We start from the raw sequence: 61,157 nt of genomic DNA on the forward strand, positions 1-61,157 counted from the left end.
AGATATCTCAACGACGACGCTACCATCACCGACGTAGCGTTCACGTTGTGACGTCAAACGAAGTAGCCGAGCTATCCGTTACCTTCCACAGCGTGACCAAGAATCAATACCAGGTTAAGCCATCTCAAAGATGAATGGCCCGACTATTCGCAAACGCCATCTCATCGTTCACCATAACCATTCCCGGAGATCATCGTGTTTGGCGATTTAAATACAGAATGTCAATATGAAAGCGGTCAGTCGAGATTCAGCAGTACCGGTTACGTCGCCGCATGAGCGATATTATTACGAGCTAACAAATGCCCACATTAATAAACCTTTGCGCTTCGATGAGCGGGTCACATAACGCGGTTTAAAGCGTTGCCCAACTGTCATCGCATCCGGCCGGTTTCATTCGCTTCAGTAAACATTACCGCCCTTTTCAGCAAGCTTCCGGCAAATGAGCTGAAATGCGAAGATTTTTCCGATTTCTCTGTAATCGCTACAGGTATACAGGCAAATACTGGATTTACGCCTGCTCGATCATCGACGTTAAAGAACGTCACGATCTGACCTGGCCACTGCCCGGTCATTTATCAAACAACAGCCGCCCGCAATTCGTTCCATTTACCACCAGAAACATCAAAGACCTCCGGCGACAGAAAACCGGTCATTATTGTAGCCCGTTTTCATTCATATGGACCGAGCGTCATAACCAGTGTCATTATCGGTTTTACCAAAGGATCACTGTTATCAATCGTAACACGCATTCAAAATCATTTGATGTACAAATGCATTACGAAAGTCCGTTAAAGTCTCGATATTTGCTCAATGTTCCACTATCATCGACGTTCGGGTACGTTTGCCGTAAACCATATCAGTGCCGATAATGACGCATCTAACATGCAAATATCATGTATCATTTCGAAATGCTTATACGGTCATCTGTCCGCCAGCGATTTTCCGACAGCAACCAGAATGAAGTGTTGTTTTGCACATTAATATGCCAACATCATAACGTTATCGTAATAAACCATGGCCTAAAGCCGATCGAAACGACAGCCTTTTACTCAGTTCAATAATTTGTCAGTATCAATCGCTGCCCAACCACAACACGTAGGTAAATACTCATTACCAAATACCGTACGGGAAGTCAGTTATTCAACACTTTCTAAATGGTCGAGCATCCATTGCGCTTCAATTATCAGAGCACAGCTGATATTGACAGCAAATAAATACTGTTCGAGAAGTCGGTCAACAGATCATTATTGTGTCGAAATTCGCTCCCTCAATCATTTACGATTGTTCAATAACCGCACGATCGCAAAAGATTCGGAAGAATTCACATAACCAAAGGAAGATGAAGACGCCAGAGAAGCAGACTCAACATTTTGTGAGGTGATGACGACGTATGTCGGCAATGATTACCGCCGAAATCATTTGAGACGTCAACGGAAAAGAGACTTCGTCATATACATAAGATATTTAGCGCGCAGATTGGAACCAGTATCATATTTCAAAGATGTTCCGAATCAATATTTCAACGCTTCAGCAATGCATTAACAGTACCGTCGCCGTCAGTTAACAGTCGTCGTTAGACTCAATTCTCGTCCATGTCGGGTTCATGTCATCATCGCGCCCCGGTACTTTAAAAATGGCATTCGGTACTTCAAACAATTTTGATACCGTCACCTGTAACGATATCAGTCAAACCAAAATCGTATCATCATATTCACTCGAAATTCATTGATACCAGCAGTACCGTTGATCATTCCGGATTTCGACATTATTCACTGGTCACTTCGATATCATTGCAAACGTCATTACGCCCATATCGTCAGAAGCCAGAACGATTAAAAACACCAGTAATTTCGATCAGTCACCACCGATATATACCAGTATGCCCCGACGAATGGCATGCGGAAATATTCCTTGATTAACACGGTTTATCGTAACCGCAATATCACCGGATAACCGTCAGGGCGTAATGTTCATAGCGGATAACAGACCGAACTGAGTCTCTGAAGTTCATCTCGTCTTCGCTGCGCAAAGCACGTCGCACGGAAGTTCGATAACGATTGATGTTGTAAGTGTTTTGCCTCGATTTCTCGCTAATTTCTTTACGACTGACGGCGAATAGTTCGGTTACGCGGTTCCACAAGCGAAAATGACGACCAGCGTCGAATGCCGCTTCAATAATACACGTTGGTTGTTGTTCTCGATCAGCCGAACTGATCCACAAGATACCAGTCATGGTCATCTCTTCCAGATTCGTCGCAAAACATCCCCTCGAAAATCGGTAACCGTTGTCTTATGATGATACCCGCAGCCCGAAAATACCGTGATTATCCCGTGCCAAAAGCGATCTATTAGCTCAACGAGCGAAAGTTCATTCATGTCCAACCATACACCGCACGGTGATTTCGGTGTCTCGATAGCTATTACTACCGCTGACGAAGAGCGGAATATCGACGTTACGTCAAACGTTAGAACATCAACGTCACATAATCGAAAGACCAACACTGAAATGAACAATAACTGCGACAGGTATCAATTTATTCCAAAGATAACCGCGCGTCAACCGACCATTACGGTCATTTCAATCATCAACACCTGCCTGATAACGTCTTTGTACAGATCTTCATCCAATAAACTAAAATCTTCCACGCGTAAACAACCGATGTCGGTAATATTCATCACCACCGTTTGTCGAGCCACGACACGCAACATCTTCCTCACCGTCGTATGCCCGACAATTACAGCGCAACAGATGAATATTCAAAAGCAGCTGAACGAATAACATGAATATCGGTATCCAAGACAATATTCAATAAAAGCCGAAATGGAAAACGATGAATGCGTCACTTTACTCAAAGTTCTTTCGTTAACAGAGAACAGCGCCTTTGGTCGATAACTCGATTCGCCGAGAATTCCAGATGTTGATGCGTGAGTCCGATAGTTGACCAAAACCGAAAATTGCGATACATCAATCATTTCAGCAATAATGATAATGAATTATATCCACCATAAACAACCGTCGACGTTTAGTTCGAAGCACCGATACGTAGTGAAATGGATTTTAACCATACCACGCAAACATGTATTGTGAATTTTATGAGCAGTACCATTCAATAGACTCATGTAACGAAAACTCGATAAGAAGATTACCGAAACCGTCAAAGACTGGCATTGTCAAAGCCGAAAAGCCATTCACGATACGGTATCGACCATTCGACCATTCACCTGGATTATCTAAAGAAAGGCTTGAAATTCAACAATTCATTTCCATGACAAAAATGATACGTGAGTGAACATCGAGCCAACGAAAATCGTTAGTCAATACGTAAATTTACGCAGAATGCTTTGTTAAGATCGAAACATCATCAATAAATAAAGTCATCCCATAAAAGAAAGAGAAAATTTGACAACGCTTCGAAAAAACATGATGAGCTGAAATGCGTCAGACCATCTACATGATACAGAGACTCAAAACAAAGCCGTTGCGACGAATCGAAAGTAAAATATTCAGAGACCATTGAAACAGGCGATATTAATACGACCGACGTGTCGCTTTCGTCTCAGAAAATCAAACCTTTAAACAAAGCAATATATGTCCGAAAACAATCAAAGCGAAACTTCAACAAAAAGAAGATCTGGACCGAAATTCAAACAGTTTGACCATGTTCATTGACGAAAAACCGATGAAAACAGAATCCAAGAGAATCGAAGCCAAAACATAGATCATCCAAGTTGTCGTATCAACGCTGAAAAATTAGAAGCGATCAATAAGAAGCCAGTCGGTGCCTTCAAAAATCGAAAATGAAAGAAACAGTTCATCGTTTCACTGCCGAATTTTCAAAACATTGTCCAATACCACGGTTATCTATACATCATTAAAGTCAGCTTCACGAGAGAATAGTTCCGACTCACAAAGATTAGCCATAACCCGTTTCTCAAAAAATCCGAACATTCGTATTTCAGAATATATCCATTTTCATCAGCCGAATGCGCAAAATCGATCATCGAATCATAAACAGAATAAAACAGTCCCGCTCCCTCCGCGGCCGTATCAAACAAGCTTCATGTCGTGCCATATATTGGCGAGCGCAATTCGCCCGTCATGGCTTATCGACCATACGAATACATTTATCGATTTCGATGCCCATCAAAATCGACGATACGATGATAAACGTCTTCATTCAGTTCATAAAGTCGTTGCAATGGTTTCTCAAATTATTTCAATATTCGAGATGCATATCGCGAGTTATCCCATCTTCATATTACATTGCAGAGCGAAGAAATTTTGGCGAACAATGACAGCACAATAAAAACGAAAGCGAACAGCAACCGAAGATACAGAATTAATTCTCAACGCCGATGATACTGATTACAGCTCCATCATTGTAGTATGCCCGCCAGGTCAAATGTAAATTCAAAACGTTGATCAGAAAAACTTCAAAAGAAAATTGCCGGAATTTATGTTTCGAAAGAGCGACCGCTACATTATTAGAACAATATCATCAAACATCGCAGAAATGGTTAAATCATACGATAACCACATCCTCAATGGAAACAACGGCCAGCAAGATATTTAACTCAGAAGAAATAAACATTATTGAAAAGTTTGAAGCACGTTCCTCAATCATTTGTTCAACTCAAATGATCAAACATTACAGCCGAGCAGCTTCAAGCCATACTTGAGCAGCGGAACAAAACAGCATCGACAAAGAATAGAAGAGGAATATCTCAGAGACAAATTTTGAGTTCAATCACCGCGTCGAATACGATTAAAGACTGGCTCACAGACCAAAGTAGGCCAATAAACGAAGACACATTGGGAAGACGACAGCTTCTTTATTCAAACACAGAAACACAATAATCAATAACACAAAGAGTCAGTCACTTTGAAAGACACTTCGAAATGGGTAAGTCAACAGAGCAGAAAAGCAAAAACGGCCGCTTCATTCCAACCTCATTAAACGACAATATTAAATATTGAAACCAATCAATATAAACATTATTCAAAGAAAAGGATTACTTATAAACACATGTTTTGATCACACCTTGAACGGTGAACAATTTAAAAATGTTTGGGCGCACCACCGACAAACAGCGAAGGAAAAATCACCAAATACTACTGCAAACTATTTGTTCATACCATCTGCCCTTACGAACATGGTAGAAACCGTGCGTAGAGATATACATGACATACCATAAACAGCAGAAAGCCTTAACATATCGAAATATTGCAAAGAACTAATGAAAGCCCGACGATCAGGTGCGAATCTTAAATCGTAGCAAGGGATCGTGGTTTCAATACATACCGCATAGGTCTTCGCCAACAAACACGGGTTAACAAAAATGAAATAAAGATCTCCGTCATTTTGCAAATCTCGAAAGAAAGCATCACTGCAACATCTATTTTGCGACCGTAAAGTCACACAGTTCATTTCGGGAAGAAACTGGCAGAATGGATATTCGAAAAGTCAATCTTTCAAAGAAAACACTATTCAGATAGCACCATGCTTCCGAATTTCCGATAATAACGCATACTTTCATGTTTACTCTGAACATTTTCGTAATTTTATGAGTCAATGAAACAATATCACCGGGGAAGGTCAACCGAGAGCAGCCAGCATCACGGAGAGCGCTTTGTCAACATCACGCATCATCGCCATATCCAGACCGCACGGCAGTCGCCCGGTCGAACGAATAAGTTCAGAACGCCGTGCCGCCGGTCGCGTTCGTTTTCGTAAAATGCGCGAGCTGCCGGGCAGCCTGGCCGAAGGTTACACTCGTCCTCGCTGTCCATCAGATGAAGGACGTGGGTTTGTCCGCCTGGTGGCCAGGAGCACATTGCCGTGAAAGTCTCTGGAGTGAAGTCTTCATGCGATCGCGTTGGGGCTCGGCATCCTGGCCGGTCGGGGTCTCCCCGGTGACGATTGAAAGTACGTCACAGCAACAGCCGAGTTAAACAGCCAGCCTGGATCATCACCAGCGAACAAAACCATCATGGAACACTTCAAATAAATGTAGTTCACTGGGAACGCATGTCGGCGAAATGCCTTCGACGTCGACGCCCGGTACACCCGCATTCTTCCATCGAGTCAGCCCAATAATCGTATTCACTGAACCGACAATAGCCCGAACGTTATGCATTGATGTCGACGATGTTGTTGTCGAAACACAGGCCAGTCATAACGTTTCGGCATACCAACTCCAGCCCGACGGTACAGCAGAAGTTCAACTGGTATACAGCAGTATTGATGACGCAGGTGATGTACCCGGATTGGCGACTTCGTCGTCATTTCGTCGATGCTTCAGAGCCGTGAATGCGTTATGAACATTCAGTGTCGGCACCGCACGGAGATCGGTCAACTTCAGTTAAACAATGGCGATATAGATCGTCAATAATATCCAAATGTACAGTGAATGATGACCTTATTCATCATTGGGATCGAAGCCCGATCCCCAATCTTTACCGCATGACCGTGTATTCAGACCAGTATACGAAATCATGCCTAGTTCACGGGTATTTATTTTGTTGCGATGTTTCAGTGAAATCGCATAAAACCTCGTGTGTGAACACGTTTTAATCATTGCTTTCGAGTATGTGAAAACAAAGTTTATAAACACCGTCTGAACTACATTATAGAAGCTGATTCAAAGACAAGCGAATTAATTCGAAAATATGCACAACATAAAATGCCGAAGTTCACTATGCCATCTGCCCCAGTTAACCAGCGTTACACGTACCGATAATATGCCAGTACTCAGATCGGGAAACGTTAACGATTGTTCACGACGATGCATAAATCCAGCCAGTCGTCGATGCTGGCTTGGTATTTATGTAAGATCACTTCCGTCGTTTCATTAGTTTTTATACTTTCGTTTCGAAATACTGGAAAATTGGTGTCCGTTTCCACATCGCCGTCCCGGTTTCACAGTCGTCCGTCAGCATTGGTTCACGACCGCCGTCCGGTTTTCCGACGCACTTACGCTTTCCGGTTTCCGGATTCACGCGCAATCGCCGGTACGCAGTGTTTCAATACACCGCCAAACCTTCCGTTGTCCGGTTTCGGTTCGACGCATTTGTTTCATAAACAGGTACCGTTTCGTCCTGGTTAATACAGATTATGGCGTCCTTAAACCAAAGCCGTTCGGTTTCATAACACCGTAACGCGTTGAAACCAGGAAATTCATCGTAATTTGGTTTCAATTGCCGTTCGACTTCGGTTCACATGTAGCAGTTCGGTTTTCAATAATGCCGATCTGGTGTCCGGTCATTATAACTTCAGTGTCGTTTCGCGACACCACTTCAATATACAATCGTTCTTCAGTTCCGGTTTCCATCTTCGTCCGGTTTCCACAAATTTCTACAACTTCCGGTCGCCAGTCTCGTCCGGTTCATTACCGCCAAATTTCAACCTGTTTCATTCCTGCCACTTCGTCCTTGTTTCTCCATTATTAAAACCACGCACTTCTGATTGTTCGATATTGACTTCCGTCGGTCTCCTCGTCCCGGTTAACAAATAGCCTTTCCAGTACTGAAAACATGCACTGTTAAAGTTCCTCGTCCTTGAAAGCCTCTTCATTACGCACCGTTAAACTTCATCCGTTTCATCATTACCGCCAGCCTTCGTCCAGCCTTCGATGCACTCCTCGTGCCCTTCGTCTGTTTCAATATACTGCCGTTCTTCATAATCGCCAGCCTTCGTTCAAGTCAATATACTAAAGGTTAACAATAATACGTTACCGTTCGTTCAAAACACACACGCCAGCCCCTCGTCTCGGTTTCAGCGTACTGCCGTTCGTCTGGTTCATCGTTTCAAACCTTGCGCCTGGCATCGTTTTTCCTCAAATCCGCTTCATGAATGTTTTCCTTCCTGAAACATGTCTTCGTTCTCAATATAATAAAACTTTTCGTCCGGAAACATGCACTGCCAATCTTCGTTCAAAGCCACGCAGCAAGTCATTGATGTACGTTAAAATTTCAAACCAGCCGTTGACATCAACAGCGCCCTTTCAATAGCGCATTTCAGTCCGGTTTCATAATTCGCCAGCCTTCGTCTCATTGTTACGGCCTCGCATGTTCACTACGTTCCTTAGTTCATTGTGTCACTGATATATTTGTAGTTAATAATGATATTTTCAATGAAATAGTGTAAAGTTCATCTAAATCGCGAAGTATTCAAAGCGCATTCTACCGTAATGCTCTAGATTACAGTAAAGAAGCGTAATTTCGGGATGGAAGAACTCATTCTCATTTAAGTGTTCGAATGACTATCCTCAAAATAGATGATTTATACAAAAACCGAAAATACCGGATTTTTACCGGGTTTTTACACAGCCGCCATATTCTGCCATGTCAACAGAACAGTCGACAGGTAGCCCTTTATGTTCCTTTTGCCATTACGGCGAACGAGCGTCCTGAAGAATGAACCTTCAGTACCATGCTTCGTAAGAGGCGAGGATCAAGTCGACTACCGACATCACGGTCGCCGTTAAGACGATACGCGCCATCGACACCGGACCAAACCGATCACCGATAGATTATTTCGCGACGAAATACCAGGTTATCTTCGTAGAAAAGTTCAGTATTGCGCCGCATGCGGTCTGTTGGGAACGTCAGTCCGCTTCATGTTCTGTTAGGCAGGTAAAGTTCACCTTTCGCATTGGCCTTCTCTTCACGACAAGGAAGAAACCTTCGCGCAAAACGAAAGCTCGTTATGCCGTCAAATTGTTCATTAATATTTAATTGAGATTCGGTGAAGATAACGATTTTGCGTATCTGCGTCAGAGGACGTAGTGCTGTCGAACAGTTCCGGCTCATCCTGGATTAAAAATCGTTTGTCGTGAAAGCGTTTATTCCTGATTTGAAAGGTTATTGTACCGAAATGAAAAGTTCAATTTCAGCCAGTCAATATCTGGTCGTTTCTTTAGCTGTCGACGAGGCCCAGGTTTCCGGATTCTCACATGGGCAAAATACCTCGGTAGAAGCCTCCGTTCGGTCGCGATAGCCACAAGCTGAACATTGTTAAAGCTGCAGTACCAACCCAAACAAAACACACGTGCAGCCTATTAGCAAACATGCCTTCGACCATGAATTTTGCTTTTCATCATCGTAAAATACTTCTCGCGTTTTATTCATGCATAGTAGTTTGCACGAACTTCGAACGAAAAGAGTCGTTTACGTTTCACAACCGCTGAAATGTATTTGATTAAACAGAAAAAATCAATGTCGAAATTATCAGCATCGCCTTCAATTTGCCGAAAATTGATAATACGTCATATTTCATCTCGTGACGCGACTTCGTCACAATGCAAGATACCATTACACCGAGCCATTGTTTCACCATCGTAAATGTTCCGTTAATTGAAGCCTCGGTTTATCGTTATACACGCTGAAGGGTTCCATAGCCAGTGCCGATTGCAATCACGTAGCCACCTGAAAATAAAGCCGCGTCTTCTGGTCACTACGTTCATGAAATTCAGCAAAACATAATGTTCATGTATCCAATGGAAAGGAAGTGAGTGAATGCCGTTTCACTCGTTAATATAACACGGCGGTATCAGTTAAATGACAAAATTACGTAAGCTTTAACATCGCCAGTCGCTCCTATCCGTTCCTTTGGCATCAACCGAAACAATTACGGTGACTATCACAGAAATTGTTAATGCGGGCGTTCCGGGTCGTTCGATTGTTTCGGCATAGCCGTTTCACCGGTCAGAGCCTCGTTTTTAAAGTCTGGTCGGTACCATCGTTGTTTCGTCATCTTTGTTTTCGATTTATGCAACAAATCATACACAGATAACGTCCAAACAGTAAACAACCTGGCCGTTTGCGAAATAGTTTCAGCCCACGCGTTGTTAAACAATACGAAGACTTGCTGATTGTGTGCCAGCTTGCTGAGTTGGTAATATTTGCGCCAGGGTTTAGCAGAACACCGCTACACGTTAAGCTCGATTCTCGGTTTGCGTTAACGCTTTGTCATTCCAGCGTTAAGATTGCTTATGGGAACGGCGCACTGTTATGTCCATTTTCATTCTTCGTTCGTTTGCGTTAACTACCGACGTCTTTCATTCGAAGATGCGTTTTCGACGTGAAGTTCTGGTAGCCGCCGCATTGCCGGAATGTTGAACGCGACGTGTAGTCCTCAAAGTCAATCAGCCTTACTCGTTTCAGCGTGAAATCTTTCGTGCTTGTCTGCTGGAATTGGTTCACGTTTGTCAGGGTAGTGTTCGGTCAATAAGCCGACTTCGGTTTATTGCAACAAATGCAGACGATATTCATAATGTTGGTCACCGGAATGCCTGACCAGACCGAAAGACGCGGGGATAGAGCGGGCGTCAACAAATCAAAGAATATTAAGACTCAAACACAATACGCGAAAGATGATAAATATCGTATTCTTCATTGGGCCTTTTATCGCTTCGCTCAGCAGTGAACCATTTTCCAAATATAAAAATCATATAACGTTATTTCACTGTCTTCAATAACAATTAAAGACAGTTGCCATTCAAAATATCATCACCGAAGGTCGTGAAGTTGAAGATGAGGCTATCGGTATAGTACCGAAGAAATTAAACAGCCATTGTCACCTGATAACGAATGTTATAATATTAATGCGCATATTAGCCCGGTGTTTACTGAGTTACATCACCGAAGCAGCCGATAAAATTATTGAAAGTGTCCTGACATATTCTGAGTCGTTGTGACAACGCATCAACAGGCGGTAGACTTGTTTGGTCGACTGACGAAAATGGAATTGCCAGGCCGAAAGCATCGAATAACTTATGTACCTTCCGATGAATACTACTGTTTAACGATATATCAATCTCGCCAGATTATCAGAACATTTGCCGACACCCTCGTCGCTTTGCCAGAATCATTGTCTTCGGGTCTCGAATGATGACGTATCGTCACGAAATGGGTTGCCGGTTGCAGGTCTGCTGGAACCATACTAAAGCCAGAAAGCTGGCATCGTCGCAAGTTTGCGAACGGTTATATGGCAAAGCCTTCATGACGACGCGAGCACCGGTTTTTCCGCGCTCAAAGTCGAAATACCAGTGATCGGTCAATTGGTCATCACGATGACATGCCGACCGTTGATGAGCTCACCGTCTTTATCTCGCCAGTTTCTTACGACGCTACGGGCCGTTTCACATCACTAACCTCGCGACGAAGAGCGAAAGCTGAACGAACGGCGTCTGCTGATTGATACTGAGATATTAAAAGCCCCGGTCAATAATATTTACGATCACGCCGATATTTTTCTTAAATACAATATATATATATAAACACCAAGCCGACGGAAGATAGTTTGTTAGTGGGGATTGCTCAATAATACATTACCGAGGGACCCTCAAGAAAATCTAATACTGGTTTTACCTGGTTGAAAGCAATTACCAACTCCAAACTTGCACATCATTGCAAACCATAACACGACTACTTGTTCATTTTGTGTTTCGCTTTCTGGTCGCTGAAGAAGACGGGATATTAATACGTTGATGTCGAATTTGCATCATTTGGAACATTTTGCGCAGTTTTCGTTCTTAGAGCGATCAGAAGGCACAGAATGCAGAAAGGCGAGTCATCGCTACGACGAAGATCTCTCTCGTGAAATCCTTGTTATTCGAATGATCAGTTTAAATCAACGGACAGCGTATGCCACAAAGAAGTAATGAGTTACATCATTTCACATACACAGTTACCTCTTATCAACGGTCTAATAAAGTTGAATATAGTTGCAATATGATAATAACATCACGCAATCGATAGCCAGCAAGTAGATCGAATCCATTTAATTACTGTTGTAAACTTCAGAATAAAGATAGTATTAAAGACGCCCGGTAAAGACTGCCCATCATGGTGGTATATCTACACCACCTGATCCCGTTTGTCGCCTCTACGACAAGCATGGATTGCTGATGAGCGATTCTATGCGGATGTACGGACAAGCGGGGACACCAAGGGTCTGTCAGTGCCCGAGTATACCTACATGATCATTTGTGCTTCGGAGGAGGAACATGAAAGGTCTTACAACATATGCTGATACAATAATTACAGAGTTTACACAACGGTGGTTAAAATTAGGATTCGATCCTATAAGAGACTCACTTGCTTAGTATCGATTGCATTTGATTCATGTAACATGCGAGGTTTTGGAAGTGTTGTATTACATATATTTGCAACTTGTAATTCCAACTGCCTTTTATTAGATTGTTAGATAAGAGGTAACTGTGTATGTAAAAAGTAATAAAGTACTAACTCATTACTTCTTGTAACATACGCTGTGTTGGATTTAAACTGATCATGTGTCTGAGCGTCTGAATTATGCAAGTTTCACGAAGGAGTTTCACGAAGGAATCTTGTCAATAGCGATGACTCATAGCTCACGTTCTATTGCCTTCTGATCCTTCTAAGAACGCTTCTGAGAGCCAGCAAAGTGTTCCAAAATGTTTCTAAATTCGACATCAGCGTATTAACTATCCACGTCTTCTTAGCGGCCTAAAAATGCAAGCACAAAGAGGAATACAAAGCAAGTCATTGACATGAACTACCCCAATGGTGTTACAGGACAGGTTGAGGAAGTTCACCAATAAGATTAAAACCATGTAGTGGCAAGACAGATGTAAGTCCAACCTCTCTGCCAATACCTGATTAAATGAGCAAATAATCCACACTGCCATGATGAAATACGTTACAAGCCGATAAATGATGTTGCTATAAAATCCCATAATGTCGTTTAAATTCAGCAGCTAATGTGTTTTATATATATATATATATTGTATTTAAGAAAAATATCGACGTGGTCGTAAATATTATTATTGGAACTTGTGTGGGTATTGTCAGTCTTAGCATCAATCAGCGAGTTATGTTTGGTCCACATTCAAACCGTTTTCATGTTGTCGTCATAACCCGTGAAGTTATTCGGGCTGGAATTGATCTTAAGTAACCCACGCTTGTCGTAATAGGCGACTAACGGGACGGGTGCACAGGCTCGCCATCCTTGGTTGACACATGTCATCGCATCAAAATTCGAGTAGATCGATGGTGTTGATCACTGGATTATCTGGGTCCAAACTCGATTATTTACAGACCGCGGAATATTGCTGAGTGCGGCTCACTCACCACTCACTGTCGTCATGGGGCTGCCATATGGCTGTTCTCAAAACGCTACAGATATCTTGCCAGCGCCTCACGGAAAAGCCAATATGGGGTTCAAAATAATAGTTACCACAACCATTAATTATTATTATTTCATGACGATACGTCGTCATTTCAGGATTGAGATAATAGTTCTAGTAAAGCATTATTAGCGAGTGTCGTGTAGAATATTCTGATGAAATCTAATGAAATGAGTCTTTTCAGTTAATTATTCTTTGATTTTCATATCATTTAGAAGCTAAAGTAGCTCATTATTCCTTCCAGAACATAAGTTATTGTTTCCACATTTATTTTCTTTAAATTTTGTAGATTTATTTTTCATGTGTGTAAGTCAGTCCAATTAGACTAAACAAGTCCCTACCGGTACCTTTGCTCCATTTGACTGCGTGCGTCACGGGCGATAAGAATTCATCATCTCAAAGTTCTTTCAAAATATCTAATGGTACCCCTCTATCACATAACAAGCTCAGTGATGTCAACTCAGTAAAATACCACAGATATTATGCACATTAATGTATAACATTTCACATCGATGACAATGAAACTGTTTAATCTTTTCTTCAATTTTTCCTGTCTTGTGTTATCACTAACTTCACATTGCTTTCACACGTTGGTATTCTGCTATTCAGTGAAGCGCTGGTGAAAGACTTGCTTTTGATATTTTGAATGTAGCGCAGTGTCTTTGGTTGTTGGTGGGAACACACTGATCTCTTCGGTGAGTACCTCTGTATAACGTTATATATGAATTTTTATATTTGAATTAAAGGATGATGGATTTTACCTTTAAAACACGAACGAGAAGAATAAAAAGAGTTGAAATAAGGAATCCGATGGTAACATCGTCATAATAGCGCAAAGTTTAAGTGTTTGAAAGTCTTAATATTCTTTGGTTGTTGTTTGGACGCCCCACTCTGAAATATTCCGGCTATACGGCTGCAGTCTGTAAATACTCGAGTCTGGACCAGACATTCCAGTGACCAACATTATGAAATATCGATCTACGCAATTTTAATACAATGACATGTGTCAAACCAAGTCAGCGAGCCTGACCACCAGATTCCGTCGCCCCTTACAACAAGCATGGGGCTGCTGAAGACCAATTCTAACCAAGACCAAAACAGAAGACCATGAAGGTGATGAAGATGGGGTGAAGTGGGTATAAAGGCTGATTGACTGAGCTTTACGTCGCATTTAGCGATATTCCAGCAATATCACGGCGGAGAACACCAGAAATGGACTTCACACATTGTACGTGTGGGGAATCGAAGCCGCATCTTCAGATGAAAAGGGCGGAGTCGGAGTAGCTTAAGCGCATGGAGACAAACAGAACAAAGAGGACGAGAAATGATTCGACGAAGAGGATGAAAAAGACGAGGACGGGGAAGAGTACGGTCTTAGTCACCAGTGCACCGTTCCACTAAGCAATCTTAGCGCTTAGATGACCATGAATGCCAAACGTTAACACGGACAGTCGTACAACAACACCCAGGAATCTTCTTCGGAGCTTAACACGTTATTAAAACCAAGTTATGGATATACGTTCCCGACAACACCATCATTGCCAACTTCAGCAAAGCAACACAATCCGGATGGCTGATGGCTGTGGAATCTTCATGTGACAACAACGCATCCCAGACAAGAGCTATTTCTGTGACACAAACAGAAAATACAACAGAAGATTTAGGTTGTACAAAAATGCTTGTTTGGACATTGTATAGAGTTTCTATGATCTGTGCTATGATTTGTTACATAAATCGAAAAAATCTTTAAAAAAAAAATCAACGAGCAGTGATAACGTGAAGACAGACCAAGACTTTAAAACTGAGGCTCCCTGACACGATTAGGGGACGCAACTATGCAGAACCATCGAACAGCCCCCTGAACACGCACAAACATGGCATTGCTCAATTTCACCTTGATAGTCTCATGGTTGTTTCAGTTGTGCAAAGTTACATTGATCGGGCGGGGTAGCCTGATGGTTAAAGCGTTCGCTCGAAGACCCGGGTTCGATTCCCCACATGGGTACAATGTGTGAAGCTCATTCTTGCTGTCCCCCGCCGTGATATTGCTGGAATATTGCTAAAGGCGGCGTAAAACCAAACTCACTCACTCACTACATTGGATCGCCACATGAACATTGCTTATATATGTTTTACTGAATTTCATAAGACGTAATTCGCCGATTAGGACATAACTGTGGCTGTAGTCAAAGTGTGTCCAATCATTTTTCAAGGTAGCTACGTGATTGCAATCGAGCTACGCAGAAACATATGGAGTTATAGCGTGTATAGCACGGCATGTCAGCCTAACATGAGGAGAGCCCAAGTGAGGTAGGTGTCAGACGTTTACCACGATGGTGAAACCCACGGCCGAGCCCATGAATATGTCCCTAAAGACTCGAGTGTGTGGAAGACATCTTGATTGCATATTCTCCAGGGAGCTAAGCGTCTACTTGCTGAATGGAATATGACGTATTATCCATGGAGTTACTCCAGCAAAATTGAAAACTTGATGCTGATAAATTTCGACATTGATTTTTCTGTTTAATCAAATACATTTCCAAGCATATTAAACAGTTGTAAACAGTGCGAATGCTTTGCTCTCGAAATTGTAAGTTCACGTGCAAACCTTTGCTTTGTAACCATAAAGATAAAAACACGAAATGCACGTGTGAAAAGCAAATTGATGAGGTCATTCAGAACATGTTTGCCTAAACAAAACACACACATTGAATGTGACAGACTGACTGACTGAGTTGGGTTTAACGCCGCCTTTAGCAATATTCCAGCAATATCACGGCGGGGACACCAGGAATGGGCTTCACACAGTGTACCCATGTGGGGAATCGAACCCTGGGCCTTCGGCGTGACGAGCAAAACATTGAATGTGAGCTGAAAAACAAATTGAACTTTTCATTTCAATTTTTGTTTGGAAATGCCTTTCAAATCAAGAATGTCAACGTGTTATTGGGAGGCTTGATGCTGGCCAGTCTGTGGTCGCTGTTGCAAGAGCCTTTAATTGCTCACGACAAACAATTTTTAATCTTAGGATGAGAATCCTGAACTGTTACCGACCGCTTGAGGTCGGTAGCGCCACGTCACCTGGCCACAAGACACATAAAGTTCAATCGGTTGTCTTCAGCACCGAATCTCAATTCTCTGAGGGCCCGAGGTACCGCAAGCGAGCTGAACGTCACGCTCAAGTCAGTGAAGTGAACAGATTTGGTGGCGGAGCGTAATGGCATGGGCTTCTGTTTTGCGCACACGGAGGTTTCTCCCCTTGTTGTCTGTCGAGAGGGAGCTTACATTCTGCCCAGTACAGAGATTGACTTTGCAACCTGCCCTGCTTCCATTTATGCAGAGACATGGCCCTGGACTGACGTTCCAACAAGACCGCATACGGCAATACACAGACTTTTCTACGAAATGCCGGTATTCAAGTCCTGATGGCCGTCGCGTAGCCCCGAACTCAATCCTATCGAACAATCGAGTTTGGACCAGACAATCTGATCAACAGCATGAGCATCGATCTGCGCAATGGGGAACCGATGACATGTGTCAACCAAGTCAGCGAGCTTGACCACCCGATCCCGTTACTCGCCTCTTACGACAAGCATGGGTTACTGAAGGTTCATTCTAACCAGGACGCTCATGGGTCTGTGGCTGTAGGAGACGCTAAAAGGAGGCTACAACCCTGTCAAGATGTTCTGTGCCCAGCATACAACTAAAATTATTGTCTTAAACTTAATATTAAAAACCCAGTAAAAAATCCGAGTGTCATATTTTCAGTTTTGCTCAGTATACATCCTTCATCTAATTTTGGGGATGGAGTCGATTGAAAATTCAAGGTACTTTAAATGAAATGAAGTTCATATTTCCATCAAAATTACACTCTTTGCCCTCATATCTAAGAAACATTACAATTTAAAGAGTCACAAGGCAAGGTACTGGAGAAGCTGATCTTGTTGATTTAGGATAGATCTTTACTGTATTTCATTTAAAATATCATTATGCCTAAAATGGGCACCTGTCAGTGACAACAACTGAATCTCAGGAATTGCTGACGTGGGGTTAAGACGCTTACAGAAGTGCATGTGGAAAACAGGACAGGGGAACAGCAGTGCATGTGGAAACCAGGACAGGGGAACAGCAGTGCATGTGGAAACCAGGACAGGGGAACAACAGTGTATGTGGCAAACAGGACAGGGGAACAGCAGTGCATGTGGCAAACAGGACAGGGGAACAGCAGTGCAATGTGGCAAACAGGACAGGGGAACAGCAGTGCATGTGTGGAAACCAGGACAGAAGGACAGCAGTGTATGTGGGAAACCAGGACAGGGGAACAGCAGTGCATGTGGAAACAAGGACAGGGGGAACAGCAGTGCATGTGGAAACCAGGAGAGGGAAGAGCAGTGTATGTGGCAAACAGGACAGGGGAAGAGCAGTGTATGTGGCAAACAGGACAGGGGAACAGCAGTGTATGTGGAAACCAGGACAGCAGGACAGCAGTGCATGTGGAAACCAGGACAGGGGAACAACAGTGTATGTGGCAAACAGGACAGGGGAACAGCAGTGTATGTGGCAAACAGGACAGGGGAACAGCAGTGCATGTGGCAAACAGACAGGGGAACAGAAGTGCATGTGGAAACCAGGACAGAAGGACAGCAGTGTATGTGGAAACCAGGACAGGGGAACAGCAGTGCATGTGGGAAACAAGGACAGGGGAACAGCAGTGCATGTGGAAACCAGGACAGGGGAACAGCAGTGCATGTGGAAACCAGGACAGGGGAACAGCAGTGCATGTGGAAACCAGCACAGAGGAACAACAGTGGTATGTGGAAACCAGGACAGGGGAACAGCAGTGTATGTGGAAACCAGGACAGTAGGACAGCAGTGCATGTGGAAACCAGGACAGGGACAGCAGTGCATGTGGAAACCAGGACAGGGGAACAGCAGGGTATGTGGAAACCAGGACAGGGGAACAGCAGTGTATGTGGGAAACCAGGACAGGGGAACAACAGTGTATGTGGAAACCAGGACAGCAGGACAGCAGTGTATGTGGAAACCAGGACAGGGAAGGTATGTGGGAAACCAGGACAGGGGAACAGCAGTGGCGTGGAAACCAGGACAGCAGGACAGCAGTGCATGCGGAAACCAGGGCACCAGGACAGTAGTGCATGTGGAAGCCAGGGCACCAGGTCAGCAGTGGATGTGGAAACCAGGGCACCAGGACAGTAGTACATGTGGAAGCCAGGGCACCAGGACAGCAGTGGATGTGGAAACCAGTACAGCAGGACAGCAGTGCATGCGGAAACCAGGACACCAGGACAGCAGTGCACGTGGAAACCAGAACACAAGGACAGCAGTGCACGTGGAAACCAGAACACAAGGACAGCAGTGTATTGCAGTGTATGAGGAAACCAGGACAGCAGGACAGCAGTGCATGTGGAAACCAGGACACCCGGCACCAGGAAACAAGTGTTTCAGGAAACGTGGACATCAGTCTATGTGGAAACCAGGACCCCAGCAGAGCAGTGCACGTGGAAACAAGGACACCTGACACCAGGAAACAAATGCATCAGGAAACCAGGAAACCAGGACAGCAGGACAGCAGTGTATGTGGAAACTACTACACTAGTACAGCGGTGCACGTGGAATCCAGGAAACCAGGAAAGCAGTGCATGTGGAAACCAGGACACCTGACACCAGGAAACAAGTGCATCAGGAAACCAGGACAGCAGTGCATGTGGAAACCAGTACAGCAGGACAGCTGTGGATGTGGAAACCAGGACAGCAGTGCATGTGGAAAGCAGGACACCAGGCACCAGGAAACAAATGTTTCAGGAAACCAAAGTATAAAAAAACCTAATGAGAGCAGTAACGGGTGATCTTACGTACATAAACCCTACCAAGCCAGCATCATTTCGCGATGAACGTGCGTTTGTCGCATCATTACGTAGGCAATCGAGAGAAGAGGTGCGTAACTACGTTTCCATTCAGGTGGGAAATGAATAGGTACTTGGAAAATATATTATCAGTACATTATATATAGCGCTAGGTTAACAGAACAGATTGTGACATAGTGACCAACATTTTATGAAGTTGTCATATTTGCAATTTGAATAGGCATTAAAACGTTCAGCATAATATGTTGTCTTTACGTCTTTCTATAATGTAGTTCAAATTTGGTGTTTTATCGCTTTGTTTCATTTTGTATACATACTCTCCAAAAAAGAAACGCATCATGAAAATAGCAATTTCATGTAGCAATGAATTAAAACGTGATTCATTTTACAAAAGGTTTTGCTCTTGTTTATGGTGTTTATGTTTTGAAACATCACAACAAAACGCACCATCCGTAAAATACCCGTATTTAAGAGCATGATTTTCAATTTCGGCGTGTAGTGTCACAGAATACACAATTCACATGCAATGCACGTGAAAGTTGGGGATGGGGATAGTCCCACCGATGGGTATAAAAGGTTGATCGCTGTCTGTCGATTATTCACTGTATTTGGAATATTGTTGACGAACGCAAAATGCCACGTCTAAGGGAAGCCAACCGTCATATCGCCATTGGTTTGCTTGAAGCTGGCCAGTCTCAAACGTGCAGTTGCCCGGACGCATGAATGTTCACCAAGCACCATTTCACGGCTCTGGGAGAGATATCGCCGGCAGAATTTTCGGTAGCAGATGTCGTAGAGGGCGACCTCGAGCGACCACTGCAGCGCAGGGTCGCTACATCCGGGTACATCACCTGCGTCATCGAACAGCTACGGCGACCAGTACCGCTCGACAAATACCCGGATTGCGGAGGCTTTCTGCACAGACCGTCAGGAACAGGTTGAGAGAGGCTGGTTTACGTGCCAGAAGACCTTTATTTTGGCCCTGTGTTTCGACAACAACATCGTCGACATCGAGTTCAATGGTGCACCAACGTTCAGGCCTGGAACCTACCGAATTGGCGTAGAATCTGGTTCAGTGATGAATCACGATTTCTATTGGAACGACTCGATGGAAGAATGCGGTGTACAGACGTCGACGTGAACGTTTCGCCGACGCTTGCGTTCCCCAGGTGGACCGATTCGGCTGGGGAAGTGTTATGATGTGGGAGCGATCACCTGCCGTAGGAGAAGTGATTTGCGATGATCCAGGGCAACCTGACAGCTCAACGGTACTGTGACGAAATCCTACGCCCACACTTCCTTCCAATCATTGATCACCAGAGGGAGTTGTTTCAACAGGACAATGCCAGGCCCCACACAGCACGTCACACTAGAGACTTCCTCCAGAACCACAACATCAATGTGCTCCCCTGGCCCTCAAGATCACCGGACTTAAACCCGATCGAACATCTGTGGGATGCCCTGGACAGACGGGACGGGTGCAAGCCGTAACCCTCAGCCCCAGACACTTCCCAGCAGCTCGCACAGGCACTACAGGCAGAGTGGGCTGCGATTGGGCAACACGAGATTCTGAGACTTATTCGTTCGATGCCGAGGCGATGCCGTGCAGTCCTGGATGCCAACGGTGGTCACACGTGATATTGACTTCAGCGCCACCACATCGTCTCCACGTGACACTCAAAACGGACTTTCCTCGAGTTGGTGCCAAAGACAGATAAGTCTGCATTCCCAGTGTGCAATTTCGCTATACATGTATTTCATTGACTCATAAAGCCTACAAGATGTTTCCAAAATAAACATAAAAATACAGTTGAAATTTTTATGCGTTATTATCAAATTCAGAGCATGGTTTCTCTTTTCACAATATCCTAGAATAATGTTTTTCTTTGAAAAGATAATATTTGACCCTGTTTTTTCGAATATCCATTCTTTTAGTTTCTTCCAAATAGTTTGTATGACTTTACAGTCACAAAATAGATGTACAATTGATTCTTTCTCGGATTTGCAAAATGTGCATGTGTTGGAATCTTTATATTTCATTTTTGTTAGCAAATCATTTGTTGGCAGAAACCTATGCAGTATGCTGTATTGAAACCACGAGTGTTTACACTATTATACGATTTAAAGGTTGTTTTTTCTATCGTTTCCCTTATGTTATCGTCAATAGACTCATTAAGTTCTTTTTGCAACTTGTTTCGATATGTTAAAGGCTTTCTAGATTTACCATTTATGAGTATGTCATAGATATCTCTACACCTTTTTGGGTTTCCTACCATATTTCGTAAAAGATAGGGCAAGATCGGAGCTTGGATTATCTCTTAAATATGGATGTTTATGGATTTGCAGTAGTATTTAATTGATTCCACTATTCCTTGACGCTCTAGGAAGTTAGTTTTGCACCCAAACGATTTTTTAAATTGTTCCACCGTTAAAAAGTTACCTTGGACGTCAAACATGTCGTTTATATAAGTAATCCCTTTTCTTGAATAATGTTTATAATTGATTGGTTTCCCAGCTATTTTAATATTGTCATTTAACAATAAGGGTTGGGATAAAATATCACATGCATTTTTTGCTTTTTCTGCTTTTCTGGTTACGAATTTACCCCATGATTTCAAAGTGTCTTTCCAAAAGTGATTTGTTTCTTGTGTTATTACTGATTCAAGTATGTGTGTTTCGCATGTTTGAATAAAGCTGTCGATGTCCCAATGTGTCTTCGTTTGTAGCAATTTCCTTACTTTTGAATCTGAATTGGTGAGTCTTTTAATCAATGATATTTTTGGTGATTGAATAAAAAAAATTATCTCTGGGGCTCGTATTCCTCCGTACTCATAATGCTTTGTGATAGTTTCTCGACTGACTTTGTCTGGTTTGTTTTTCCATATAAATTATAGCAGAGCTGCTCAATTTCCTTAATGATTTGATCATTTGGGTTGGGTAGAGTTACAAATAAATGATTAAGTTGCGGTAAAAGTAAACTTTTCAATATGGTATTTCTTCCTAAGGGAGTTAAATATCTTGCTAGCCATTGATTCATTGATATTTTGAGAGTCTTAAGTTTATCTTTATAGTTGCGTTCAACCATTTCTGCGATGTTGTGAGTAAATACAATTCCTAATAATGTAAACGAGTCACTCTTCCAGTATAAATTCCAGTTTCTGCTGAATTTCTTTTTAGAGAGTTTTTTCTGAGCCTATCCATAATACCTGTGTTTTGTTTACATTTATTTTTGAGCCTGAAAATGAGGCATATTTACTAAGAATTTCTAATGTCGACTGTAAACATTTTTCAGTGCCATCTAGTATCAATGAAGTATCATCAACGTATTGGGAAATTAGGTATTCTGTATCTCCAGTTTGTATTCCTTTCATTTTATTATTATTTCTAATCATTGTTGCCAAAATTTCTGCTCACAGTATAAAATATAAGGGAGATGGGATCTCCTTGTCTGCATCCTCTTTGAGATATTGAAATAATTTGAAAGGAAACCATTTACAACAACACATGACTGAATGTTATTAAAGAAGGTATTTATCCATCTTGTAATCGATGGTCCAACGTTAAAGAACAGAAGAACTTTTTTGAATGAAATGCCAGGCATCAGAATCGAATGCCTTTTCAAAGTCAATAAGAAGTAGAATTCCTGGTATATTCATATATTCAGTATAGTCAATGATGTCATATATTAGGCGAGTACACTCACCAATATATCTTTTGACATAAACCCTGTTTGATCCTCATTTATTATAGAGGGTAGGACTGTTTTTATTCTGTTTGCAATGGTTGATGATCCGATTTTATACGCTACATTCAGCAATGAAATGGGTCTCCAATTCTGAAGCAAATGTTTGGATTTAATTTTTTTTGAAAACAGGTTATAAATAATGCCTTGCTTTTGAGTCAAAGACAATTCTCCTTTCTCGTAAGCTGACTTTAATGATCTTATAAGATACTCGTGAATATTGGACCAAAATGTTTTGAAGAATTCAACAGTGAAACCCGATGAACCAGGACTTCTTTCATTTTTCATTTTTTTAAGGCTGTTTAATACTTCTTCATATCTTAATTGTCCTTCTAGATTTTCTTGTTGATTTTTTGATAGCTTTGGGACGTCTATGTTTTTAAGCAATTCTGTTAGGTTCATGTTTTCGCATGGTTTTTCTGTGTATAGGTTATGGTAAAACGATTTAGTTTCAGTTATAAGATCTTCTTTTGGTTAGGGTTTCCTTTGATTGTTTTCAAGTTATATATTGCTTTGTTTAAAGGTTTGATTTTCTAGAGACAGAAAATATTTTGTCGGTTTTTCTCCTTCTTTCCATTTAGCTTTAGGTCGTAGTAGTATCCCTTCTGTTTCTTTATTAATAGTCTCTAATTCTCTATTTACTTCTTTCAATTCATCCTGTAGCTTTGTTTTGGAATCTGTATCATGTGATGAATCTATTTTTATTTCAAGCTCATCTATGTTTTTTTCAAGCGTTTGGCGCACATTCAAATTTTCTCTTTTCTTTTTATAGGATGACTAATTTATTGTGTGTCTTCTGATCATTAACAAAAGCGTTTCAAAGAATAGCTGATTGTTTACTTTGAAGACATATTTCCCTGTTTCGTCTACGTAAGATTTGTATTGTTCTTTGATTTCATTTATCAGTATTTTGGTTTTTCCACATATGTTTTATCATAGAGTAAAGAATTGTTGAATTTCAAGTAGCCTTTGCCTCTTTCTATCTAACTGATCTTTAGATTAATCCAAATTATTGAATGGTCAGACATATATGCTGCGTCAATGCCGGTATCGTGAATTAAACTTTCGAGGTTTTTGGAAACGATAAAGTAGTCTAGTCTTGCCTGTTTGACGGGGGTTTTCTGTCTCCATGTGTATCTCTTGCTATCTAGGTTTTGTTCTCTCCATGGGTCTATTAGATCATTTTCTTCCATAAATTCTAACAGGTTTCTCTATGTTTTGCATTATTAATGTTGTTATAGTTAAAACAATCCATTTCACCACATATGGAGAAGCTGTCGGATTGTAATTCAGCGATAATTGAGATGATTTCATGGTAAAATTCTGGGGTATCGGTGTTTGGTCCGTATATTGTTACTAAAGTAATTGTCTTATCCATAATTTTCAGTTTTAGTGCTACATAGTTTCCATTTACATCATATCTAGATTCCTCAATGGTAAAATCAAAGTTATCATTAAAAAGTATTGCTGTTCCTCTGGCATTGCTTTTAAAAGAACTGAAATAAAAGTATTTTGATCCCCATTCGTGTTTAATTTTGATTTCCATTTCTTTTGTAAAGTGAGTATCTTGGATACAATGTATATTGTGTTCTTTTGCTTTTTAGATGGCGAAATACGTCTGTGCGCTTACGCTCATTATTCAGGCCTTGACAATTGGAAGATAATTTTTTTTTTATTGTATCGTATGTCATGGTGGGTATTGGGTCTGTACTGTTATGAATGGACTGGTGTTGTGTTTCTCATTTTGTACATGGAGAAGATTTTTAAGTTTGTAAGATGAAAGTAGAGAGGGAGATCTAACAAAAAGGAGCATTATAAGGCAGAGTGTTACCTTCATTTGATTGTTGAGAATCCGGTACATGTGTTATCCTGCTGTGGTTTAGGTAGAGGCATGGCCGTATGGTGTAATTCAGTTGACCTAGGGTTAGTGTTTAGCGCGGGTTACATGCTAGAGTCGTGGCATGCGCCTGGTGCACGTGCAGTTGGCTTGTTCATTTCAGTGTGGTCTTTGTTAATACATGTAACGTTGATATTATGTTTATTTGGCCGCTTAGCATGTGATGTTATATTCAGTCTTGAGTAGTAGTAACTAGCTCTTCTTTATCGAACTTCAAAATCACCTGTGCAGTGTATGGTTGGACTAAATATGGAATGAACTCACTCGTTAGGCCTCATAGATCCCTTTGAAATACAGGATAATCACATTATTTTCCGGAGCTGCAGATACTCGCTCGCTCACTCCATAGAGACCTTCACCTTCAGCGTTTATTTGTAGTTACCGATTTTTCGAGGGATGACTTTGCGACAAGAGGAACTCTCCGCGTTCACATATACTCAGAGGGAAAAGTTATTATGACTTAGGTAATCTTGTGAATGAAGTTTTGGATTTGAATCAGGAACCAACGCAACCAAGCAGTGGACAGAAATGTGTAAGCAGCATGACACATTCGAGAAAACTGGTCATCGATTTTCACTTTAATAGGCCACGCAACCAGACCTAATATTTCCTCAAATGCAGTCATAAAAGTGCAGAAGTCAGAATAAAACACCTATATGAATCGTTATGGAATACATTACGACATGCTACGCCTTGAGGAAGATGACAGATGGAGAACTAGAGGGATAGTTCAGTCTGGTATCCCGCTGCATGACGTACATATTTTGGCAGTTATAATAAACATCAGTGGTGTACAGTTTACAGAATTCTATAACCATGTTAATAAGGAATATTTCCACCCCTGGACTTGATGCCAGCTTTCATTCGTCGGGGCATACTTTGGTATATAATCGGAGGGTAACATTTGTCAGAGAGTACAAATGTTTTTTAATCGATTCCCAAAGCTCTGAGCTTGATGTAGGCATGTAACTTGTTTACCAATGATATCCAAGAGTGACTCAATTGGGCTCATGTCGGGAGAATTTCCGGGCCAGTCAAGCAGTGGTACCCCTTGGGTAGCCAAAAATGACGTGTGGATTTCGAATTATGGGCAGGGGCGTTATCTTGATGAAATACAAATTTCTTTTGAGGGAAAACGAGACATTTACAGTGTGGCTTGATATCATTTATGATTATTTGCTGGTACCTCAAACTGTTTAGGGTACCAGGTACCATTTTTAGGATACCAGGGCCATTAGGTGACATGTGACCCGACACATGGACTTGGGGTGGGTGCTTTGACGTGTGCTGAGAGCAGTAATGACGATACCCCTCAGTGTCTATTACTGAAGCATTAAATATTGATTCGTCTGAGAATATGACCTGGTTCCAATCCTGCACACTAAAATGCTTATGTGCCTTGGCCCAGAGAAGTCTCTTTTTCCGTTGACGTCTGTTCAAAAATGGTTTCCGGCTTTGAGGCCAAATAAACGCCTTGACATGACATATGACTTATGCGTCGGCCTAAAATACCTCTAAAATGTTCAGAGTCACAAACCTGTCTCTGAGGCACGTCTTCGTATCATTCTGTCTTCACGCTTAGTTGTACATCGGGGCCTGCCGGATCTTTTACGATCAGTTACACTACCAGTTGCCTTGTATTTCTGGTAGAGCGTTATCATGCCGTGAATGAGGGCAGAACATTTGAATTTTAAAGCCATGATCTGTTGCACATTCTTCCAAGCCATTCCCGACTCTCTGAGGCTAATTATTTGGCCCCTTTCAACTGCTGTCCAATATCGCCATCAAGCCATGCTTTCCTGATGAACAGAAGCCTTGAAAACAAGATGCTCGTTATTTAGAAGAGTATTGGGTCTTATTTCCATGCAATATTTGGTGTAAAGTGAATTTACGCCTACATGTTAATGGTTAGGCATGAATTGATACTATTTCGGAAATTATTCTCGAATTAGATTAGACTAATTAAAAAAACTGTCATTTTGATCAATTAAACTAGGTACTAGTTTTATTACAGTAAAACGTTATGATTGTTAGCATGGTAAATGTACAAAATCGCGCTTGACAGTCTGCTTACTTCCATTCCTGGTACTGCATGGAAAATCCGCTTGAAATGGGTTGGATAGATTGAAGCCATGTATGCGTAACTATATTATACATTTTCACTTTATTTCAAATGGCTACATGATATTTGCATGTTAAGTGCATCATATCAGCACTAATTGCTAAGTTTACAACAAACATACCCGAACGATCGAATGATAAGTGGAACATTGAGCTTAAATATGGGCATTTAACGGACTTTTGTAATGCAGCTGTACACACACTACATCCAAATGACGTTTTAGAGAGGAAGATACGTGTTACGATTGAGAAACAACCGTGACAAAAGTCTTGTGAATCCCCTTGAAATTTAAACCAGCAAAATATGACACAAACAAGTTTATAACACTCAGTTATATATTGAATAAAAAACAAGGCTACAATAAATGACCAGTTTCTGAAATAGAAACTCACCAGAGTCTTGATATTTCTGGTAAACAAATGCACGGATTGAAGATTGCAGACAGCTGTTGAACGATCAATGTGGACGAGTGGTAGGTCAGATCATTGTAGACGAGCGGTCTTGAAACGTCGATGTCAGCAGACAGACGGGCGTAAATCCAATGTAGTAGTCTCCCCCGCACATATCAACAACCGACCCTTATATACCTGCCATACAGTTCTAGAGAAATCCGGAAAAATCTTCGCAACAACTCAATCAAGTTTCTGGATCCTTTGCCGGAAGCATAACAAAGGGCCGGTAACTCTAATTTACTAAACAGGTAAAATTACACAGCCGAAGTTCACGATGGTAGTTCAAATCATAGACAGCGCTTTAAACTTTTGTTATATGTGACCCATATCAAATAAAGGTTTATTAATGTGACATTTTGATTAACAAAAAACACGTCCTCATGAAAATAATATCACTCATACTGTTTAAAAGCGACATGAAACTGTTTTCAAGAACGACAACGTGTATACTGCAAGATCCTCATTTAGTAGCAGGTGCTCTGAAGTTGAGCTGTAGCTTTCATATTGACATTCTGTATTTAAATCCTTAAACAGTCTCAGAATAGTTATAGATCATTGTCTAGTACTGAACATTAGTCAGTTTGGATGCTGATGTGCTGTTTTTTGTTACAGAATATAGCGTCGAAGACCATTCATCTTTGAGATGCGTTTTACCACAACCGCCTGGGTTGTGCTCGTGAGGTTGTTAGTCTACTGCAACATTGTCAGAGGTAGCAGATTCAGCAGGATCATCAAAAGCTCCGGCTACCGTAACGAAATCTGTACGGACGACGTCCACGAGCAGCATGAAGACGCTGTCAGTGTCATTGCCTGTGCCGTCATCTGCATTGGGGACTATGTATGTTTGTCTTATTCCTACGACAGTCTGACCTCAAAGTGCCGGACACACGATCAATGGAGTCCCTGTGTCGGAGGATCGCGATTTCGGTATTACAGAAGTTTAGGTAGGGTAGTATGAACATGTCACGATTTGAAAATAAAAACAACAAACTACTTTCATCATACGAATTCCTTTGTATGATTCCGATTGCACAATATGCATACTTTTATTAATATAATATCCAGTAGTTATAATACCAGGGCTACATTTTCGAAACAATCTACAATTATCGCAAAGAAGTAAATGTAGTCTGTCGAAACTATCCTACATGTAGCTCTAAGTCATCGTCATATTGTCGTAGCTCTAAGATAGTTCCATATCTGTCGTTCATTTTATATTTATCAAAGATGACGGCATATTTTTGTCACATATATTTCAAGGTGAAAATTGTTTTACTTGAAGACACTGACATTTCATTCTGTTAAACTCTGTGCTTCAAACTGACCCCTAGAATTGATGATACCAGGCCCTACATGTACATTTTCGAAACGATCGAAAATTATCGTAAAGAGGTAATTGTAGTCTGTCGAAACTGTCGTTGGTCTATGTCATCATAAGATTGTCGTAAATCTAAGATAGAATATTTTAACTTTATTCAAGATGACGGCTTATTTTGCCACATATTTATCAAAGAGAAAATTGCTTTACTTGAAGACACTGACATTTCATTCTGTTAAACTTTGTGCTTTAAACTGACCATTTGAATACACGAGGAACGCATAACATTTCACGACACAAATTTCTTCAACGCTGTTAGACGATTAAGGAAGGACAAATGCGGATGGTGTCAACTAGCAAGCGGTGTTATGTGCCTCTTAGCGAATCTTGCGTCAGACTGATGGCTTTGGGAATGATTACGTGTACATAAACTTTAATGTAAATTGGACAGAAACATATATGATTTACTCTTGTTTGTCTTTAAACGTTATGTTCAGAGCATAGTACATATTACCACTCAACTGGATATACATAGAGTATAACGAGATGCACGGGGTATGGACTCGGTTTGACCTCATATCGCCTACACCACTATTTCGCCTACAGCTTATATAAACATCCTGTCAAATCCCATCTACCCTGTTCAGGGAATGGAATGGCCCTATTCCACTGTAGTTTCATCGAATGCAACTTTTGCTGTTTGCTACAACCGAGATGCTGGAATTATTGAGCGACGCTGACATTCTCTTTATGGATGGTACATTCTTTGTGTGTCCTAACCTGTGGCTACAAGTGTACATCATTCATTGTCTGGTGAATGGTAAAATGTTTCCTGTCGCTTTTGCGTTGCTTCCCAACAAGACCAAGCGGACGTATGTTAGGCTTTTCACTTTGCTGAAGGATATTGTTGTGAGACGACTTGGCATCGAACTTTCACCAGAAATATTCCAGATCGACTATGAAGCAGCAGTTATCAGTGCTATTAGTGAAGTCTTCCCCGACAGTTCCGTCCGAGGTTGCCTATTCCATTATTCTCAAGCTTTGTGGCGTCAAGTTTTGAGAGGGACTGTCTCGCGACTACATGAACAACCCAGCAGTCCAAGCCCACGTTCGACGAGCAGCTGCTTTGCCACTCCTTTCCTGAACCAGGTCCAAGATGCTTGGTTTGAAGTCATCGAGCAGTCTCCCGACGGCGACAGAGTAGCAGCCTTCAACGACTACGTCACCAGCACCTGGGTTGAAGATGATGCCAAGTTCCCAGCACACATCTGGAACCAGCACGAAAAACACAGGCCCGCGCTCAAACAACCATCTTGAGGGATTCCACTCTGGCTTGAAGAAACGCATACCCCGATCACACCCCAACATCTACCAATTCGTAAAGGAGCTCAAGAAGATCGAGAAGGCAGACAGGCGCACAAGACGACAGTTTGGACTTGGAGGAGCAAGGAGACCACGAGCACGTGTAGACCGTGAACGAGATCAGAGGATCGAGAGACTCAAGGTGCAGCTTTCCACCGGTGTGAAGTCTGTGATGCAGTTCCTTGATGCTGTTGGCCACATCCTCAAGCTAAACTGAGAACTCAGTTCAATCAAACTCATAACTCTGTGTGCTCCTGATGACAATGAAGTGCTTTATTTATTTTAATTTAAAATCAAAGTCATTAATGTATTAAAGTAATGTGAATCACATACATTTGTTTGTTTTTCTTATCCCTTAGGCTGGTCCATTATTCCATGGGTAACATAGGCAGGAAATGGTGTGCAATGGTGCATAAAGTTGTTTTGATAAGACTGTAGGCGAAACGGTGATGTAGGCGATATGAGGACAGGCCATGGACTCACGGGTGTTTTACCTGTCCATTTACGCATCGAAGAGGCCATTATTTGCTTGTTTAGTGTTTGACGCCACCAGAGGGGTGATTATCATCATCTTTCTTTGTTTAGTTTGGTCTTCGTGACAGATTTTTTTATGTAGTAAATGTGTTAATCTTCTGAAATTGTTATTCTGACAATTATTGGGCTAATAGTAGATCTATGCACTTTTATGTTCCTTCCAGATCCCAGCCCAACGCCAGGTAAGTGATTTCGTCCTTTATATTACACCTACACATCAATACTCTTTATCAAGAAGTAATTCTTAGATAATTACTACAAAATGATTTCCATCCTAGCCGCAGCACCATCAGTTGAGAGAGACACACTTGTCTTAAGTCAGTATGAGTGTCCAGAGTCTGGATTAACGGGTTTTCCTTGTCCATTTACGCATCGAAGAGGCCATTATTTGCTTGTTTAGTGTTTGACGCCACCAGAGGGGTGATTATCATCATCTTTCTTTGTTTAGTTTGGTCTTCGTGACAGTTTTTTTGTGTAGTAAATGTGTTAATCTTCTGAAATTGTTATTCTGCCAATTATTGGGCTAATAGTACGCACTCTTATGTTCTTTCCAGATCCCAGTCCAACGCCAGGTAAGTGATTTCGTCCTTTATATTACACCTACACATCAATACTCTTTATCAAGAAGTAATTCTTAGATAATTACTACAAAATGATTTCCATCCTAGCCGCAGCACCATCAGTTGAGAGAGACACACTTGTCTTAAGTCAGTATGAGGGTCCAGGGTCTGGATTAACGGGTTTTCCGTGTCCAGATACACATCAGGGAGGCCATTATTTGCTTGTTTAGTGTTTGACGCCACCAGAGGGGTGATTATCATCATCTTTCTTTGTTTAGTTTGGTCTTCGTGACAGTTTTTTTGTGTAGTAAATGTGTTAATCTTCTGAAATTGTTATGATGCCAATTATTGGGCTAATAGTATGCACTTTTTATGTTCTTTCCAGATCCCAGTCCAACGCCAGGTAAATGATTTCGTCCTTTATATTCCACCTATACATCAATACTCTTTGTCACCAAAAGTAATTCTTAGATATTAAGGCAAAAATGATTTTCTTCCAAGCCGCACCACCATAAACTGACAGAGACACATATGTGTTAAATCAGTATGAGAATCCAGAGTCTGGATTGACGGTTCTAGTTTCCTTGTCCAGATACGCATCGAAGAGGCCATTATTTGCTTGTTTAGTGTTTAACGCCACCAGAGGGGGTGATTATCATCCTCTTTCTTTGTTTAGTTTGGTCTTCGTTACAGATTTTAATGTAGTAAATGTCTAAATCTTCTGAAATTGTTATTCTGCCACTTATTGGATTAATAGTACTATGCACTTTATGTTCTTTCCAGATCCCATCCCAACGCCAGGTAAGTGATTTCGTCCTTTATATTACACCTATACATCAATACTCTTTGTCAACAAGAAGTAATTCTTAGATAATTACTACAAAGTGATTTCCATTCAAGTCGCACCACCATCAGTTGACAGAGACACATATGTCTTAAGTCAGTATGAGGGTCCAGGGTCTGGATTAACGGGTTTTCCGTGTCCAGATACACATCAGGGAGGCCATTATTTGCTTGTTTAGTGTTTGACGCCACCAGAGGGGTGATTATCATCATCTTTCTTTGTTTAGTTTGGTCTTCGTGACAGTTTTTTTGTGTAGTAAATGTGTTAATCTTCTGAAATTGTTATTCTGCCAATTATTGGGCTAATAGTACGCACTCTTATGTTCTTTCCAGATCCCAGTCCAACGCCAGGTAAGTGATTTCGTCCTTTATATTACACCTACACATCAATACTCTTTATCAAGAAGTAATTCTTAGATAATTACTACAAAATGATTTCCATCCTAGCCGCAGCACCATCAGTTGAGAGAGACACACTTGTCTTAAGTCAGTATGAGTGTCCAGAGTCTGGATTAACGGGTTTTCCTTGTCCAGATACGTACAGTGGAAACTGCCTAAGTAAAGACCGCTTAACTAAACAGACCTGATAAGTAAACACTTTTCTTTGGTCCCGGCAAATTTCTTCATTAATTATCACTATTAGAGTCTGGTTAACTAAACTCGGATAAGTAAATAATACCGCTTAACTAAACGTCTTCTCACGGTCCCTGGAAGTAAATTACTTAACAAAAGAGACTGGATAACTAAATTAGCGATCACCACATAATCCGACATGAGGGGCAGTCGTGTCAGTCTCTAGTCAAACAAACATCCTACTTACAGCTCGCTGGCGTCAAGCAGTTGACAATACACTGACAACTGGAGGCCAGCCCTGATAAGTTGTTCATTGTTACATATGCATACATATACATGCATACAGTTGTCATTTGCAGGTTTTTATAAGTTTGGATAAGTAAAATACCTGATAAGTAAACAATTTTGGCGAGTCCCTTGAAATTTTACTTATCAGGTTTCCACTGGATGCGCATCGGAGAGGCCATTATTTGTTTGTTTATTATTTGGCGCCACCAGAGGAGACATTATTATCATATTTCCAAATTAAGTATGGAATATGGGTGACAGTTTTAATGTAGTGAATATCTAAATCTTCTAAAATTGTTTTGATGAAAATTATTGGATTAATAGTATGCACTTTTATGTTCTTTCCAGATCGCCACCAAAACCTAGGCAAGTGATTTCGCTTTTTATATTACACCTACAGAGCACTATTCTTTATCAACAAGTAAGTAATAGATAATTACTGCAAAATGATTTCCATTCTAGCCGCAGGACCATCAGTTGAGAGAGACACACATGTCTTAAGTCAGCATGAGTGTCCAGAGTCTGGATTAACGGGGTTTTTCCTGGCCACATACGCATCGGAGAGGCCATTATTTGTTTGTTTATTATTTGGCGCCACCAGAGGAGACATTATAATCTTATTTCTAAATTAAGTATGGAATATGGGTGACAGCTTTTAATGTAGGAAAACTCTAAATCTTCTAAAATTGTTATTATGCCAATCGTTGGGTTAATAGTATGTACTTTTATGTTCTTTCTAGATGGTAGGCCAACACAAGGTAAGTGCATTCATTCTTTATTTGCCACCTATACATCGGTACTCTTTTTCAGCGAGTAATTCGTAGATAATTACTGCAAAAATGACTTCCATTCTAGCCACAGCACCATCAGTCGACAGAGACACACATTAGGTAAATCAGTATGAGGCTCCATGATCTGTATTCACGTGTATTTTCTTGTCCAGATACACATCGTCGAGGCCATTACCTACTTGTTTATTGTTCAGCGAGACCAGAGGGGTCGTTATCACGATCTTTCTCTGTTTTGTTTGGTGTATGTTACATTTTTAATGCAGTGAATCTCTAAATCTTCTGAAATTGTAATGATGCCAATTATTGGATGAATACTATGCACTTTCCTGTTCTTTCCAGATCCGAGCTCAAAGCCAGGTAAATGATTTCGTTCTTATATTCCACCTATACATCAGTACTCTTTGTCACCAAATGTAATTCTTAGATATTAAGGCTAAGTTGATTTTCTTCCAAGCCGCACCACCATAAGCTGATTTCGTCGTTGAATTCCACCTATACATCATCAGTACTACAGAGACACATATTTGTTTAGTCAACTTGAGAATCCAGTGTCTGGAATGACTGGTTCTAATTTCCTTGTCCAGATACACATCGCCGAGGCGATTACTTGCTTGTTTATTGTTTAACGCCACCAGAGGGGTGATTATCATCCTCTTTCTCTGTTTAGTTTGAAGTACGTTACAGATTTTAATGTAGTCAATCTCTAAATCTTCTGAAATTGTTATTCTGGCACTTATTGGACTAATAGTAGATCTATGCACTTTCATGTTCTTTCCAGATCGCATCCCAACTCCAGGTAAATGATTTTGTCCTTATATTCCACCTATACATCTGTACTCTTTGTCACCAAATGTAATTCTTAGATATTAAGGCTAAGTTGATTTTCTTCCAAGCCGCACCACAATAAACTGACAGAGACACATATTTGTTTAGTCAACTTGAGAATCCAGAGTCTGAAATGACTTGTTCCAGTTTCCTTGTCCAGTTCCACATCGCCGAGGCGATTACTTGCTTGTTTATTGTTTAAGGCCACCAGAGGGGTGATTATCATCCTCTTTCTCTGTTTAGTTTGAAGTACGTTACAGATTTTAGTGTAGTAAATCTCTAAATCTTCTGAAATTGTTATTCTGGCACTTATTGGATTAATAGTAGATCTATGCACTTTCCTGTTCTTTCCAGATCCGAGCCAAACGCCAGGTAAATGATTTCGTCCTAAAATTTCATCTATACATCAGTACTCTTTGTCACCAAATGTAATTCTTAGATATTAAGGCTACGATGATTTTGTTCCAAGCCGCACCACCATAAGCTGACAGAGACACATATTTGTTTAGTCAGCTTGAGAATCCAGTGTCTGGAATGACTGGTTCTAATTTCCTTGTCCAGATACACATCGCCGAGGCGATTACTTGCTTGTTTATTGTTTAACGCCACCAGAGGGGTGATTATCATCCTCTTTCTCTGTTTAGTTTGAAGTACGTTACAGATTTTAATGTAGTCAATCTCTAAATCTTCTGAAATTGTTATTCTGGCACTTATTGGATTAATAGTAGATCTATGCACTTTCATGTTCTTTCCAGATCGCATCCCAACTCCAGGTAAGTGATTTCGTCCTTTATATTACACCTACACATCAATACTCTTCATGAAGAAGTACTTCTTAGATAATTACTGCAAAATGATTTCCATCCTAGCCACAGCACCATCAGTCGAGAGAGACACACATATCTTAAGTCAGTAATAGTGTACAGAGTCTGGATTAACGGGTTTTCCCTGTACCAGATATGCATCGAAGAGGCCATTATTTGTTTGTTTATTATTTGGCGCCACCAGAGGAGACATTATTATCATATTTCCAAATTAAGTATGGAATATGGGTGACAGTTTTAATGTAGTGAATATCTAAATCTTCTAAACTTGTTATGATGCCAATTATTGTTTTGAAAGTATGCACTTTTATGTTCTTTCCAGATCGCCACCAAAAGCCAGGTAAGTGATTTCGCTTTTTATATTACACCTACAGAGCACTATTCTTTATCAACAAGTAAGTAATAGATAATTACTGCAAAATGATTTCCATTCTAGCCGCAGCACCATCAGTTGAGAGAGACACACATGTCTTAAGTCAGCATGAGTGTCCAGAGTCTGGATTAACGGGGTTTTCCCTGGCCACATACGCATCGGAGAGGCCATTATTTGTTTGTTTATTATTTGGCGCCACCAGAGGAGACATTATAATCTTATTTCTAAATTAAGTATGGAATATGGGTGACAGCTTTTAATGTAGGAAAACTCTAAATCTTCTAAAATTGTTATTATGCCAATCGTTGGGTTAATAGTATGTACTTTTATGTTCTTTCTAGATGGTAGGCCAACACAAGGTAAGTGCATTCATTCTTCATTTGCCACCTATACATCGGTACTCTTTTTCAGCGAGTAATTCGTAGATAATTACTGCAAAAATGACTTCCATTCTAGCCGCAGCACCATCAGTCGACAGAGACACACATTAGGTAAATCAGTATGAGGTTCCATGATTTGGATTCACGGGTTTTTTCTTGTCCAGATACACATCGCCGAGGCCATTACCTACTTGTTTATTGTTCAGCGAGACCAGAGGGATCGTTATCACGATCTTTCTCTGTTTTGTTTGGTGTATGTTACATTTTTAATGTAGTAAATCTCTAAATCTTCTGAAATTGTAATGATGCCAATTATTGGATGAATACTATGCACTTTCCTGTTCTTTCCAGATCCCAGCCCAACTCCAGATAAATGATTTCGTCCTTATATTCCACCTATACATCAGTACTCTTTGTCACCAAATGTAATTCTTAGATATTAAGGCTAAGTTGATTTTCTTCCAAGCCGCACCACCATAAGCTGCCAGAGACACATATTTGTTTAGTCAACTTGAGAATCCAGTGTCTGGAATGACTGGTTCTAATTTCCTTGTCCAGATACACATCGCCGAGGCGATTACTTGCTTGTTTATTGTTTAACGCCACCAGAGGGGTGATTATCATCCTCCTTCTCTGTTTGGTTTGGTGTACGTGACAGTTTTTTATGTAGTTAATCTCTAAATCTTCTGAAATTGTTATTATGGCACTTATTGGATTAATAGTAGATCTATGCACTTTCATGTTCTTTCCAGATCGCATCCCAACTCCAGGTAAGTGATTTTGTCCTTATATTCCACCTATACATCAGTACTCTTTGTCAACAAGAGGTAATTCTTAGATATTAGCTGTAAGTGTATTTCCTTTCAAGTCGGACCACCGTCAGTTGACAGAGAGACATATTTGTGTAGACAGTATGAGGGTCCAGGGTCTGGATTGACGGGTTTTCCGTGTCCAGATACACATCAGGGAGGCCATTATTTGTTTGTTTAGTGTTTAACGCCACCAGAGGGGTGACTATCATCCTCTTTCTTTGTTTAGTTTGGTGTAAGTGACCGGTTTTTATGTAGTAAATCTCTAAATCTTCTGAAATTGTTATTCTGACAACTATTGGGCTAATAGTAGATCTATGCACTTTCATGTTCTTTCCAGATCGCATCCCAACTCCAGGTAAGTGATTTCGTCCTTTATATTACACCTACACATCAATACTCTATCATGAAGAAGTAATTCTTAGATAATTACTGCAAAATGATTTTTCCATCCTAGCCACAGCACCATCAGTTTATTATTTGGCGCCACCAGAGAGAGACATTATTATCATACACATATCTTTTAAGTGCCAGTATGAGTGTCGCCACCAAAAGCCAGAGTCTGGATTAACGATAATTACTGGTTTAGCCGCAGCACCTGTTGAGAGAGACACACACACCAGATACGCATCAGATACGCAGAGGCCATTATTTGTTTGTTTATTATTTGGCGCCACCAGAGGAGACATTATAATCTTATTTCTAAATTAAGTATGGAATATGGGTGACAGCTTTTAATGTAGGAAAACTCTAAATCTTCTAAAATTGTTATTATGCCAATCATTGGGTTAATAGTATGTACTTTTATGTTCTTTCTAGATGGTAGGCCAACACAAGGTAAGTGCATTCATTCTTTATTTTCCACCTATACATCGGTACTCTTTTCCAGCGAGTAATTCGTAGATAATTACTGCAAAAATGACTTCCATTCTAGCCGCAGCACCATCAGTCGACAGAGACACACATTAGGTAAATCAGTATGAGGTTCCATGATCTGTATTCACGGGTTTTTTCTTGTCCAGATACACATCGTCGAGGCCATTACCTACTTGTTTATTGTTCTGCGAGACCAGAAGGATCGTTATCACGATCTTTCTCTGTTTTGTTTGGTGTATGTTACATTTTTAAAATAGTGAATCTCTAAATCCTCTGAAATTGTAATGATGCCAATTATTGGATGAATACTATGCACTTTCCTGTTCTTTCCAGATCCGAGCCCAACTCCAGGTAAATGATTTCGTCCTTATATTCCACCTATACATCAGTACTCTTTGTCACCAAATGTAATTCTTAGATATTAAGGCTAAGTTGATTTTCTTCCAAGCCGCACCACCATAAGCTGCCAGAGACACATATTTGTTTAGTCAGCTTGAGAATCCAGTGTCTGGAATGACTGGTTCTAATTTCCTTGTCCAGATACACATCGCCGAGGCGATTACTTGCTTGTTTATTGTTTAACGCCACCAGAGGGGTGATTATCATCCTCTTTCTCTGTTTAGTTTGAAGTACGTTACAGATTTTAATGTAGTCAATCTCTAAATCTTCTGAAATTGTTATTATGGCACTTATTGGATTAATAGTAGATCTATGCACTTTCCTGTTCTTTCCAGATCGCATCCCAAAGCCAGGTAAGTGATTTTGTCCTTATATTCCACCTATACATCAGTACTCTTTGTCAACAAGAGGTAATTCTTAGATATTAGCTGTAAGTGTATTTCCTTTCAACTCGGACCACCGTCAGTTGACAGAGAGACATATTTGTGTAGACAGTATGAGGGTCCAGGGTCTGGATTAACGGGTTTTCCGTGTCCAGATACACATCAGGGAGGCCATTATTTGTTTGTTTATTGTTTTACGCCACCAGAGGGGTGATTATCATCCTCTTTCTTTGTTTAGTTTGGTGTACGTGACCGGTTTTTATGTAGTAAATCTCTAAATCTTCTGAAATTGTTATTCTGACAATTATTGGGCTAATAGTAGATCTATGCACTTTCATGTTCTTTCCAGATCGCATCCCAACTCCAGGTAAGTGATTTCGTCCTTTATATTACACCTACACATCAATACTCTATATGAAGAAGTAATTCTTAGATAATTACTGCAAAATGATTTCCATCCTAGCCACAGCACCATCAGTCGAGAGACACACATATCTTAAGTCAGTATGAGTGTACAGAGTCTGGATTAACGGGTTTTCCCTGTACCAGATACGCATCGAAGAGGCCATTATTTACTTGTTTATTATTAGGCGCCACCAGAGGAGGACGTTATTACGATCTTTCTAAATTAAGTATGGTGTATGGGTGACAGTTTTAATGTAGTGAATCTCTAAATCTTCTAAATTGTTATGATGCCAATTATTGTTTTGAATAGTATGCACTTTTATGTTCTTTCCAGATCGCCACCCAGTAAAGTGATTTCAACTCCAGGTAAAGGCACTATTCTTTTTCAACAAGTAAGTCATAGATAATTACTGCAAAATGATTCCAGCCTATCAGTTGAGAGAGACAAACATGTCTCTTAAGTCAGCATGAGTGTCCAGAGTCTGGATTAACAGGGTTTTCCCTGGCCACATACGCATCGGAGGCCATTATTTATTAAGGACCAGAGGAGACATTATAATCTTATTTCTAAATTACAATGGGTGACAGCTTGTAATGTAGGAAAACTCTAAATCTTCTAAAATTGTTATTATGCCAGTCATTGGGTGAATAGTATGTACTTTTATGTTCTTTCTAGATGGTAGGCCAACACGAGGGTAAAAGATTTCGGCGTAAATACATCAGTAACTTTGTCAAATGTAATACTCAGACAGTCAGTCTAAGGTGATTTTCTTCTAAGCCGCACCACCATGTTGACTAAACAAATATGTGTTTCAAGCTGCCAGAGACACATATTTGTTTAGTCAGCTTGAGAATCCAGTGTCTGGAATGACTGGTTCTAATTTCCTTGTCCAGATACACATCGCCGAGGCGATTACTTGCTTGTTTATTGTTTAACGCCACCAGAGGGTGATTATCATCCTCTTTCTCTGTTTAGTTTGAAGTACGTTACAGATTTTAATGTAGTCAATCTCTAAATCTTCTGAAATTGTTATTATGGCACTTATTGGATTATTAGTAGATCTATGCACTTTCATGTTCTTTCTAGAACGCATCCCAACTCCAGGTAAGTGATTTTGTCCTTATATTCCACCTATACATCAGTACTCTTTGTCACCAAATGTAATTCTTAGATATTAAGGCTAAGTTGATTTTCTTCCAAGCCGCACCACCACAAACTGACAGAGACACATATTTGTTTAGTCAACTTGAGAATCCAGAGTCTGGAATGACTGGTTCTAATTTCCCTGTCCGGATACACATCGCCTAGGCGATTACTTGCTTGTTTATTGTTTAAGGCCACCAGAGGGGTGATTATCATCCTCTTTCTCTGTTTAGTTTGAAGTACGTTACAGATTTTAAGGTAGTAAATCTCTACATCTTCTGAAATTGTTATTCTGGCAATTATTGGGCTAATAGTACGCACTCTTATGTTCTTTCCAGATCGCATCCCAACTCCAGGTAAGTGATTTCGTCCTTTATATTACACCTACACATCAATACTCTTCATGAAGAAGTACTTCTTAGATAATTACTGCAAAATGATTTCCATCCTAGCCGCAGGACCATCAGTCGAGAGAGACACACATGTCTTAAGTCAGTATGAGTGTCCATAGTCTGGATTAACAGGTTTTTCCTGTACCAGATACGCATCGAAGAGGCCATTATTTGTTTGTTTATTATTTGGCGCCACCAGAGGAGACATTATTATCATATTTCCAAATTAAGTATGGAATATGGGTGACAGTTTTGATGTAGTGAATATCTAAATCTTTTAAAATTGTTATGATGCCAATTATTGTTTTGAAAGAATGCACTTTTATGTTCTTTCCAGATCGCCACCAAAAGCCAGGTAAGTGATTTCGTTTTTTATATTACACCTACAGAGCACTATTCTTTATCAACAAGTAAGTCATAGATAATTACTGAAAAATGATTTCCATTCTAGCCGCTGCACCATCAGTTGAGAGAGACACACATGTCTTAAGTCAGTATGAGTGTCCAGAGTCTGGATTAACGGGGTTTTCCCTACCCAGATACGCATCGGAGAGGCCATTATTTGTTTGTTTATTATTTGGCGCCACCAGAGGAGACATTATAATCTTATTTCTAAATTAACTATGGAATATGGGTGACAGCTTTTAATGTAGGAAAACTCTCAATCTTCTAAAATTGTTATTATGCCAATCATTGGGTTAATAGTATGTACTTTTATGTTCTTTCTAGATGGTAGGCCAACACAAGGTAAGTGCATTCATTCTTTATTTTTCACCTATACATCGGTACTCTTTTCCAGCGGGTAATTCGTAGATAATTACTGCAAAAATGACTTCCATTCTAGCCGCAGCACCATCAGTCGACAGAGACACACATTAGGTAAATCAGTATGAGGTTCCATGATTTGGATTCACGGTTTTTTTCTTGTCCAGATACACATCGTCGAGGCCATTACCTACTTGTTTATTGTTCAGCGAGACCAGAAGGATCGTTATCACGATCTTTCTCTGTTTTGTTTGGTGTATGTTACATTTTTAATGTAGTGAATCTCTAAATCTTCTGAAATTGTAATGATGCCAATTATTGGATGAATACTATGCACTTTCCTGTTCTTTCCAGATCCCAGCCCAACGCCAGGTAAATGATTTCGTCCTTATATTCTACCTATACATCAGTACTCTTTGTCACCAAATGTAATTCTTAGATATTAAGGCTAAGGTGATTTTCTTCTAAGCCGCACCACCATAAGCTGCCAGAGACACATATTTGTTTAGTCAGCTTGAGAATCCATTGTCTGGAATGACTGGTTCTAATTTCCTTGTCCAGATACACATCGCCGAGGCGATTACTTGCTTGTTTATTGTTTAAGGCCACCAGAGAGGTGATTATCATCCTCTTTCTCTGTTTAGTTTGAAGTACGTTACAGATTTTAGTGTAGTAAATCTCTAAATCTTCTGAAATTGTTATTCTGGCACTTATTGGATTAATAGTAGATCTATGCACTTTCATGTTCTTTCCAGATCGCATCCCAACTCCAGGTAAGTGATTTTGTCCTTATATTCCACCTATACATCAGTACTCTTTGTCAACAAGAGGTAATTCTTAGATATTAGCTGTAAGTGTATTTCCTTTCAACTCGGACCACCGTCAGTTGACAGAGAGACATATTTGTGTAGACAGTATGAGGGTCCAGGGTCTGGATTAACGGGTTTTCCGTGTCCAGATACACATCGGGGAGGCCATTATTTGTTTGTTTATTGTTTTACGCCACCAGAGGGGTGATTATCATCCTCTTTCTTTGTTTAGTTTGGTGTACGTGACCGGTTTTTATGTAGTAAATCTCTAAATCTTCTGAAATTGTTATTCTGACAATTATTGGGCTAATAGTACGCACTCATATGTTCTTTCCAGATCGCATCCCAACTCCAGGTAAGTGATTTCGTCCTTTATATTACACCTACACATCAATACTCTTCATGAAGAAGTACTTCTTAGATAATTACTGCAAAATGATTTCCATCCTAGCCACAGCACCATCAGTCGAGAGAGACACACATATCTTAAGTCAGTATGAGTGTCCGTAGTCTGGATTAACGGGTTTTCCCTGTACCAGATATGCATCGAAGAGGCCATTATTTGTTTGTTTATTATTTGGCGCCACCAGAGGAGACATTATTATCATATTTCCAAATTACATATTGAATATGGGTTACAGGTTTTAATGTAGGAAAACTCTAAAACTTCTGAAATTGTTATTATGCCAATCATTGGGTTAATAGTATGTACTTTTATGTTCTTTGTAGATGACAGGCCAACACAAGGTAAGGGCTTTCATTCTTTATTTTCAACCTATACATCAGTACTCGTTTTTGTCAACAAAGGTAATTCTTAGATAATTACTTCAAAAATGATTTCCATTTCAGCCGGAGCACCATCAGTTGACAGAGACACACATTTGCTTAATCAGTATGAGGGGTCCATGGTCTGATTAACGGGTTTTCTCTGTCCAGATACACATCGGAGGTCATTATTTGCTTGTTTTATTGTTTAACGAGACCAGAGGATCATTATCATTATATTTCTCTGTTTACTAGTATATAGTACATGTGACAGTTCTGATGTTCTAAATCTTCTGAAATTGTTATGATGCCAATTATTGGGCTAATAGTATGTACGTTTATGTTCTTTCCAGATCGCAGACCAACACAAGGTAAGTGATTTCGTCCTCTATGTTCCACCTATACATCAGTAATTTGTCAACAAAGTTAATTGTTAGATACTAACTGCAAGATCATTTCAATCCTAGCCGAAGCATGATCAGTCCACAGAGAGACACATTTGTTAAGTCAGTATGAGGGTCCAGGGTCTCGATTAACGTGTTTTTCCTGTCCAGATACACATCTGAGAGGTCATTATTTGCTTGTTTGTTTATTATTTAACATCACCAGAGGGGTCATTATCATTGTATTTCTGTTTAGTTTCTAGTACATGTTGACAGTTGTTAATGTAGTAAATCTCTAAATCTTCTGAAATTGTTATGGTACCAATTATTGGGCTAATAGTATGTACGTTTATGTTCTTCCAGATCGCAGACCAACACAAGGTAAGTGATTTCGTCCTTATATTCCACCTATACATCAGTACTCTTTGTCAACAAAAGTTAATTGATAGATATTAACTGCAAGATCATTTCCTTCCAAGCCGGACCACCGTCAGTTGACAGAGAGACACATTTGTGTAGACAGTATGAGGGTCCAGGGTCTGGATTAACGTGGTTTTCCCTGTCCAGATACACACATCTGAGAGGTCATTATTTGCTTGTTTGTTTATTTTTAACACCACCAGAGGGTGATTATCATTGTATTTCTTTGTTAGTAGTACGTGACAGTTTTAATGTAGTAAATCTCTAAATCTTCTGAAACTGTTATTCTACCAATTATTGGGCTGAATAGTATGCACTTTCATGTTCTTTCCAGATCGCAGCCCAACTCCAGGTAAGTGATTTCGTCCTCTATATTCCACCTTTTACATCAGTACTGTATTTTGTTAACAAAAGTTAATTGTAAAGATCATCAGACTATGACTGCAAGATCATTTCAATCCGTTAGAAGTTTTTTCCAGATCGTAGACGTCCAAGGTAGAGAGACACATTTGTTCCAACCTTACATCAGTACATCAGTAATTCCCAAATTTCTTTTAGTATCGAGTAATGTTAATGTTGTAAATCTCTAAATCTTCTGAAACTGTTATGATACCAATTACTGGGCTAATAGTATGTACGTTTATGATGTTTCCAGATCGCAGACCAACACAAGGTATGTGCTTTTGTCCTAAATAATCAGCTTTTACATTAGCACTCTTAGTTCTGAAAAGTTAATTCTTAGATATTAACTGCATGTCATTTCCATCCTAGCCGCAGCACCATAAGCCCACCGAGACACACATTTTGTATTTCAGAATATAGGGTCTATGGTCTCCATTAACGGGTGTTCCCTGTCCAGATACACATGGGAGAGGTCATTATTTGCTTGAACTGTTTAGGAGGCATTCTAGAGTTGTAAGCAATAGGAATGTCAAAAAGTGTTTATGGATGATCAACTTTTCTTTACTAACTGCGATTTCGGTCATAGATGCTTATACCTTTGAAGCATGATATATCATTATTTGCTTGTTTGTTTATTGTTTAATGCCACCAGAGGGGTCAATGTTGTGATTCTTTATATTTAGTTTGGGGTAATAGTCTGACAGTTTTTAATGTAGTCAGAGTTTCTTTATTTCTGAACTGTAGGCCAGAGGCCGATAGTACAAGTACAAAACAGTTACAATGGGTGTGTGGTACAAGCGTTTGCGTTTTAACAGTGCATGGTGTATAAACGTAGCAATATTCTGAAGTAGCTGTACATGTTCTGTTGACATTAGTATGCTGAATTTGTAAGATGTTAGGACAGGACGTGTACTTAGATGGTATATAATACTTTCTTAGGTCTTGATACTGTGGACAGATGAGAAGGACATGATATTCATCTTCAGTAATATCCCTGTCACAAATTTTGCAGGATTGGCTCTCAGTAACATGACATATTCTTTTAAAATACATTAAATCATAGTAGCCACATCGAAACTGCGATAACGATACCTTTAATTTAATTTTATACTTACGTCTCGTTAAATACTTTTCACACATAAAATGTTGTTTAAACAATGGAATACCAATAAGAACATTTTCCAGTTTGAATATTTCTGGTCCACTCTTGCTGGAAGCAATCCTTTACATCGTTGTTGAACAATGGATAGAAAAACTGTAGCATCCCTTAACTCCCTGACCGACCCATGGCTATCCAAGACCAAGTTTGAACAATGTCTTTTTGATTAACATAGCCCAGTTGTGCTTATTTCTTAGCCTCGCTAGCATTTTCAACCAGATACTGAGCATCGAAGTCTTTTAAGGGGTAGCGGTGAGGACGCATTGAAATGACTTTCAACCAATATAAGATAGAACGTTTCGCTAAGATATAGATAGGGTATCTTCCGCATCTCACCTAATACAATATCACGTTGGATGTTGATCTGGTAGATGCCCAGAAAGTTTTTCTTACAAGCTTACCGAATTGAATTTTTTCAGTGCTTTTAAATCATTGAACACCCTACACCTCAGAACCATATAATAAATTGGTAGGATTTAGCGTCAAAAGATTTTAAAATATCATAGTTCATATGAGAGATTTTCAAACTTAAACAAGCTATGTTGAACGGTTATAAGAGCCTTCTTAGCTTCTTTAAGAGTCAGGATTGTTTATAGCTGCCTGCCAAGAGAGATTTCTAGTAAAATAGCATGCCAAGGTATCTATATGATGATGAAACTTTAATTGAGCAAGTTTGTAGGTCCACTTTTCCGTTCTAGAAAAGTCTCGCCCTCATGTTAAATAAATACATTCAAATACTTCTGTGTTTACTTTATTCGATGTACGCACACATGCTTTCACGTTATGGCACACAGATCGTAAACACTTTTATCCATTTTTGACCCTAGTCCGTTCTTTCGAATAGATACCAGAGCTTTTGTATATCTGTTGACGGAATCGAACGCTTTTGAAAATCACTAAAACAAGCATAGAGTTTTCCACCCTTTGGGAGGTATTTACTGATAAGGGCCTGTAGGGTGTAAAATGTTATCAATGGTAGAGTATCCTGATCGGAACCAGCTTGTTCCTCCTTTTAATTTTATTGCAGCACTCGGCCCAGAATACAAGCATATAACTTGCCAAATACACTGAGAAGTGATATGGCACGGTAATTTGTGGTAAGTAAGGTTTTATCTCCATTTTATAAAATGGATAATGATAGCTTTGGACCAGGGACAAAGGGAACTCTCCTTTATCATAAAAAAGAATTGAATAAAATTTCCAGAAAAGGTAGGAGAATATTTGCTGAAGACTTAAACATTTCACCAATTATGTAATCCTCCCCAGACGCTTTATTTGCCTTGAGCTTGGTAATACTGGAGTATATTTCTCCCATACCTACCTTGGTGAATCAAATACATCATCAGGGGTTTGCAAGTCACATTGACTGAACAAGATGTAATCATCGAGCGATGGATCGTCGCTTGGGTCATTCTGGTTTTCAGCAAACAGGTCCCTGAAAGTTGTTAAACCAAGTCTCTGGAGATATATTACTAGTATCCCATGATGAAACCCCACCGGTTACAGGTTTCAGCTTGCGCCAGAACATTTAGGGTCACCATTGAATCATCTCAATTCAATTAATTGCTTATCGTCCTGGTTGCGCTTTTGGCTAGTCTTAAAAGCTGATTTGTATGCATTTCTACTTGTTACATAAGCGGCTAGGAGACGCCTTCGTCTTTTGCGTTTACGGAAATATGTTCAAGAAATGACAGTGCTGATTTTTAAAAGATCGACACGCATTTTTAAACCAATGAGATATACCTTGCTGCGTGACGTAACAACTCGCTTCCATACAAATCAGCTGGACTCAATAATACGTCAGCAAACATGTTAACCCCTTGTTCAATAATATCAAAAAAAGAAATATACGCTGCATCATTCAAAGAGTCAGATGAGAGCTTTCGAGCGTTGACACATAGATATCTTCTTTGAAATCGTGCTTCCACGTGTACTTTGGTGAAGCATGAATCAGAAGTAGCCGTGCTGTTATCAGAAATATTACTCGAACCTTTATTGGTAGGTAATGGAGAATATAATTGGCAGGTGTTAAGAATCAGTTTTGAAAGGATGTCGAAAGATAATATTTCTATAAATGGGTTCTGATCCAATGACATAATCAATAACGCTGCAAACCATTTTTACTAATAAAAGTAAAATCACCAACACCTTTATCGCTTCCACAGCGGCCATTGAATATGTGCAAATTATGGAGTCTACATAGCTCGATCAGGTATTTGCCAAATACATTTTACCTGTCACAAGAGAAACTGTCGTTCCTAAAATGATCAGATACGTAATCATTCATACTTCTTCAAAATCAGGTGCAATATACTGGAAGTTATCATCAGTGAAGTCATCTATTATGCCGGTTCTTCCATTAAAGTCCCCACATAGGACACTTTCATAATCTGATCATGTGGACGTAAAATCATTGTAATTATCAAACAGTAACAATATGCCGTTTTTACAAGTCTATATCTTTGTACCAGTTGAACCTCCCGGTTGAATGTATACAAAAAGTGAACAGCACATCTTTCCCCAAATGGAAACAACAAAGATTTGTCGAATAGCAGAAATATGCAAAGTTAGTGCTTTAAGAACATTCTTCACAACTTAACAAGATATAGATTCCATCGATTACCATATCTGCCTGATATCCTCCGCTGGCAGTTGATATCCTTTGTTTCTGAACAGCAAAACACTTGTGATTTTGGGAAAAGGTGAGAATAGTCGTCACTTGTCCATGTTTCTGATAGATGGAAAAATATCAAAAGTCTTAACAAAGTCAAGAAAACATATATCGTTTTCTTTATTTTTATACCAGAAATATTCCACATGGAGATATAAACGTGTTGTCGAGGTCCGTAGAGATTTCGTGTGTGTTTGGACGAGCTCTCGCTCGTGTCCCTATGGCCCTCTTAGAGGTGGTAACTGGGACCGTTCCTGTTAAAACGAACGGTTCGTCTACCGTTATCCTTTTCTCCATGCTGTTGGAGTTTCACGTGTGGAATGTCTACATATTGACGATTACGAGTTTTCCATTCTTGTAATCAGCTCCTCTACTACCGTTCGTTGATAGGTCACGAAGAGTTTCTCTCTGGTTCGCAGTGATCGCTTGTACGACAACAAGCTCTTCGATCTTTTAAATCCTCTCTTGTTGCGCCTGTCTTTGTCTCCGTGTTCCAGAATGAAACAATGATAGGTCTGGGTTTGAGTCAAGCTGTCACCACCTAATCTGTGCAGGATCTTTTATGTCGCTCGTTTGTATAGGTTAACGTCCATCGCCACACCCAGAGCTTTGTTCCGTCGAACCCCTTTGATTTTACTTCCTCGCTATAGGGATTCACCTCAACGCATCCTCTGAATGTCAAAGAGGATACCGATTATCTCTGCAGTTGTAGATCTCAATCTCTATTCACTTGTCAAGCTCCTCAACCTTTGACGAAATAGATAGAGCGTTGATCCTGTAGTTGTTCGTCTATAGCGTCCAAGTCTAAGCGTAGAACATGATGGTCATCATTAGGTTTTACAACATCATCTTTCTGTCCATTTATGACCGCAGAAACTGACTTCAGTGTTTTCCTGGACATTAGATCACTTCACACCCTAAGCTGACTTCACGCTTTGTTGTACTTCTTCCCTGACTAGTTGTTTTCTCTCGGTGAGGAGAACGGATATAACTTCCGACTTAGATCTTTCGAGAGGAACGTTGTCCTTGGTCCAGGATTGATTCAACATCACCACAACATAATGGTGGTTTGCCTGGATAATGGAAGTTGCAAAACCTGCATCGAGTAAGTCAGAGTGAGGGAACGTAACGGCAAAGTTAGGTGCCGAGTTCTGACTATGCAACATCGTGACTAATTCCAGCCCACGTGTAATTCCCAAACTACACTCCGAAAATATCGTGCGGTGAATGGATAAGTAGAAGACACGACACTAGTAGTAAGCTCACCATTTGGTAAAGTTTAGTTCTGTTGATGTACTCCATGTAGATTCCTGGGTCGTAATTAGTCGCCATCTTGTCTATTTGTCTAGGAACCGGGACGGTGGCACACCGTCCATCTCTCTTCTCCAAGTCTCAATGTCAATCATCATCTCTTCTACCACCTTTTAGCTCGGGACTAGTATTGGAATATGCTACTACGTATTGATTCAATTATCATGTGTATAGGGCACAACTTACATGTTTAGAAGTCAGTTTTCTGCGCTTTCAGTGCTGAAGTGAACACGTCCACCACACCCGGGACGGCATGCGCCACCGCAGTAGCCCTAGATCTTCTGAAACCGTTATGGATACCAACTATTGGCCTTAATATATCTGGCTGTTGCGTTCTTTCCTAGATCGGAGACCAACACAAGGTAAGAGTTTTCGTCCTCTATATTCCAACCTATACAGCAGTACTGTATGTCCAATAAAAGTGTACCGCTTATATACTAACTGCTAGATCATTTGCATCCTAGCCGAAGCATGATGAGTCCACAGACAATACCATTTGTTAAGTCAGTATGAGGGTCCAGGTCCTCGCATTAACAGGTTTTCCTTTGTCCAGAGATCAATAACCGAGAGAGGTCATTATTTTGCTTCGTTTGTTTATTATTTCACACCACCAGATGGGTCATTATAATTATTATTTCTTTACTAGTATCTGTAGTACATGTGACAGCCACTAATGTGGGCGGTGGGTAGCCTAATGGTTAAAGCGTTGCCTTCCGTCACGCCGAAGGCCCGCCTAACTCTCACATGGGTAGAATGCTGTGAGCCTCCGTTCCTGGTGTCCCCCGCCGTGATGTTGTTGGAATATTAAAGAGTTTAGAGATTTTATTAACACTATCAATCTTCACATGTAATGATACTAGAGAAATACAATTATAAAGACTCATTTGAAGCAACAACAACGCTAAATAATGACCTCTCCGATCTGAAAAGTCATTATTTATTGTTTGTTTATTGTTTAAACCACCAGAGGTAATTATAACTGTATTTTTTATTCAGTATCTAAAGTACATCTGACAGCCGTTAAAGTTGTAAATCTCTAAATCGTCTGAAACTGTTATGATACCAATTATTGGGCTAATAGTATGTACGTTTATGTTCTTTTCCAGATCGCAGACCAACACAAGGTAAGTGTTTTCGTCCTCTATCTTCCATCTATACATCAGTACTGTTTGTCTCACAAAAGTTATTTCTAGATACTAACTGCAAGATCATTTCCATCCTAGCCGAAACATGATCAGTCCACAGAGAGACACACATTTGTTAAGTCAGTTTGAGGGTCCAGGGTCTCGATTAACGGGTTTTCCCTGTCCAGATACACATCTGAAAAGTCATTATTTATTGTTTGTTTATTGTTTAAAACCACCAGAGGGGTCATTATAATTGTATTTCTTTACTAGTATCTAGTACATGTGACAGCTGTTAATGTTGTAAATCTCTAAATCTTCTGAAACTGTTATGATACCAATTACTGGGCTAATAGTATGTACGTTTATGGTCTTTCCAGATCGGAGACCAACACAAGGTAAGTGTTTTCGTCCTCTATGGTCCACATATACATCAGTACTGTTTGTCCACAGAAGTTAATTCTTAGATACTAACTGCAAGGTCATTTCCAACCTAGCCGAAGCATGATCAGTCCACAGACACACATTTGTTACGTCAGTATGAGGGTCCCAGGGTCTCCATTAACGGGTTTTCCCTGTCCAGATACACATCGGAGAGGTCATTATTTGCTTGTTTGTTTACTGTTTAACACTCACCAGATGGGTCATTATAATTGTATTTCTTTACTAGTATCTAGTACATGTGAGAGTTGTTAGTGTTGTAAATCTCTAAATCTTCATTTGAAACTGTTATGATACCAATTACTGGGCTAATAGTATGTACGTTTATGGTGTTTCCAGATCGGAGACCAACACAAGGTAAGTGTGCTTTTGTCCCATTAATCAGCCTCCTACATACAACACTCTTTAGTTCAGAAAAAGTTAATTCTTAGATACTAACTGCATGTCATTTCCATCCTAGCCGAAGCACCATAAGTCCACGAGAGACACATTTTGTATTTCAGAATATAGGGTCTATGGTCTCCATTAACGGGTTTTCCCTTGTCCAGATACACATGGGAGAGATCATTATTTGCCTGAACTGTTTAGGAGGCATTGTAGAGTTGTAAGCAAAAGGAATGTCAAGTGTTTATGGATGATCAACTTCTTTACTGTACACTGCGACGTTTCGGCATAGATGCTTATACCTTTTAAAGCATGATATATCATTATTTGCTTGTTTGTTTATTGTTTAATGCCACCAGAGGGTCATTGTAGTTATCTCTTCTTTATTTAGTTTGGGGTACGTCTGACAGTTTGTTAATGTAGTAAATCGCTAAATCTTCTAAACTGTTATGATACCAATTACTGGGCCTAATATATCTACGTTTATGTTCTTTCCAGATTGGAAACCAACACAAGGTAAGTGCTTTCGTCCTCTATTTTCCACCTATACGGCAGTACTGTTTGTCCACAAAAGTTAATTCTTAGATACTAACTGCAAGATCATTTCCATCCTAGCCGCAGCACCATAAGTCCACCGAGACACACATTTTGTATTTCAGAATATAGGGTCCAGGGTCTCCATTAACGGGTTTTCCCTGTCCAGATACACATGGAAGTGGTCATTATTTGCCTGAACTGTTTGAGAAGCATTCTAGAGTTGTAAGCAATAGGAATGTCAAGTGTTTATGGATGATCAACTTCTTTACTGTACAATTGCGACGTTTCGGTATAGATGCTTATACCTTTTTGAAGCATGATATATCATTATTTGCTTGTTTGTTTATTGTTTAATGCCACCAGAGGGGTCATTGTAGTTATCTCTTTCTATTTAGTTTGGGGTACGTCTGACAGTTTGTAATGTAGTAAATCTCTAAATCGTCTGAAACTGTTATGATACCAATTACTGGGCTAATAGTATGTACGTTTATGTTCTTTCCAGAACGCAGACCAACACAAGGTAAGTGTTTTCGTCCTCTATCTTCCATCTATACATCAGTACTGTTTGTCCACAAAAGTTATTTCTTAGATACTAACTGCAAGATCATTTCCATCCTAGCCGAAACATGATCAGTCCACAGAGAGACACATTTGTTAAGTCAGTTTGAGGGTCCAGGGTCTCGATTAACGGGTTTTCCCTGTCCAGATACACATCTGAAAAGTCATTATTTATTGTTTGTTTATTGTTTAAAACCACCAGAGGGGTCATTATAATTGTATTTCTTTACTAGTATCTAGTACATGTGACAGCTGTTAATGTTGTAAATCTCTAAATCTTCTGAAACTGTAATGATACCAATTACTGGGCTAATAGTATGTACGTTTATGCTCTTTCCAGAACGCAGACCAACACAAGGTAAGTGTTTTCGTCCTCTATCTTCCATCTATACATCAGTACTGTTTGTCCACAAAAGTTAATTCTTAGATACTAACTGGAAGGTCATTTCCATCCTAGTCGAAGCATGGTCAGTAGACAAAGGGACACACATTTATTACGTCAGTATGATGGTCCAGGGTCTCCATTAACGGGTTTTCCCTTTCCAGACACACATCGGAGAGGTCATTGTTTTGCTTGAACTGTTTAAGAAGCATTCTAGAAAGTTGTAAGCAATAGGAACGTCAAGTGTTTATGGATGATCAACTTCTTTATTGTACAGTTGCGACGTTTCGGTATAGATGCTTATTCTTTTCAAGCATGATACATAATTATTTGCTTGTTTGTATATTGTTTAATGCCACCAGAGGGGTCATTGTTGTTATGTTTTTCTATTTGGTTTGGGGTACGTCCGACAGTTTTAAAGTAGTAAATCTCTAAATTGTTATGATACCAATTATTGGGCTATGTAAGTCCTTTTGTCCTTTGTTCATGAAAGGTTATTCTTAGATTCTAACTGCAAGGTCATTTCCATCCTAGCCGAAGCATGATCAGTCCACAGAGAGAAACATTTGTTAAGTCAGTGTGAGGGTCCAGGGGCTCGATTAACGGGTTGTCCCTGTCCAGATACACATCGGAGAGGTCATTATTTGCTTGTTTGTTTATTGTTTAACACCTCCAGATGGGTCTTTATAATTGTATTTCTCTACTAGTATCTAGTACATGTGAGAGTTGTTAGTGTTGTAAATCTCTAAATCTTCTGAAACTGTTATGATACCAATTACTGGGCTAATAGTATGTACGTTTATGTTCTTTCCAGATCGGAGACCAACACAAGGTAAGTGTTTTCGTCCTCTATGTTCCACATATACATCAGTACTGTTTGTCTACAAAAGTTAATTCTTAGATACTAACTGCAAGGTCATTTCCAACCTAGCCGAAGCATGATCAGTCCACGGAGACACATTTGTTAAGTCAGTATGAGGGTCCAGGGTCTCGATTAACGGGTTTTCCTTGTCCAGATACACCGGAGAGGTCATTATTTGCTTGTTTGTTTACTGTTTAAAACCACCAGATGGGTCATTATAATTGTATTTCTTTACTAGTATCTAGTACATGTGAGAGTTGTTAGTGTTGTAAATCTCTAAATCTTCTGAAACTGTTATGATACCAATTACTGGGCTAATAGTATGTACGTTTATGTTCTTTCCAGATCGGAGACCAACACAAGGTATGTGCTTTTGTCCTTAATAATCAGCCTCTACATTAACACTCTTAGTTCAGAAAAGTTAATTCTTAGATACTAACTGCATGTCATTTCCATCCTAGCCGCAGCACCATAAGTCCACCGAGACACACATTTTGTATTTCAGAATATAGGGTCTATGGTCTCCATTAACGGGTTTTCCCTGTCCAGATACACATGGGAGAGATCATTATTTGCCTGAACTGTTTTGGAGGCATTCTAGAGTTGTAAGCAAAAGGAATGTCAAGTGTTTATGGATGATCAACTTCTTTACTGTACAATTGCGACGTTTCGGTATAGATGCTTATACCTTTTTGAAGCATGATATATCATTATTTGCTTGTTTGTTTATTGTTTAATGCCACCAGAGGGGTCATTGTAGTGATCTCTTTCTATTTAGTTTGGGGTACGTCTGACAGTTTGTAATGTAGTAAATCGCTAAATCTTCTAAACTGTTATGATACCAATTACTGGCCTAATATATCTACGTTTATGTTCTTTCCAGATTGGAAACCAACACAAGGTAAGTGCTTTCGTCCTCTATTTTCCACCTATACGGCAGTACTGTTTGTCCACAAAAGTTAATTCTTAGATACTAACTGCAAGATCATTTCCATCCTAGCCGCAGCACCATAAGTCCACCGAGACACACATTTTGTATTTCAGAATATAGGGTCCAGGGTCTCCATTAACGGGTTTTCCCTGTCCAGATACACATGGAAGTGGTCATTATTTGCCTGAACTGTTTGAGAAGCATTCTAGAGTTGTAAGCAATAGGAATGTCAAGTGTTTATGGATGATCAACTTCTTTACTGTACAATTGCGACGTTTCGGTATAGATGCTTATACCTTTTTGAAGCATGATATATCATTATTTGCTTGTTTGTTTATTGTTTAATGCCACCAGAGGGGTCATTGTAGTTATCTCTTTCTATTTAGTTTGGGGTACGTCTGACAGTTTGTAATGTAGTAAATCTCTAAATCGTCTGAAACTGTTATGATACCAATTACTGGGCTAATAGTATGTACGTTTATGTTCTTTCCAGAACGCAGACCAACACAAGGTAAGTGGTTTCGTCCCCTATGTTCCATCTATACATCAGTACTGTTTGTCTACACAAAAGTTAATTCTTAGATACTAACTGCAAGGTCATTTCCATCCTAGCCGAAGCATGATCAGTCCACAGAGACACATTTGTTACGTCAGTATGAGGGTCCAGGGTCTCGATTAACGGGTTTTCCTTGTCCAGATACACCGGAGAGGTCATTATTTGCTTGTTTGTTTACTGTTTAACACCACCAGATGGGTCATTATAATTGTATTTCTTTACTAGTATCTAGTACATGTGAGAGTTGTTAGTGTTGTAAATCTCTAAATCTTCTGAAACTGTTATGATACCAATTACTGGGCTAATAGTATGTACGTTTATGGTGTTTCCAGATCGGAGACCAACACAAGGTATGTGCTTTTGTCCTTAATAATCAGCCTCTACATTAACACTCTTAGTTCAGAAAAGTTAATTCTTAGATACTAACTGCATGTCATTTCCATCCTAGCCGCAGCACCATAAGTCCACCAGAGACACACATTTTGTATTTCAGAATATAGGGTCTATGGTCTCCATTAACGGGTTTTCCCTGTCCAGATACACATGGGAGATCATTATTTGCCTGAACTGTTTAGGAGGCATTCTAGAGTTGTAAGCAAAAGGAATGTCAAGTGTTTATGGATGATCAACTTCTTTACTGTACAATTGCGACGTTTCGGTATAGATGCTTATACCTTTTTGAAGCATGATATATCATTATTTGCTTGTTTGTTTATTGTTTAATGCCACCAGAGGGGGTCATTGTAGTGATCTCTTTCTATTTAGTTTGGGGTACGTCTGACAGTTTGTAATGTAGTAAATCTCTAAATCGTCTGAAACTGTTATGATACCAATTACTGGGCTAATAGTATGTACGTTTATGTTCTTTCCAGAACGCAGACCAACACAAGGTAAGTGGTTTCGTCCCCTATGTTCCATCTATACATCAGTACTGTTTGTCCACAAAAGTTAATTCTTAGATACTAACTGCAAGATCATTTCCATCCTAGCCGAAGCATGATCAGTCCACAGAGAGACACATTTGTTACGTCAGTGTGAGGGTCCAGGGTCTCGATTAACGGGTTTTCCCTGTCCAGATACACATCGGAGAGGTCATTATTTGCTTGTTTGTTTATTGTTTAACACCACCAGATGGGTCATTATAATTGTATTTCTTTACTAGTATCTAGTACATGTGACAGTTGTTAATGTTGTAAATCTCTAAATCTTCTGAAACTGTTATGATACCAATTACTGGGCTAATAGTATGTACGTTTATGATGTTTCCAGATCGGAGACCAACACAAGGTATGTGCTTTTGTCCTAATAATCAGCCTCTACATTAGCACTCTTAGTTCTGAAAAGTTAACTCTTAGATACTAACTGCAAGATCATTTCCATCCTAGTCGAAGCAGCACCATAAGTCCAACAGAGACACACATTTTGTTTTTCAGAATATAGGGTCTATGGTCTCCATTAACAGGTTTTCCCTGTCCAGATACACATGGGAGAGGTACATTTTTGCTTGAACTGTATAAGAGGTCCTAGAGGTCTCCATTAAGTGTTTATGGATGATTTCCCTGTCCAGATACACGGCATGATATATCATTTATTTGTTTGAACTGTTTAATGCCTCCAGAGGCATCTCTTTAGAGTTGTAAGCAAGTTTGTAAGTAGTAAATGTCAAATGTTTATGGATGATCAACTTCTTTATGTTCTTTGTACAATTGCGAGTGTTTTCGTCCTATATGATGCTATACATATACTGTTTTTTGAAGCATTCTTAGATATAACTGCAATCATTACCGAAGCATTTGCTTGTTTGTTCTATTAACGGGTTTTCCCTTTTAATGCCACCAGAGGGTCATTGTTGTTATGTTTGTTTATTTAGTGGGTTTATAATTGTATTTCACTAGTATCTGACAGTTTGTTAATGTTGTAAATCTCTAAATCTTCTGAAACTGTTATGATACCAATTATTGGGCTAATAGTATGTACGTTTATGTTCTTTCCAGAACGGAGACCAACACAAGGTAAGTGTTTTCGTCCTCTATGTTCCACCTATACATCAGTACTGTTTGTCCACAAAAAGTTAATTCTTAGATACTAACTGCAAGATCATTTCCATACTAGCCGAAACATGATCAGTCCACAGAGACACACCTTTTTACGTCAGTATGAGGGTCCAGGGATCTCGATTAACAGGTTTTCCCTGTCCAGATACACATCGGAGAGGTCATTATTTGCTTGTTTGTTTATTGTTTAAAACCACCAGATGGGTCTTTATAATTGTATTTCATTACTAGTATCTAGTACATAGAGATTATTAACGAGTGTCTGTCAGATACCATTTATCTTTAACGAGTTGTTTCAAAACGTATTTAACGAACGAAACGAGTTAAATACCTTTTGAAACAACGAGTTGTATGGATAAATGGTATCTGACAGACACGAGTACACAATCTGTTTCTTACACACCATATAAAATCGCACCATTTTATTGTGCGAATACATTCAAATTTCATATTTTCTCATCGTAGCTGCGCAATAATACACAACACAACGTTTATGTATGAGTGACGTCACCTGGCTTCCTAATCACTACTCATCCCCATGGTGACCTTCCACAAAAGGTTTCTGCCACCTCTTCGTATCATAAAGGCAATAGTGATAATGAAAAGTAGATAACATCACAGACAGTTCATTAAATACTGTAAAACGATGATGTTACCGTGCAAATGTGGATGATTTTAATTCTTGCAAGCAAAACATATTTTAACGTGTGACGTCATCGTTATCGCTTGGTGGTTGTCGTCATCGGAAGATGGTTTCGGATATCTCTGCACATTGGGGATCTGTACTTGTGTACCAGTTTCTGTTCAGTGTCCTCCCATCGACCAGAGCCAAAACAACTGAGTGTGTGTAATTAGGTGTAACCCGTGTGCTTGAAAGTGGCATTGCTGAGGTTACGTTCACTATCAATGGGGACTACTCTTCTTCGCCACAGCCTTCTCGTTTTCCCGATCCAGAAACTACCACTTGGAATGTAATGGAATTTACGGAGTTTTCTGTATGAAATGTGAGTTGATTACATCCTGTATGTTTATCAAGGCATAAACTTTTCATTATCATGCGTCGGAGGAATGTCTTGAGCAATGACTTTTGTGTAGATCAACCGTTCCTGTACATGTTCGATTGAATAGAAAAAGACGTGTGCCGCCATTTGCACTCATGAAACCTTGCAAAACGTTCCATGTTGTACGTTGTTTCAACGAGTGTGTTTTGGTTCTGATTGTCATGAGTGAATATGATAACATTGCAATCACATAGTATCTCGGAGCTGGAAGTGGGTCTTCATCGTGTGTATCAGTGAAACATGTCATCTTGATCAATGCATCAAAGAAACAACGAGGCAAATCGATCTCACAATGGACAGGCACTGACGTTATCGTGTCAGGTATATTTGCAAGACGACACATGACACTTGTCGCATCTCTCCAGTAAAAGTACCAGTGTTGTACATTTTGAATTTCGAAGGAATCAAGGGCTTTATCTCTAACGGCGATTTTCACATAATTGTTTACACAGGTATCACTGATTGTTGGAGCCATTTTGAATTCATGACTAAGAATCAAAAGTTTTAATAAAAGGAATTAGAAAATAAATAGATTCGTGTGTTATATTTATTCTGCTTGTGACTCATTGTATAAATACATGTTTATGTTGCAATCGCGAAAATAACAGGTAGGTGTAAAGGGGTATTTTTGCACGAGTAGCAGATTTCTGTCTGATTGAAGCACGAGTAACTTATCAATGAATTTTAATCAGGAAAGTAGTCCGTCATAACCTGACCATAGGTCATCACCATGGAGTAGCCAATCACGGATTAGAAATCGATCTCACACATATGTGTGATACCAGTTTTCTCACATGGGTTTCTCACCACGGGTGTGTAAGAAATGTCACAGTTGTTAATGTTGTAAATCTCTAAATCTTCTGAAACTGTTATGATACCAATTACTGGGCTAATAGTATGTACGTTTATGTTCTTTCCAGAACGCAGACCAACACAAGGTAAGTGTTTTCGTCCTCTATGTTCCATCTATACATCAGTACTGTTTGTCCACAAAAGTTAATTCTTAGATACTAACTGGAAGGTCATTTCCATCCTAGCCGAAGCATGATCAGTCGACAAAGGGACACACATTTGTTAAGTCAGTATGAGGGTCCAGGGTCTCGATTAACGGGTTTTCCCTTTCCAGACACACATCTGAGAGGTCATTATTTGCTTGAACTGTTTAAGAAGCATTCTAGAAGTTGTAAGCAATAGGAACGTCAAGTGTTTATGGATGATCAACTTCTGTATTGCACAGTTGCGACGTTTCGGTATAGATGCTTATTCCTTTTTGAAGCATGATACATAATTATTTGCTTGTTTGTATATTGTTTAATGCCACCAGAGGGGTCATTGTTGTTATGTTTTTTCTATTTGGTTTGGGGTACGTCTGACAGTTTTTAAAGTAGCAAATCGTCTGAAACTGTTATGATACCAATTATTGAGCTAGGTAAGTCCTTTTGTCCTTTGTTCTTAAAGGTAATTCTTAGATACTAACTGCAAGATCTTTTCCATCCCTAGCCGAAGCATGATCAGTCCACAGAGACACATTTGTTAAGTCAGTATGAGGGTCCAGGGTCTCAATTAACGGGTTTCCCTTTCCAGATACACATCGGAGAGGTCATTTATTTGCTTGTTTGTTTATTGTTTAAGACCACCAGATGGGTCTTTATAATTGTATTTCTTTACTAGTATCTAGTACATGTGACAGTTGTTAATGTTGTAAATCTCTAAATCTTCTGAAACTGTTATGATACCAATTCCTAGGCTAATAGTATGTACGTTTATGTTCTTTCCAGAACGCAGACCAACACAAGGTAAGTGTTTTCGTCCTCTATGTTCCACCTATACATCAGTACTGTTTGTCCACAAAAGTTAATTCTTAGATACTAACTGCAAGGTCATTTCCATCCTAGCCGAAGCATGATCAGTCCACAGAGAGACACATTTGTTAAGTCAGTATGAGGGTCCAAGGTCTCGATTAACGGGTTTTCCGTGTCCAGGTACACATCTGAGAGGTCATTATTTGCTTGTTTGTTTATTGTTCAACACTACCAGATGGGTCTTTATAATTGTATTTCTTTACTAGTATCTAGTACATGTGACAGTTGTTAAAGTTGTAAATCTCTAAATCTTCTGAAACTGTAATGATACCAATTACTGGGCTAATAGTATGTACGTTCATGGTGTTTCCAGATCGGAGACCAACACAAGGTATGTGCTTTTGCCCTAATAATCAGCCTCTACATTAGCACTCTTAGTTCAGAAAAGATAATTCTTAGATACTAACTGCATGTCATTTCCATCCTAGCCGCAGCACCAAAAGTCCACAGAGACACACATTTTGTATTTCAGAATATAGGGTCCATGGTCTCTATTAACGGGTTTTCCCTTTCCAGATACACATGGGAGAGATCATTATTTGCCTGAACTGTTTAGGAGGCATTCTAGAGTTGTAAGCAATACAAGGAATGTCAAGTGTTTATGGATGATCAACTTCTTTACTGTACAATTGCAACGTTTCGGTATAGATGCTTATACCTTTTTGAAGCTTATGATATATCATTATTTGCTTGTTTGTTTATTGTTTAATGCCACCAGAGTATTGTAGTGATCCCTTTCTATTTAGTTTGGGGTGTCTGACAGTTTTAATGTAGTAAATCTCTAAATCTTCTGAAACTGTTATGATACCAAATTATTGGGCTAATAGTATGTACGTTTATGTTCTTTCCAGATTGGAGACCAACACAAGGTAAGAGTTTCGTCCCTCTATGTTCCACCTATACATCAGTACTGTTTTGTCCACAAAAGTTAATTCTTAAATACTAACTGCAAGGTCATTTCCATCCTAGCCGAAGCATGATCAGTCCACAGAGAGACACATTTGTTAAGTCAGAATATAGGGTCCAGGGTGTCGATTAACGGGTTTTCCCTTCCAGATACACATCGGAGAGGTCATTGTTTGCTGTAGAACTTTCGTTTTAAGAGGCATTGTAGAGCTGTAAGCAATAGGAATGTCAAGTGTTTATGGATGATCAGCTCTCTTTACTGTATAACTATGACGTTCTCGTACATAGATGCTATACCTTTTGAAGCATGATATATCACATTGCTTCTTTACTTGTTTATTGTTTAATGCCACCAGAGGGGTCATTGTAGTGATCCCTTTCTATTTAGTTTGGGGTAATGTCTGACAGTTTTAATGTAGTAACTCTCTAAATCTTCTGAAACTGTTATGATACCCAACCTCATTGGG

At 39.8% G+C, this 61,157-nt stretch overlaps 1 protein-coding gene across 1 annotated transcript; it reads left to right on the top strand.

Moving 5' to 3' along the window:
- Positions 1 to 29,829: 29,829 nt before the first annotated feature.
- On the top strand, positions 29,830 to 60,653 carry LOC124276090 (putative uncharacterized protein DDB_G0290521; the record flags this gene model as incomplete). The annotated part of the gene is made up of 28 exons (XM_046711746.1): positions 29,830 to 30,106; positions 30,647 to 30,664; positions 31,428 to 31,445; positions 33,877 to 33,894; positions 34,316 to 34,333; positions 35,118 to 35,135; positions 36,692 to 36,709; positions 37,089 to 37,106; positions 37,958 to 37,975; positions 38,756 to 38,773; positions 39,899 to 39,916; positions 40,294 to 40,311; positions 41,467 to 41,484; positions 41,868 to 41,885; positions 42,259 to 42,276; positions 42,651 to 42,668; positions 43,433 to 43,450; positions 43,824 to 43,841; positions 44,145 to 44,162; positions 49,377 to 49,394; positions 50,139 to 50,156; positions 50,537 to 50,554; positions 52,417 to 52,434; positions 53,666 to 53,683; positions 55,140 to 55,157; positions 56,077 to 56,094; positions 60,098 to 60,115; positions 60,636 to 60,653. Coding segments are annotated over exons 1-28 (763 nt in total), but the record flags the coding sequence as incomplete, so codon positions are not given.
- Between the last annotated feature and the right edge of the window lie 504 nt (positions 60,654 to 61,157).

Source organism: Haliotis rubra, unplaced genomic scaffold (assembly GCF_003918875.1).
Source record: "Haliotis rubra isolate DU_JTF1 unplaced genomic scaffold, ASM391887v1 Scf2053, whole genome shotgun sequence".
In the NCBI taxonomy this organism is placed as follows: Eukaryota; Metazoa; Mollusca; class Gastropoda; order Lepetellida; family Haliotidae; genus Haliotis; species Haliotis rubra.